The sequence below is a fragment of the Sycon ciliatum genome, chromosome 2 (assembly GCF_964019385.1).
Source record: "Sycon ciliatum chromosome 2, ocSycCili1.1, whole genome shotgun sequence".
In the NCBI taxonomy this organism is placed as follows: domain Eukaryota; kingdom Metazoa; phylum Porifera; class Calcarea; order Leucosolenida; family Sycettidae; genus Sycon; species Sycon ciliatum.
Window position 1 is genome coordinate 28994128 of NC_088644.1, and position 71680 is coordinate 29065807.

Below are 71680 nucleotides of genomic sequence, written 5' to 3' on the forward strand. Positions count from 1 at the left end.
CACAAACAAACAAAAACCAGGTATAGAAATTACACAATACGCAACAACTCTAAGTATGCCACAGGCACCAAACAGAGTATGTACATGTGCGTGTACATGCGTGTATAATTATAGGTAATTGCAGGCGCTAGCAAGTAGCAGTGCATAATCAGTAACAGTCAAGTATTTTTTTTCTCAAGTGTAGTGCGCTCCATGTTTGGGTTAGGAAACGCACCTCCAATTTTTTAACAGAGAAGTTTTGCCCTTCTCGGAGTGTGCAGTGACAATTCTTGATCAGCGACCCAAGTGCACGAGACGCTTGGGAAATCCTCAAAGCACATATCAGTGTTAGATGGTCCAAGTACATATGTACCTACACACGATCACTATTTCGTTAATTAATACCGGTATCAGTGTTAGATGATCCGAGTAGATCTACCTGCACCCGAGCACTATATCTCTTCATTAATACCGGTATCTAAACGGACGTGAAAGACTTTTTTTCGACGCTCTAGCAGTCCGCCACTAATGTGTGTGCACGTTGTTGCTCTATGTTGTTTTATTTATTATTATACTAGGGCAATCCCCACAGACTACATGACTTGTATAAGTAACAAAAAGAAGGTTTGAGCAAAGAGTTAATTTGAAACTATACGTTTTAGTCTATCGCTGCTTGTCGTCAATTGCTAGCCCCCTCCTTCAATCACTGTTTATCCTGCGTTCAGCTGGCCCGCACACAAATGCTCGTACTCGTGGCCAGGATACAGCTGCCTTAGTATTACCTACTGCACATATTGGGTATGGACTCGGTCTTTTTACAGTCTGCTCTAGGTAAGTGCGTGAATAAAAAGAAGTTAGTTGAATGAAGAAAGCAGGGGCTGCATACTATGCCACTATGTGCTGCAAAGAGGTTGCGTATCAGCTGACAGGTTACCATGGTTACTGGTACCGGTAGGGCAAAGAGTAGAAACCGCACGGTTACCATTTGACCTGAGAACGAAAATCTCTGCATGTAGGGCCGGTCTGCGGCAGCCGTGCACACATTTGGTATAAACAAGGTAAAAAGCTTATAACGGATGGCGATAGGAACTATTTCATGGCGATGACCAATAGTGACTGTTGGCCCGTAGGCATTGGCGGATAATGCTCGAAAAGGTGGCAGATTCTGCTCGAAAAGCAGTGAAATTGACAGAACCATACAAACCTTATGGCGGGCAATTCCTCGAATTCTGCTCCATTTCTTTATCCACATACCAAACTTGCATGAAACTTACCAGAAAAAGTTCCGAATTCTGCCAATTTTTCTGCCGGCATTATCCGCAAAGGCCTACAGTGTTGGGTGGCATAGTGAGTGTACTTCGAAGTAGCCAAACAGCCACCATTTTTCGACGCCACAAAATCATTAACGTCGGTGAACGCCTGCTGCGAACCGAAGTACCGCACTAGTGTCCACTATTCTATTTGTGGAGCGGAAAAGAAACATAGCCAAAACCAACAAGACCTGATCTTCTTTTATCTTAAAATAGAAATAGATAGTAATCTTTTACGCCACACAGGTTTGTTCAGCAGCGACAACGCTACTGATAAGTGCTTTCCAACAGACCTACAAATATCTATAAAAATTATACCAATTTCTTACAATCTTATGCAGAGCTCCACACGAGTGATGGAGGCCACTCTCCCTCGATATTTGGCTAGCTTATCATTCACTTGGGAGCCTCGGCGGACACTGCAAGCAACACAAATTCAGCTGCGGCTCGTGAGATGTTACGACCCGTATGCGTGAGTCTGTGAGACCTGACTGGCAACCAGCCTCCAGGTCACTACTGGGTAGTCCGTAAAACTACAATAATTTGTAGTAACTCTGTCCAGTGTCCACGAATGTAGCGCAGCCAAGCACCCTAACAGGACTCCTCGCCACGTGCGTTAACGTTGCTTGCAATAGGAGTAGTGCACGATTGATCGCCGTAGTGGGCCCTAGTGGTCTCCTCTTGAGTATTGAGTCGCATATCAAGTGATGTATGAAATGCACACCGGAAAAAGGTGATGAAGGAATGACCGTATCGATGCATCGCTCTTCCGTTGAAACATTACTTGCCATGACGCTGTTCGGGTTTCTGCTGTAGACGGTAGAAGCGGACATGATCAAACAATAAGACGATAGATTAATGCACGTTCAGAGATGACCACGCAACACTCCCTATCCTATTTCCCACCGTTCACGAAGTGCTGATACGACGCTGTCTGACTGTAGTACTAGCAGACCTATAACGGGTCGTCTCCCCTGATGCTGGAGACGGTTGCCCCAAGTCCGGAGACTCAATTGAGACAAGCCTCACCACCACTATGCTCCTATCATGCTTTTCCTGTGAGATATAATCATGGTAGAAAGAAAAAGGGAGGTGAGGAGGTGAGGAGATCAGACCCACCAAAGTGGTCAAAGACCGAAAGTCCCGTTCACTGCATCCATGCTTCCCCCTAGCAGAAGAAAAAGGATATTCTTAAAAAAAACCGTCTCCTATTTCTCTCGGTCTCGGTGTACTGTCCTTTGAACTTGGCAGTGTCACAGTGACACAATGATTATGTACACGGTCGGCATAATTAGCCACCGGGAAAAGCCAGCAGAAAGCGATAACATTGACAAAGATGTGACACATAAGTTATGACTCGGTGCACGCGTGATGAAATCGCAACAAAAAGATACCAAGCAACAGATGGAAGTTCCAATGAGCGCTTGCTGCGTGAAGGATAGGAATCGCGATGTTGTGCGTTTAGTTCAGTCCTTCCGAATTCCTTAGATGATAGATCACCACTTGTATACTACCCTTGTCTCGTGGTTGCAGGAACGTCCAGCCCACGGAAGTCCATGCAGCTAGCCAGCTAAGAACGCCCATTGGAAATCTACCTGGGACAGTAAACGGGAAATGGGAATACAGCCTGGAGTACCATAACCCAAGAAGAAGAACCCTGCTGAAAGTTTCGCTGTGACCTGCCTCTTTCTACTAGTATGTCTTTGAATACTCCTGATTGATTCCACTGTATGGATGCTAGTGTAGAGGGACAACACAAGGGGAACTCGGTAGCCTGTTGTCACTGAATTCTGTCCTGTGCGAAATCACGTTCCTAGAAAGCCGAGGCTGGTGTTGCACTGCATTCCGCTATCATATTACTATAATACTTCGAAGACATTTATCAATACATGCTTCACCTGTATCGGATAATACACCAGCAAGAGCTCTTTCATCTTTGAGCCTTGGTCAGGACCGTTCACTCTTGGTGACGGATTTCGCCACTCCGTAGTTTATTGGTCTCCGAACGCTCAACCCTCGATCTCACCATTGATATCGCGACCGCCGGCCAGACGTGCACGGCGATTCGCCGGCAAGATGCCGGCAAACTCCGGAAGCGGCGGCCGCTGCAAACGTTGGCCTTGGGGAGCTGATGGCGGCAGGCTGCTCGGTGAATTCAATGCGTACCGGCGTCACTGCCAACACAAGTGTGAACCTCCAGAGTATCGTATTATACTGCGGTAGTAGCAGTCACTACTTTTAAACGTATTCAATATCAATACTGTCGCACACAATTAGCAGTCCATGAAGGCAACCTTTGTCATCGAATGTACCAAATAACGTTAGCAATGCAGGCTGTGTGGAGGTGTGGTCTTAAACTCTGGAGAGTGGCCCATCAATGATTGAATGCACCTCACAGCTCTCCAAATTGGTATAATGAGCCACAATGCGTGCATGTGTGTGTGTGTGTGTGTGTGTGTGTGTGTGTGCCTTCCAAGCTGTTGAATGGTGTAATACCAGCACAAGTTGCAATCTGTTCGCTATCATTGCTTCCGCGATTGGCATGTCTGAGGTCTGAGGTGTGTGTGTGTGTGTGTGTGTGTGTGTGTGTGTTTGTGTGTGCGTCTGTGGATCATGAATGCCCTGAGCTGATTTGAAGTAGACACGACTCTCAAGTTGCAGCAGATGTTTGCGCCGCAGCCAGAGACAGATACCGATACAGCCGCTAAGCGGCAAACTCTCCCCAAAATATACTGTTCGCTATCACTCCCCATAAACCAAACCAGCATGAAAAAACTAATAACAAAAGCAACCTACACAAGAACACGCACTTTCCGAGGAAAAGATTGCTCCTGCCTTATCATCAACTGTCCCATTACTTTGTCCTTCCCTGGGACAAGCGATTGCATGCGATGACCGCTGCAACTTGTGTTGTGACTAATCATCGCATTTGTAACTTATTAGTACCTTTCTGCGAGAAGAATGATAAGGAAAGTGGCTACGGAGCCACTGTCAGCGGTTGAGGCATCGTCCAGGCATCCCTGGGGTAAGTAAAACACGATTACACTAGGTCATTAAGCATGATGTTACACATGCATTACTGTCTTCTTGAGAAGCTTTTAGCTGTAAGCTGATTTGCGACTGTCCCTGTGTTACATGTACAGGGTACGTACACAGTATAACATCCTACATGCATGTGTTTGTACATTGCGTACTCGTGGCCGTACACCAGGGTAACATTGATGCGGGGTATGGGTTTGTTTAAAGTCTTGACAAACTGGTGAGGCGGGTCTGATCTACTCACTCCCACCACGTATGACCTGTATCTTACGCAATAAGCCTTGAAGGTGGCGGCGTTCCCAGTGACACTAACTGTGAAGTCAGGTTGACTGAGACCCACGTGAGCCGTCAATTGTACTCATTTTAATATGTTCCCTTGCTAAGCCATTGTTTACGTGGCCACTTGAATTCAACGTATGCAGAGGATAGGCGAGCAGATGTAAGCACATATCTTCCAGCTCTTTTCTCGATGGCTTGCTAGGACAGTGCTGTCTCCGAGATTCGGAGACCTCTTGTCGGATGAGGGACTCCAGACACATCGCCCCACTTCCCCAGTTTGTCTGACCACTAATACATGTACATATTACACTTGTATGTTCACCGTTCAGTCTCCTTTCGTAGCTTTTCCCTATCAAGTACATATACATGTACATGCAGAAGTTGATGATTCTGTGGTTAGGGTTCCAAGTTTAACCATGGGCTTGGCGGGTGCGTGATGCGTGGTCTGGGATTAGTGTGATAGACCTGCACTGCAATGGAGCGTATATCTCCAAGGGCAGTAAAAATTGTACTTTTTGCCGGGGTAATGTCTACGCAAGGCTAACCCATAGTATAATATATACACAAAAGAACCGTGACTACTGGTCACAGTGTTCAATACACAGCGTGCAGAGCCTGGTAACGTCTTTTGCGTAGCTACGGGAATTAGCCCCATCCCTCACACAAACAAGTCAACAGGGAGGCATCTTTGGATTGAGGACTGAGGAGTGCTGGTTTCGAAACGACTGCTTTGAAGCTCAAAGTAGAGCTGCTGTTAGCTCAGAGCAGAGCTACTGTTAGCTCATACTAGCTGCTGTTAGCTCAGAGCAGAGCTGGTGTTAGCTCAAAGTACATCTGCGGTTAGCTCAAAGTAGAGCTACTGCTAGCTCAAAGTAGAGCTGCGATTAGCTCAAAGTAGAGCTGCTGTTAGCTCAACGTAGAGCTGCAATGCTAAATGGATGTAATATAGCGCAAGGAAGAGTCGCAGCAAATAGCTAGATAACACCAGTTGTGAGAGTGGACCCGTGGGTACGCTAATTATAATGCATGGTGTGAATAAGTTGGATATTAGGGATGGTAGGAAAAGAAACACGTCTGAAGCACGATCCGTTGTCTGGAAGAGCACAATAGGGCAAGCAAGATTTGTTTTTCTTTTCAGCAAAACGAGCTGGTGCCATTTTGTGATTACGCAGCAAAACAAAGCGAGTGACGTCGGTCTTGAATGCAGTACAAAGCAATGCAGTGCAGCGTGTGCGCTAGTTCGGGTTGTTGCTAACAAGTACTAGCCTGTGCTAGTACCCCATTAAATAATTAATTTCTCTACGCACGAGTTTCATGCTGAACGGCAATCATCAGGAGATTCCCCCCTCCCCTCTCCTCCCCCCTCTCCTCCCCCCTCCCTTCCCTCTCCTCCCCCTCCCTTCCCTCTCCTCCCCCTCCCCTCCCCTCTCCCTTCTCCTCTCTTACTTACTTATGTTGAAGAAAGTAAGACATAAGTTAGTACAGTATTGTTATATCCAGGGTACTTTCAAGTTTGTACTGAAGTTCCCCGTGACGTGTCGGTGACCAACGTCACGTACGTGTCAACAGGTGCTAGTGAGACTGAATGCTAGCAGCCAGAAAATCCCAAGGCTAAGAACAAAATGGCTGGCATGGGCATTGCTCATTGACTAGATTCTTGCTTGGAGGGAAGCAAATCAGCACACGAAGCACAGAAGCCAAAACAGTTTCGTTGCGCATTCCCACCACATAATCTTACATGACGGATGTTTAGCTTCAGCGTATAATATTATAGTAATGGATATCAAAGAGCAAAGTCCTCCGGATCGATAGAGTGCTCAAAGCGGAAGCAGAGCAGTAACACACGAGTCACAGAAAAACCACGCGTCTTGATTGTCGTAACTTAAAGTTTCATGCCATATAGCAATCTTCAGACAACTGATTACAGTGATGCACAGCTAGTATGGTATTTATACAGCAGCATAGGAAGGAATGTGTGAAGGTTTGAGGTCTGGTGGGTGCAAAAGTCCTGGATGGAAAATGTGCCAAACTCACATGGTCCGTGAGTGAGAAAAGAAATATGATATGGCAGGAAGGCAAGCAAGGCTGTGTGAAAGGATGATAATGATAATGTGGCTTGCCTGCAATCACAATCATGCAGGTGCAAGATGCCACACACTTTGGTAAGCGCTTAAAATAAGTTGGAGGAGGGGAGATACTTGCTCTTCAATGCACCAACAAAACAAGTGCAAGATGGAAATTTCCACGCGCTGTGATGGCTATAGGTGCTTAGAATAGGCGAGGAACATGAAAAGAAATGACCACGATGACGTGACGTCAAGCGAGGTTATAATGCAAGATACTACACCCATAATTAGAAGGGCTGCAGACGGGTGCAAATTGCTGTCGCGCGTCGTGTGGCTGCAAGACACGTGACTCCGTACCCACCAGGCAGGAACTTGGCAGAGTGCCTGTACTTTGATACGAGCTCCGTTCGCTTGTTGAGGGAGGTGCTGCGATCGGATATGCTGGTGTGATATTTCTCTGTGATACATAGGTTGCAACGCTTGGTGACATGGCCTCCAAACCTTTAAGGTCAACGTATGTATTAGGATCTAATCCGAAAGAGATGGCTGTGGTCCACACAGTACCTGTGACGATGATATTGAGACCCATTTAGTATTTACCTCTCTACTAGTACTTGCTTGTTATGATTATTGTTCTCTTTCTTCTTTTTCCCTTCTGGTTTAGTCATTACACGTATTAATATTATTTGGTGCAATACTAGCGCCCCTTTCTCGCACCAAATTATTATTTTTGCTACCTGACCATGCAACCCCCCCCCCCCTTTTCGATGCCAGGTTGCAACGCTAACGCCCAGACCCCTGGTCGGTCGAGTTGCTCCCTGTACATCGGCACGTCGTCCCTACATCCCCTGTGTCTTGTCTTGTGTTTGTCTCCACATGTCTCTTTGTAGGGCTGTGTTCCCAATAAATAAAAAAATAAAAAATAAATAAATTATGTGTAAGCCCGTGCACGTTCCTTGATGGACCACCCAATCTCATAGGCCTTGTTCTGGCGTTTTAGGCTCCAGACATACTTTGCCAGCTCCGTACTTGCTTCATGCCGCTCGTGGCGCAGCGACGTCATATGATTTCCATACCTGGACTTGAAATCCGGTGCCGACATTCCGGTGTATGTCTTCAGGGCACTGTTCGACGTTACTTCGGCCTCATACACCACATTGGTCGACTTGCATTCACCTTTCAGCGGACAAGATGCGGCGACTCGGCAGTTGCAGGGGACTCTCTCGTGCTTTGGTTGCATCATTTTCTTGTTGTGGCCTTTGATCCGCGTTTCCATATTAGGCATGCAGCTATAGCCGACTCTCAAGGTGTTTCTGTTGAAGAGCTTTCGCAGTTTGGCGTTCTTGGGGAAATGCTTGCTTACTAGTGCGAGAAACTGGCCTCCGATGTTTGTCCTGACATTGGCGCTATACGGAGGATTGAACCAGATGATGTCTCACCCGCGTTTCCTCTTGCGACTTGACTGGGTGTTCACATCGTCGTACACAAGCACTCTGGGGTGGCCACTGGCAGCTAGCGCGTCGGCGTACTCAGGCACGGCTTCCTCAAAGACTTCTTTTGAGCTGGAAATCATCGCCAGACGCTTGTTGTAATGGATATCATTCGCCAATACTAAAATAGGTATCACCTTGATTCGCTTCTCTTACTAATAAAACCGCAGCACATGCTTACCCTGTCATCATTTTTATCTCTGATTTTGCTGTTCGCTGTGCTAAAGGGTTAGTTACTTTCTAACATCAGAGAGGCGTGATACAGAGTCCATTTCCCTGACCATGGAAAAGTACCATAACCACTAGATGATCACACGGAAATGCAATACTGCGGAAGGGACTACCGTCGCAGCATCGTGCACAACCCAATACTGGGGGAAAGGACATGTAGCACTGAAGACCGGCCGGGCGGCTTTCCGTAATACGTGCCCAAGGATTTTTTTTTAATTTCAAGGAGTTTCGTGTTTGTGTCAGCAATAACCATTAGGTTAGATACGATAGTGAACAGCGCTGAGTGGGTTGAAGACTACAACGCACTACTATTTCCAGTGTGTTACCGTACGAGACTGGAAGGGCACTAAGGCAAACACGATGCACATATCGGATACCACTGTTTCTCGGAAGGGAACACTTGCCAGTTATGAGAGGCACCAGATGTGCGACTAATACCTCCCAGGCAGCGAGGAACACAAGGTTCCATATCACATTCAGGCACCGCTCCAATGCCGCATGGGACGGGTTACCCATAGCAGACTACCATCTTTCCGTTAACTTTTTTTTATATATTTGTTAGTGTTTATTTGAATTCGGATAGCTCAACAGCACAGAAGTACAACTGCAAAGAGTACCGAATACAGTAGAAGGCCCCGAGAACGGGAAACCAAAAAGAAAAGAAAAAAACAAAAACAAAAACAAAAAACAGCAACATCAATTAAATTTATTTACTGATTATGCACGTTAACTGTAATACTAGATTATTATTATTATTATTATTATTATTATTATTATTATTATTAAGCTTCCGTGGAGATAAAAATGTAATCAACGCAATAAATAGAGTAAGCTGCGCACTCAGTACAAACACCATAAGCAAAACTTGTTTTCATGTATATAAAGAAGCTTGTTCCTAAACGTTTTCGTCGCCATCTCATCAGAGGATTACTGGCAAATCAACAAAAGCTCTTAACTCAAGTTTAGGAACAAGCTTCTTTATATACATGAAAACAAGTTTTGCTTATGGTGTTTGTACTGAGTGCGCAGCTTACTCTATTTATTGCGTTGATTATTATTATTATTATTAATTCAACATCTCCTGGCTCGTCAGAAGACTGCCAATATATATGAGAAGTCGGGTGGTAGCCAACCACGGCGAACTGAATAATAAGGAGAGAAACAAAGAGAGTACTGCAAGGGGAGGAATGACGAAAATGGTGAGATTATTTAGGACGAAGAAGCTGAAGCTTGAACTCCTTAATGTCTGTGCATGCTTTAAGGCTAGTTGGCAGGGAAGACCAGAGAGTGTACGCAGAGAAGATAGGAGATTTCAGAAACAGGGAGGTATTGGCACGGGGTAATGAGAAGGAATGACGTGTTGATCTGGTGGACACAAACCAGTTATACTTAGCAAAGTGTTTTGGAGCCAGGTCTAATAAGATCATGTGTACAAGGATGCAAAGATGTTGCTGGTGTCGCTCTAAGAGGGGAGATACTGAAGCTAAACTGTAGAGACGTTGGGAGGAGAATGTTTGATTTTTGCGAAAACAGGATTTTTAGAAGCAGACGCTGGTGTATTTCCAGAGTTTGAACAAGGGCCTGAGACAGACCGCACCACGCTGTGTCACAGTAATCAAATATAGGTAGAATATACGACGTAAAGAACAATTTTCGGCAATGGTCATATAAATGGTGGCAGTGAGGTTGCAACATGCCAAGGGAGGAGCTAGCTCGCTTGCATACTGACTGGACCTGTGGGGACCAGGACATATGGCTGTCGAATATAACACCAAGGTGTTTGTGTTCATGAACAATTTTAACGTTAGCATTGGCTCCTGGAAAGTGCAACGGCTGAGTAGGCGGCGATGGGCTGATGAACATTGCTTCGGTCTTCGCATGTTGGGCCTCAGCTTCCAAGCCTCAATCCAGATGTACATCATGTAAGTGTCCATCCGCCTGGATCGGTTAGAAAATCAGTGTCGACTCTCAGGGTAGCAAGAAGTGGTCGCCCCCGGCTAGGCTCTTGGGATTTTGTCAGGCAAAGAATGTATGCAGGGACTAAGCTGCACCTCCTAGGCGCACCTCGTGATCATGGTGATCGAGCTGGTACGGTCTACCTGCAACATCTGCATGACTGTGACTGTCTGCAAGAGCTATACTACTATACTGGACACTACTAGTAGGTCTACTACTAATATTCCTATTTAATAGTATTACTTATTAGACGAGGCACCCAGTAGTGCTGTACTGTACTGTAGCAATGATCTGATGATGCATGTACTACACCTTGTGCATGCCTCCTTTGCTTCTCTCCTCCCATCTCCGCTACATTATTCTCTTTGAACCCACTATTTTGGTGCGCCCTCCCCACAGTAACGCCGACACCGTCATGGTCAGTTGAGAGCCCTGCACTCCACCCCCACCTTTACTCCTGGCCCCACAGGAGTAGATGCCATAAGTAACGGCATAAGTGTAAAGGCATAGACTTAGAAAAGAACACAAAAACACGCAAAAAATGCACAGACTGCATGCATATCCTCCACACCTTTGCGAAATTTGTCCGGTTTTAGCATCGATTAATGAACGTACCTGGAAGGAAAGCAATTTGCGGACCACAAAATAATAGGGTTTGAGCCGAATTCAGCGAAGATCGAGTTTGATTGTTTGTGAATGGATGATGATTACAATCGCTGTACTACCTGCAGTCTAGTCTGGAGTTCAAAGTACAGTACAATCATCGGTCTACCGGTACGTAGATCTACATTATTGTAATGTAGATCTACATGATTGTAGATCTCCCGTTGATCAATGCGAAGGTCCTTGGCTTTACATACACATGCGTCATTATCATGATTATTGTCGAGGATAAGCCTCTAGTTGCCAAAATGTTCTTCTCCACGCTAGATGGACGAGAACATCCTTTTTGTGTAACGGCTCGTAGTCAGCAAGTAGTGAGCAAGCTAGCTGACTGCTAGGGATAATAAAAAGGCACATGGCTGGGCCATAGAGAGTCGAGCTAGTGAGTCCCCAATGCTACTATCTCTATCGGCAAGGTAACCTTACTTGGCGCTGTTCGACACTAACTTACTTCTTGAGGTGTCGGCAAGCCGTGTACGTGCGGACAGGGATTCGGACGACTTGAATTCTTCGAAACGCACCCTAGTAAAGTGCAGAAGACCTGAGAAGCCGGCCGTGCCCATAAACGCTCCACAACTCCACATGCAAGCGGAACGAAGGCACGAATGCTACTTGGTGTGCTGGTGCAAGCCTGTGATTTCTGCATCTTCCAATAAGGCAAGGTATGGGCCGATACTCCCAGCCAGGAAAATGGCAACAAAAGTTTGATTTTCTCTGTGTGTACTAGAGTTGAAAAAGTATAACAGAAATAATACAAGAGAAAAAGTGATGAACAGGTATAAGGTATTATGATAGACATGATAGTAATACAGGAGAACAAAGTGCCCCCCCCTAGCCAGTGCACTCGGCTTTGAAATAGACTGCAGTTCAAAAGTATAATTGGTAAGCTTGTGCAAGAACATGACCTAGGCGTGTAAGATAATCGCAAGGACAGACATGATGTCATTGTACTGAAACTACATGATGAATGCATCCGGTGGCTAGTCAAACCTGGGAGTATTGAGAGTTCAACCGTGACAGGGCCAGGAAGCCCACTGTCCGTAACAGTGTTGCACGGTGCTCCTATTTATACCACTGTGTGTACGATTCCCATTTCTCCCAGGGCCTCAACCGAAGATTTACATACCGGCATCCTTGGTAGCAGTGGTGTTGCTGGTTTCAAGTGCAGCAATCACAACGGCCACTGCTCTCGGTCGCAGTGACATAAAACAAGTCACAATACCCGAGCGGCAAGGCAAAGAGCTGAGGTGTAAGAAATGGGATGATGTGTACCGCGGAGACTTCCACGATGCCTATCGCTGGGTCCATATACCCACTGCTTCTGCTGCTGCTGCTGCTGCTGCTGCTGCTGCTGCAACTAACATTGGTTCAGGAAATGGATTGTTGGAGAATTCTACACAATCTTCAGCTTCGTCGTGTGATACCAGCAGTGTTGCGATGTTTGGTTCAACGCAGGCAGAAGTACGGCATGACCTGCCAGCTCCTGGTGTGGACACAAGTTCTCATCGAGTACTGGTTGCGGGCAAGATTCTGTGGGTGTCGCAAGAACAGGGACAGACAGAGTACACGACCATTGGCCATACACGCTACCTGAGCATCTCTGCGGCTCTACCTCAGGATTCTGGACTATGGGTATGCTGCACTACAGCAGACGCGCAGCCGTTGAGTGTATTCAACGTGACCGTGAAGGGCAGTTGGAACAAAAGACCAATCAGCGATGATGAGGGTAAGTGTCTGTGCGCACTTACGATGACCCGCGTTTACTTACATGTACATTCTGGCGGCTGCCTTTAGAACAGCGCTATTACAAATGAGTGTCGTTTCTCTGCCTTTAGAACAGCGCTATTGCAAATGAGTGTCGTTTCTCGCTAGCTCCGTCGCTACATTGATCATATTAGCTGCAGAGTTCCTTCAGTTAAAAAAAAAAGATAGCAGAGACCTTGCTAGTACGACCGGATATGTACATGTACATATCACATGTGTTCCTTTTTTTCACTTTCTTATGAGTACATCACCAGCAAGAGTCAAATGGTTGCTTGTTATCTGGGTTCGAGGATCCGTGGTAACGTTTTCTAAAGCGTGAGTGGATGCATCTTGATTTTTTGGCTGTGCCGAGTAGGAGTAGTAATTCGATGATATGGCTCTAAATCTTGAAATTTTCAGAGGAGAGCTCCCAAACTGATGCTTAGAATGGCCGACCGTAGCATTCTACAACACATGCGGACGCCTCTGAGGCATCCCAAATTTTGTTTTTCAGGTGTGCATGATGTCGTCATTTTGTTTCGGGTTTACTTTCTATCTCTGGGTGTTGCTCCACTCGTAAAAATTATACTTATAGCGCATTGAACCTGGCTAATGAATTCACTGGCTTGCTGCGCTGCCGGTCTGCCGTTGTTCTGCCTGTGACAGATATGCTACAGGGATCCAGTGGGATGGGCACTACTGCAAACCGTGCTGTGCTTTCTAGCAAGAAATGTCCGCAGATGGACGCCGTGAAGCGGCACACCAACTGCGAGTTGCAGAACTGGGATTGTAACTGCGCCGTTGAATGCTCACTGTCGTGTGAACACAGCGCTGACGACTATTTCTTCACATGGACATTCAGTGATACGGTACTCAATGTGACCAATCGAGTAGACCTTGTTGGTCACGGGTATTTCGCAAACAGAAATTATCTCTGGCCCACATTGAAGGTAGTTAATAAATCTGTGTACACAATCCATGCAGTCGAGTAGTGTTTGCTTGCAACTACAGTGCAACATCTCTAGTACACACTCTGATAAGACTTACTCTTGCTTCATGCGGACATTGTCCAGGCTGAGCACGGGTGTAGTGATCCACACTAAAATACTTAAAGGGGAAGTTAAGGCAAAAATTAAAATTTCACCAGTTGTAGTCTTCGGGGTGCTGAGTCGAATGGTCTTGGTCCGAGAAAGCTGAGGCGCTCCCTTCCAACTTGAATCCCAATCGAACTCGCGCACTTCCACCGAAACTGGGTGACTGCGCCCTACTAGATGGGGATTTGTATGCAAAATGTCACTAAAAGCGCCATTTCGTTCTTATAAAAGCACGGATGACCGCGATTGGCCCATATGTTGTAGTCTTTTGGACGCTGAGTCGACTTGTTTTGGTCCGAAAAGGCTGCGATGCAGCGTTCCTCCTTTATTCCCAATCGAACATGGTTGAACAAGCGGTCACGTGCTCCTGGGTGCCCAAATCACCTGGTCACCACGCCAGCAGGCGACAACTTTCACACCAAGGTTCAACTCGAGTTCAACTCGAGTGACAGGACTGCACCCAAAAAAGGTCAAACAGGCTAGTAAGTTGTACCCAGCAGGCACGGTGACCAGGTGACTGGCGTACGCAGGAGCACGTGACCGCTTGTTCAACCATGTTCGATTTGGAATAAAGGAGGAACGCTGCATCGCAGCCTTTTCGGACCAAAACCAATCGACTCAGCGTCCAAAAAACTACAACATATGGGCCAATCGCGGTCATCCATGCTTTTATAAGAACGAAATGGCGCTTTTAGTGACATTTTGCATACAAATCCCCATCTAGTAGGGCGCAGTCACCCAGTTTCGGTGGAAGTGCGCGAGTTCGATTGGGATTCAAGTAGGAAGGGAGCGTCTCAGCTTCCTCGGACCACGACCATTCGACTCAGCACCCCAAAGACTACAACTGGTGAAATTTTAATTTTTGCCTTAACTTCCCCTTTAAGGATAAGAAGTAACTCGGATACTGAGTACACAGCTTCCTGTTCCCCATGCGGGTACGTCTTATCAGAGTTCCCCTCTGCGTGATTGCACAACGGTGTGTGTGTGTGTGTTCGTATTTGTGTATGTGTGTGTGTGTGTGTGTGTGTGTGTGTGTGTGTGTGTGTGTGTGTGTGTGTGTGTGTGTGCGTGCGTGTATGTGTCTGCATGTGTGTGTGTGTGTGTGTGTGTGTGTGTGTGTGCGTGCATGTGTGTGCGTGCATGTGTGTGTGTGTGTGTGTGTGCATGTGTATGTGTGTGTGTGCATGTGTGTGTGTGTATGTGTGTGCACGTGTATGTGTGTGTGTGTGTGTGTGCATGTGTGTGTGTGTGTATGCATGTGTGTGTGTGTGTGTGCACGCTCGCGTGCATGCATGCGTGTGTGCGTGTACAGGTAGATGGACCAACCCTTACAATCCATGCATATTACTTGTACAGTTTCTTTAATGGCAAGTACGCTGGCGTGGAAGACAACAAGCCTCCTGGACTCTTTGATACGTGGAGGAAATTTGTGGAGAACAAAATGTGGCTGACATGTACTGCCGTGCGCATCTCTGATTCATGGACATCAACTGTGAACCTGACCATTGAGAAGTTGAAGGTACTAAAACCGGAGACTGAGAAAATCAGTGCTGAGAACTGTTCACTAGTAGGGAACGTTACGAACGCCAACCCGCTGTCCCCACTGTCACCAGATCAACGTGTTCCAGAAATTAGTACCTCTTCTTCAGTAGAATTAATTTCTACTGAGATGTCCCTGACATCGGCCACTCCTAGTTTAGATGCAGCACTCGGCACAATGTCTGTTGGTACAACACCGAGCAAGCCGGTCCCTGAAGTTGAGAACATACTGGGCACCGTGATCACTGCACATAGCGATGGACAGCAAACGGCTCGGCCCAGAAATGTGACTTCATCACTTCCCTTTGCAACGACAACAACAACATCACTCAAGGGGGTCACGGGGAGAAATGGTCTGATAGGTGACGCGGGCAATAACGAAGCTGGCGTGGCACTTGCAGCCTCCGTGGCTGGTCCAATTGCAGCCCTGCTGCTTCTTGTCATGGTGGTGATGTACGTACGATGGAAACGTAATACAAAGCTAAGACACAGTCTGGCAAAAAACAACAACGGCAATGTGGTGAGTAGAACGACTACTATTCACAGGATTTGTTAGACGTTGGTACAATCAACCTTGTGAATAACCACCTCATAGATCCTGCATGAGGACGGTATCGCTAATTTTTTTCGAGTTGTCGTTATTCGTGAGGTTGAAAGTGTGCAGTCAAATTGTCTCTTGGTCTCACGAAGATTGTGTCGTTATTCACAAGTTGCCGTTATACCCGAGGGCGTTGTTCATGCCGACGTTGCTCTATGAAAGCTAGGATTCTCCTATCATGTCGTGGATGCACCCCGACCAACAGCCTTTAATTTGGAAGGTTCTTGGAAAGTGAATAAGCATGATATAATTGATATTACTGAGAGAAAGACCGACACAGCACTATCTCTCTCGAATATTTCTTGACTGGCAGTTATAATGGACCAAAAAGCGTTGGACACAACCTTCTAAGTTCTTGGTCAGCCGCGCGTCCTAGAGGTGACAGTCACAGAACTAACATCAAATGCATGTACCATCCGTTCGCATTTATGCCAAGTGTTCCATGAGCAAACAACTGATCAGAATCTTGGTATTGTATAGGTGGACAACTATGCACAAAGTCAAGCTGCCTGGCTCTGTTATGCATAACGCGAATTCTGTCATACTGCACTCACAGCATAAAACATCCAAACTAACTAACAAAGGAATATAGTGAGCAAAGGCCAAAGGGTGTTCTAATATAAACATCAGCTTCAACTTTGGAATCGGTGTGAGTCTTGTCTTGTGACATGGCGTGAATTTGTGTTCAGAAACACTCCAGAGGAAGAATGGACAGTTTTACTCGGCGATTGTCACTGGCGATCTTCTCGTCATCCTCCTTGTCCTCACCATCAGGCCAATCAGCTTCAGAAAATGATAAACGCATCCCTCCCAAGATTATATCTCCCAGTTCAATGAACTCTGTAAGCCTGCCCAAGCCATGGCCACTCAACACTTTGAGTATGCATAGTTCTGTGACGTGTGACTGAACAGGGCCACCGAAACCGGTTTGGTTAGTCAGGTTATAAGTCTAGTGACGTAACGAACCATGAATTTGACGAACGAATAATCTAGCGAATACCACTCAACGAGCGAACGAACCACTATTCTACTATTCCTCATAAAGTGTACGTGTAGCAAACACACAACACAAGCGCTCAGACTCGAGTCAGAGTAGAGTCTGCCATGGTCTACCCCGCGTAGTCTAGTCGTTGTCTGCAACACAGTACATGTACAAAGACTATGCATTTAAGTCGAGAGATCTAGAGTCGCGCACGGCATGCAGCGCACGGACTTCGCCTGCTCGCGAATATTCAAATTTTCGAACCGTCGACCTAGATTTTATCCGATCGATTATTTGTTGAGGCCCAAGGGATTGAGGAAATTCGAATAATCGATTATTCGTTACATCACTAGTTATAACCGGACCAACTCTTTTGGCCACCAACAAGTGTTTCCTACTGTGGAGTGTATGTGTATCCACCATCAAACTGTATGAAAGGCCACAATGCTACCGGACCAATTGAAAACTGCTTCCGACGGTCCTGCTGAAATATACAAAAGGGTGGGGATTGGTGGAAGACTGAGGGGTGGGGGCTCATTATTAACTATGGTTTAATTATTTATATTGGGGATAGCTATGTATTGGCTATACACAGCAATCTACATTACTCGGAGAGAACTTCTCACCCATAGTCACTTCCTTGTTTGGCCGATATGCAGTGGAAATCAAAACAGGGTCTTTCGACGCTGATCTAAGCTGCAGTTAGGTGTAACGTTAGCCTGAGGTCAATAGATATTTGGCGCAGGTAATTTTCGGGATTTTTGGCCGAAATTTGTTGCGACCGAAATTTTGCTTTGCAAGATTCAGTGCGACAGTGTATACAGCCAGCAGTAGTACAGGCCAAAACATTAATGCTGCCGAAATGTGCTTCAGCTCTGGGAGGCCAAAATTTTGAACGCACCGAACGTTTATAGACTTACAGTACTTAGTTGATGGTCTAAGGCAACCTCACAATGGGTATTATGATTACCGCCATTACGTGACGTTTCTGATGTGCATGCGGTGTGTTGTATACAGGACTCGAATCTCATCTCACCTTCAACGCCCATGGGATGGTCGGCGGGCAGCCGGCAGTCTCTCCGATATTCGCATGCTCCCACGCATTCCGGCAGTCATGGTCATGTTGGTGGCATGCTTCCGCCGCCAGCCTGCTACGCACACACCTATTCCAGTGCCGAAGCCCAGGCCACGCTGCAGTCGTGGAACGCCAACAGGACCCACCTGACGCCGTTCCGATTCCTGTCACCAGCTGACCTGGAACACTGGTCCATACCTCGCTGTGATGTGACTTTTGGTTCCAGAATTGGTAAGCACTGAGCTCCCCACTTTTGGCTACGTTTTGGAGACTGAACGGTGTAGACATTTAGAAAGGTTTCAAAATATTATGTCATAATATTATGACCGCAATCAGTAATACAAACTGGATCGACATTTGTGTACACTATATTCATGTATTGTAAAACTGTGGAGACAATGTGCAATAAAACGATGAAAATGTTAAGAAATTGTGTAGAGAAAAAAAGGGATTCAAACAAGTTTTCGTACAACACTCATCAGGAATCTTCGTTGTACTAAAGGACACTGAAAACAAAATTGAACTATTACAGTTTCTTAACTTTTTCATCGTTTTTTTGCACATTGTCTCCACAGTTTTACAATACATGAATATAGTGTACACAAATGTCGATCCAGCTTGTATTACTGATTGCAGTTATCAAATTGTTGTCTCCTCGCCGTTTGTTCATAATATTATGTTTTTAATATTATGTTTTCTTCAAGGCAAAAATACGATCACACTTCAAAAAAGACCAACCTTCAGCGGGTCCTCACAAGAACCATTTTCAAAATGGCCTGTAGAAGTATACTTTCATACCCTCTCATGAGGCGGAATGTAGCCAAAAAAAAGGAAAAAAGAGAGCAACAAATTATTACACCAGAGAGGTGATAGAACAGCACAAACAAGATATGCCAGAAACAACACAGGAAATCAGTGAACTCGTCCTCACAGCAGGAATGGCAAAAGAGGTGTGAGTGGGAAGATACCTAGCAAGCGTGCAAGCAGTGTGACAACAATGGACGAACACTGGATACATGTTGACAAGTCATTGATGACCTACCTAGCAGTCTCAGTGTGACAACATTGCACGTTTGTTACAGTTAGGTTTCTTCACTCTTGCACCTATTTGTCGATCCTTTTATGTGCATCAGATCACGGCCCTGATGATTTTAACATTGCTGTTTCTGGCTACTCTTCTTTGCACACTGTTTTGTCACGTCCCTGCTGTACTAAATTCAATGTTCTGGTTCATTTTCTTCTTGGTTTTATTACCACGTGATGAGAAAGCATGAAAGAATACTTTTGGCATTTTTCATAATGCTGCTTGTGAGTGCGGAGCCTGAAGTTTGTTGCAACGCTTTATTTTTGAAAGTACTCAATGCCGCGTACAGGCAACTGCTTCAACCAGCAAGGTCTCATTGGTGCAACTATAGAGAAGTAGGACTGACCCGTGCCAGCCATGGCAACAAGAGCGGCCAAAGACATCTTGACACTCAACTCAAAGTACTAGTGCTGAGACAGTGCTGAAACAAGGAGAAGTGGGCAATACCTGATTCTAAGCAGCGCAAAGCAGCCTGCGGCGAAACCCGTTATCAAGAGTCCCTTACAAAATCAGAATCAAGGAGCAGGACGCTCAATGCTAAAGTCAACTTACTGTAACTCAGGACCGCCGGAAGCAGTTTTTGATTGGTCCGGTTGTATCATGGCCGTTCATACAGTTTGTGTATGACATGGCGGGTACAGTCATGACCTCTACAGGAGGAAACATGTGTTGGTGGCCAAAAGGTTGGTCCGGTGATAACCTGACCAACCGGACCGGTTCCGGCAGGCCTGCTGTTTAGGCCAATATGGGGAGTCATTAGTTCAATTACTATTTGAACATGGACAAGCAGTGCCCAGCAAACATTGCAAGGTACACTTAACTAATCCTAACATGAACGCATGTGTTTATGTGCATATGCTCTTTACTGTACGGTGCAGGCAAAGGTGCATTTGGTCAGGTGTATGCAGGACATTACCATGCCACATCAACTGGCAGCCAGCGTGTTGCACTGAAGATGCCCAAAGGTATATTGAAATATTCAGCAGGCTGTGTCAAGTTTACATTATGGCCATGGTAAAACAAAGTCATATCGACCATCCGTAGGCTGTGAATTGTGGAGCTTCGACTGCACCTGTAATTTACAATACCTCATTAGAGCATCGAAACATTCTCTCCCTTCTGTGACTTTTACTGTTCAAGTATATAACACAAGTATAGAAGGAGGTTGTATGTAACCTACTCAGTCGAAGCACTCGCATCATGTCCTGTACTTCCTAGTGTCGAAACACTCGCATCATATCCTGTACTTCCTAGTGTCGAAACACTCGCATCATGTCCTGTACTTCCTAGTGTCGAAGCACTCGCATCATGTCCTGTACTTCCTAGTGTCGAAACACTCGCATCATATCCTGTACTTCCTAGTGTCGAAACACTCGCATCATATCCTGTACTTCCTAGTCTCTCCTGTCCCATTAAACTCATACTAAGTAGTCTTGTTGTTAGGAGAATGAAAATGTTTGCAGTTGTGTGCCTTTCCTGGTTATTGGTTAGCCAATTACACTCACAATACATACAACTTTACATACAACTTTACATATAAGCATGATATATGCCAAATGGTAAAGGTAAAAGTAGCCCATGGTCAATTCTGCCTGAAGGGGCTAGAGGCTGGCTTGGAGAACTCCTGTTTCGATGAGCTTGACATAATGCCCATCTCCTCTCCCACATTGCCTTTCCCTCCCCAACCGAAGTCACTCGGGTACGCAGTCTCAGATAGGTCTCCTGGGCCTTGAAATACATGTAGTCTTCAAGAAAACTGGGAATCAAGCCCGCATAACCTCCTGTTTGGAAGGCCCATGCTCAAACCACTTTGCCAACCATGCACCACGTACCTGTACATGTACAAAATGAAGTGTGTGTGTATGATATGCATGTATACTTAGTCTCCGGACAGCTAGCTGCTTCGACCCTGCGCGTATGCATGTGTGTGTAGATGGGGATGTGTGTGTGTGTGTGTGTGTGTGTGTGTGTGTGTGTACGTGCATGTCTGCGTGTTTGGCTATGTATGCGTATGTATCTGAGCACATGTGTGTGTGTGTGTGTGTGTGTGTGTGTGTGTGTGTGTGTGTGTGTGTGTGTGTGTGTGTGTGTGTGTGTGTGTGTGTGTGTGTGCGTGTGCGTGTGTGTGTGTACATGTGTGTACATGTCCGTGCATGTGTACGAAGATGGCATGTTTGACAGCTCCGAGTGCCTCCAGGATATGATAAGTGAAGCAAGGATCATGTTCCAGGTCTGCCAAGGCCGCTCACCATACCTTGTGAACTTGATCGGTGTTTGTGTCGACAACGAAGGTCAGTTTGATAGGGACAACATGCACTGGCGTTCACTCAGTCTGCTTCTGATATTATTTATAGCGTTGTAGCATATGCACGGCTTGGAGAGCTGGTCACACATGTAATTCTGGTAAGACATGCACCAATCCTATGAGCTGACATGTCAGGGAAAGTTAGATTAGTAAACGAAGTGAATTTCTTAGGCAGGTTCAGAAACAGAGAGATGGAGAGACGAGTTAAGTGAGAGAGAACGTGAGAGAGAAATGGGATATCTGGAGAGATTGGACTTTTAGAGTCGGGTTTTTTAATCTAGATATTATGTCGGAATGGGCATTAGTACTGGTTTCGTTCAATTCTTATCCGGTTTGTGTTACTACATAGAGAATGGCCAGTCTATTGCACACTCAGCAAGCTGTCCTTGTGGTGGGTAACTCGGGCTCATTATAATCATATGATAGAAAGTTCATATGTGTTCATGTGTGTGTGCCACAGGCCCTCCAATAATCTTGCTAGAGCACTGCGTGAAGGGAAGTTTGATCGACTGGCTTCGTGCATATAGCTCGGCATACGGCTCTCCAGGGAATCTCCTCCTGACTCAGCTCAAGACTCAACCCAGTACTATCCAGGCTGAAGAATGTGCCTATTTCAACCATAAGATGCAACCGAGCCCAACGAAGGTCACAACAGGGAATAATCTAACAAACGTACCAGGTGCTAAACATGATCCTCTTGGTGTTGATGTCCAGCAGAGCAGTTTCAACCGTACAAAAGTCAAGGATATGAGCATCAACAGTGAAGTCGAGGCTGACTACGCCAATTTGCAGCAAGACAGTCGAGTACAATCACTTGTCACACTCTTTATCTCCTTTTCACATCAGATCGCCGCCGGCATGGAGTACCTTAGCCGCTACAGTGTAAGTTTGACTTCAATACCCAGCTGTAGTGTGAGGGTGGACAAAGCGATGGTGTTCAGATGAAGAACAATAGCCGTGAGTTCAAGCTGGGTACAAGGTGTCCACAACCAAGTGGCAGTCGGCTCCCAAGGACTTTTTAAATGTCTAGATCTTAGCCCTCTATCTGCAGATCACACACGTACTCATTCATGGGAGTGTCACTGCTTGAAGTGACATGAAAGGGTACTTGTAACTTAAGCTAGTGCCATGATCAGCACAACTGGTACCAAGCAGGATGCTCTGATCTCTAGCTTGAACAATTCTACAGATATGTTAATAATTGATCTTGTGCTTGAAGTGGCCTCGAGATTCAGCCCCTTTGAATTTGTTTGGCGTTTTGTTTTGATCTTTCTGCTGCCTGTGTTGGCTGATGTGTGTGATATTCAGGTGGTTCATCGAGACCTGGCAGCACGTAACATCCTGCTGACGGAGTCAAACACACTGAAGATAGCTGATTTCGGTCTTGCACGTGAATTGACAACCTTTCAGGGCTACTACCGCCATCAGAACCATGTAAGTGGTGTCGGCTGGGGAGACGTCATGAAACTTGCATGCTAGGACTCATCATGTTTGTTTGTTTGTTTGTTTGAAGGTCTATTTTACATCGCAAACCAAACGGGCATTGATGCCCAATATTATGATGGCGATAGAAAAAAAATGAAATGTGGCTCGATAAAGCACGAGCTGTACTCGAGAAAACGAGACAGTAGTCAATAGGAAATATATTATGTGCCGGCAATTCACAAGCCAAGTTCTAACAGAATTTGCAATCAGAGAGAAATGGGAAAATGAGGACCTATGCCAGAGGGAGGTAATGATCAGGTAGATCAGCCATAGAAGAACCGCGACTTTCAGTAATCTTTAAAAAAAAGAATTTGGGCGACGAGTGGACGTAAGCTCCGGTGGCAGAGTGTTCCGCGGGCCAAAGCTTCGCGGCGGAAACCAATGGGCGGCTGTCGCCAGTTGTCCGCCAAGTTAGCGGCACAATGTATTTGAAATTGTCATTGCCACGGGTGTTGTCACTTTACAATCTTCATTGTCCTATGAAAAGGCTCTGTTTTCATAAGATCCTAAGGCATGGGACGCATGTCACATGCTTGTAATCTGTGTCACATGACCTGAGTCACAAGGTCTTTCTCATAGTTACATGCACGCGCCACAGGATCTCTGTCACCTGACCTGGGTCACATGATTATGTCACCATGTGCTGAGTCACATGATCTCTGCCACATGGGCTGAGCTACACGATGTCTGTCGCATGTGTCACAAAAGCATCCCTCATTTGGCATTTGCCACGTAAACTGTGTGCTATGTCCCAATAGGGTTTGAGAGTGATGCCGTCAGAAGTTAATAAATATCGACTTCTGGGCCGAATTGGATGCACTCTGTTCAAAGTGAAGTAGTGCATCCGGTGGACAGACCCCTCAGGTTACATGCTGGTGTGACTATTTTCAGTTCCAGAACCAGGTCCCTGGCCAGGAGCTAGCTTAATTGGGCCGGGTCCAGTCATTACCGGTGGATGTATCTCAAGGAAATCACCCAACCCCATACATGTATGAATCCCGGTACCAGAATTGTATCCGATTGGATGCAAAAGTCTGCGATGTCATGACTCTGACCTGCCTGCTGTGAGGCACTGTGTGGACATTGGAATCCGTTGAGAAGTGAAGCGGCCATGCAGCCGTGAGCACTGCTGGTCCATTTTGTTTACAGTGTGTACGTGAACTACAGTGCACTGATGTACCCTGTACATGCTAAAAGCAGTAAGGGCAACGGCCCCGGTCATCCCATCGGATTTCAATGTCCACGGCAGTAGCACGTGCAAGCCCTATGGCCTATGACCCGCATCACATGACAATACTCACGTGTACACCATGCTGCCCCTAATCTCAATGTGCTCTTTGTTCCAGAACGCACTGCCATACATGTGGATGGCACCGGAAACCTTACCAGTAGCTGAGAACCATGGCAGCATGATCTTCAATGAACTCACAGACGTGTAAGTATAGCTACAGCGAAACTTCCATATGAAGTACCCTTGATAGAACATACTATGGGACACAAAGTACAGTCAGACCTCGCTTATTCGGTCCTCTTTAATCCGGATCCCTTGCCATCCGGACGAAAATAGCTGGTTACAGATGTACAGCATACGTGATGCATCAAACATAACCGGTGTTTGATTATCCGGTTCCCTCGCCTATCCGGATATTTTAGTGGGAAACGGATGTGTGTGTGGTTAAGCGAGGCATGACTGTATTGGCCTTAAGGACCCTGCACTATGCTCAACATGTCACAGTACCAGTCACTCTTGTCATCAGATATTTCAATATCTTCCTGATCAGTTACAGTGAACGTATCAGGAGGTGGTGTGTTATACATTGCCCTGATCATGTCTCACTCTACATTAAAAACAATACTGTTGAGTTGCCTGAGTGTACCAGAGAACAGTTTAAGTATGAGCATTTAAATCTCCTAACTCCGGTCATTATCCTGCGTTGTCCGGAAGTGACTCACTTGCCATTGTCTTGGGTATTCCAGGTTCTTAGTTCTCTCTCTCTCACTCACTCACTCACTCACTCTCACTCTCTCTCTCTCTCTCTCTCTCTCTCTCTCTCTCTCTCTCTCACTCACTCTCTCTCTCACGCGCGCGCGCGCGCTCTCGCTCCGAGGCTCTCTCTCTCTCTCTCTCTCTCTCTCTCTCTCTCTCACTCACTCACTCACTCACTCACGCTTCTACTTGCCTATTCAGGTAGGCCGTTTGCCTGCTGTGTATTGGTGTGATGTTCTTCCATTTCATGCAGTTGGTCATATGGTGTTGTTCTGTGGGAGATTGCCACCTTGGGTAAGTCAACATGCTCTAGAGTCTATCCTGATGCAAGCAGAAGTTCCCTACATTTCGAATGTGGCACAATGCAGCTATACCGCGTAAATAAGTCACTTCAAGCCAAATTTGAATGTGGAATTTGAAGTGCAAAAAGTAATTCGAACTCTGTCATCATACAGAACAGCAGTTTAGAGTACAGTGAATATGCTCTTCGGACATTTATTTCGAAGTGCGAGGGAGTTGTTCTACCTGCTGCAAGTGCATCCGTTTCCCCTTCCGTCCAGTGGGGAGCATGTCTAAAAGCATTACCTTTCGTTGCTCAAGAATGGTCCTAGACCGGCTAACTGTGCCTGCCGGGTCCACGAGTGTACGGTGGAATATCGCCGCGAGATACCCCAGGAACCACCTATCATGGTTCTGTACTGGGATGTTCCTGATAACAGAATGCATTCCAATGTGTTTCTGGCGCTGAACAAGTATCACGATTCTGGGCTTGGAGATGTTCTTTGTTGGGAGTTTTTTTTCACTGCACAAACCATGCCGTTGTGTACTGGTATTGTTTTTCAAAAGCAATCCTGCTTGTTGGTCACAGGGAGTGCTTATAAGTTGCAGTTGACTTCAGTCTAACTCCAGCTGCAGTGCAGCTGGTGAAATGCGCTCTCCATCACGCTAGTGGTGGCTCACGTAACTACACTCAAACAGTACGCTGTCTTCTCATCCTGCTGCAATGTTATAGGTGAAGTACCGTACGGCCGCAACACACCTCTCCACACGCTGTACATGAGCCTTAAGGCCGGACACCGCTTGAAGGACCCCGGCACGTGCAAGGAAATGTAAGAAACGGATAGCATCGAGACTGGTATTCGTGTGTTGTGTGACAAAGTAACGTATAGACACTGTTCTGTGTGTGATTCCCTGTGGTGAAAGGCACTATTAAAATGTTCAACTCCTGCCAGATATCCAAATCACACCATCAGCAGATGTAACATGACGTCATTGATTTTACTATCTTATCCGTAGTCTTTGCAAATCTGGATCAAAGAGATTGTTATGAATTTGGAAATGAAATGTTCTGTTTCTGCCGAGGCTGCACAGGCGTAAGATGATGGTGAATTGCTGGCATGATGATCCGTCGGAACGACCAACATTCACCAGACTACGCCAGTACTTTGCTTCAAAGCTGGAGAAAAGAGAGGTATGCAGTCCTAGGCTTACCATGCAGTATAATTATGGCTTGAGATCAGAGTTACAGGCCGCATGTGATTGTTCTCTTGGTGGGTAACATTCACAAATTATTGATTTCCCGGTTGACTTTGTCCCTTTGTGATTTTTCTCTGGTGTGCTGCGCAATGCTATGATTTCCATTGTGACGGAAAGGACTGGGAATACATGAGACTGCTGGATGACTCATCCTTCGGCACGGTTGATGTCGTACCTGAGGGTACAGGCGAAGAGGAAAGCAAGCTGTCCTACCATGAGAAAGAGGGCTGAGAAGGCGATGAGGGACTGCTTATGCCGACTGCCAATAGAGAACTGCCCGTCCTGACAAGGCAATCTGCCGTCGCTTTGCTTTGCTTGGTGACTACGAGTCGTCACGTGTACACATCATCAGCCCTTGCTAAAGTGTGTATGACAATAACTATGGACTATCTTTTGCTGACTGAGTTCAGAATCAGAACTGAATGATGCATTTTGTTTCTAGGTCGGACACAAGCACATTATCGAATCTGTGTGTACATTTGGCTGTGGCCTATCTCAGCACCAGTCTGCCTTTCACTAAGTTTCATGCCAGCATAAAATGACCATTGAATTTGCAGCGAACACTCTTCCCTGCAATACTTCCCTCACATAAAACACATAATCATTCGAAATTATTACATTTTCTGCTGTACTATTTTGACCACACCCGAGCTCATGACTTCTTCTTCGTTGTGTTTTCGTTTTCTTGATTTTCACATGATCATATTCATCCACCGTAGGAACTGCAAGTAGCCTCAGCTATCCCGGAGAGAAGGCAGAAATGCCTGTACCCTAGCTGTTCATTTCCACCGCAGCACACAGCGGGTTTTGCCGAGAAACGCGATGAAACGATTTCAATTGCAGAGCTGTGAGTTCTCAATGCACTTCTTCTGTCCAAGTCAATGTTTCTTCATCAGTTAGTTAGTCATATCAGTGTTACACATTCATATGTTACATTACTAGTACTTGCGTGCATAACAGCACGGCAAACCCAATAAATTGAAGATGAATACTTCATATTTATGTTGGCGGTCACATTCTCTCTTTTTTGCTTCTTCCAACGCCACGTCATAATCAGCTTTGCCGCATCGTGCTGTTTCCATTTTAGTAATTGCATGTTATCCAATCATGCATTGTGTTGATCAATACTCTTACGTATCCCACTGCTCCGCTGTGCACTGCTACGATGTGTACAAGAGTCATCTAAGCGCGTGTCCATCAAGCCAGGCGTGTACACAGTTATAGCGCCGAGTGCGGGCACATGTGATGCCAATCTCATCTGCCTCATGTGCTGACACGTTGGTGGCACTAGGAATACTCAGATGTGGTTCTCAGTTGGAACTGGACTTGATGGCTATAAGTGCCTGCTTGAAGGCCGGGTGACACTTAGGGTTGTGACAAGTTTCCCTATGCATCCTTGACATGCATGCGGATCTACAATACGTACGAACCTCCCTCTGTTTTCACTGCTGAAATACAAGTTGGAACAGCTAAGGACTCCCTGGCATTGACTACAAGGCCAAGGCACATGCCATACATTTCATACCTGGATCCGAGTACACCGCATGCTCAGTGGGAGTTTGAACTGCATCCATAGTACACTACGCTATCATGCAGGACTCAAGTAACATCATGCACGTCTACAGGTCTACAGGTAGAGCGCTGAGCAAGAGCGAGGGCCAGAGAAATTGGTTGCCATGAACAAAATTACGGTACCGCATGTACTTAAAAATAGCACCGACCAATGCAGAGCCTTTCCATTCGACACTCGGCTACCCACTTGATTGCGACACTGCTGCGTGGGGCAAAATACACCTTCAACTTGTCCAGCACATTCTCCGATAGCAACGGTTACCTTGGCCGCATGCAGGCATTGCCAGATACAGGCCCCAGACCGTCTGTCACTGCACTGAGCATTGGTGCAGGGTGCTAACGCATTCATGAGAACGGTTTCATTGAGTCCTTGCTATAGATGGTATTCTCTGGAGGACGGGACGTGTTTTTTTTGATTATTCAAGTACCTTTCCACCATTCAGACAATGACAGCCAAGCCAAACTGACGTCAACATCCCATCTGGCAAAAACTACACACACACACACACCATTGCCTCATCCGTATGGGCATTACACACGCACGCACACGCACACACACACACACACACACACACACACACACACAAACACACACACACACATAACGGATATGTTTACACAACTGTTCTACCAGAGACAGCACAACCTCCACTTCGCTCTAGTTCCGAGGCCAACAAACAACTAAGGGATGTGATTCCAATTACCGGAAACATCTACATTATCCGGCTCACCAAGAGAACTGCATTTCAGCCAGAACACCAGCTTCCACTGATAGTCACACTCTACAGACTGAGCAGCTGTGCAACTCCTTCTGGCATAGATGATCTGTAGAATAAACTCGGCACCCACAAACAGTACAGTCATGTACATCATTAATTTAGACATTGGTACGGAAGGTACAGCCATGGCCGCCGTAACAGTTTTTTTTACCAGTTCTAGTTCTTTTTTTTCGTGGAATGTCCAGTGTGTTGTTGAAGTACTAAGAGTGCGTTCTTAAATCCTCTCGGAAAAGTTGGACACTCTCTGAAACGTTCGAGAGCTGTTCTTATATCCTCTCCGAATTTCAGAAGGCTCTCCAAAGCTCTCCAAACTTCAGAGGTGGTTGAAACTTGGAGATTCCCGTGGTTTGGGATCAGCACATGCGAACTACAGCTAAAAGCCACGTGTTGATCATGAGTGTACACATTTCCCCTTTCGCATACGCACAATGCATACTACATTTGTGGCACTCAAGATTGCGGCCCCTTTGGCGCTTCATATTGCATCACATGTGCAAAATATCTCCGAATTCTTCGAGAACCGTTCTTAAATTATACCAGATACTTCGACTTCTCTTTTATTCTTCTTCGAGAAGCTAGAGAATATAAGAATGCACCTTAACAATAGTACATAACCAAGAGTGTGCAACTTAAAGATCCCCCAGACCACGGCGAAACTTTTTTGTGACAGTCTTTCGCGGCAATTAATCACTGATGCCATGATGCGTAGCCAGAGAGCAATGTACAAAGTACATGGTAGCTACAGTAGTCGAAGCAGAACAACGGGCGGTAGATCGATGTGTCCTGAACCTGATGAATTCTCACCGTATTTACAAAACAGGCGCGGAAAGCATACGCGCTTGATCATGCTTCTGCCAAAGAACGACGCAATAAAACATTCCGCCGTGGGTGAACCCATCACAGCTCGAGATAGGAGTTTCACACTCTTGGTTGTGTACTCTTGGTACCAGTAATAAGCTATCCGCGCACGACAAAGTACACTAGAGCCTCACCCTCCAACACTGTTCTTCTTGTCCAGTGGGCACTTCTGCGCTAGCTATATCTGTAGCTAGCGCAATGCGTAGCGGAAGCAACCAGATCATGCATGGAGTTAGAGGTGCATTCTTCCATGACACACGTACTGAAACTGGACATGGGTATGTGATCGGCCAGGGGCCAACCCACCCAGGAGCCAGCTCAGGGCCTGCTCCCAATCCTTCATCAGCACAGACAGTTAGACTGCACAGTACGCCTGAATTGCAAAACAACGCAGAGTCGCGATTCGAGGAAACTTCGCTCTACAAACCCCGAGCTCTTTGCACAGTTTACAAGCGGTCATAAATTACAGGCAAAAATGAGCCCTGAATATCCGCTACAATGCCAGAAACACCAGAGGCCAGACCTCAAACGTTCCTGTACATGCACATGCGCTACAATTTACTTTAAAAAGTTGTTCGTATTTTTGCAATGAAGGCATTATCGGCACTTCTCTCAAAAAACTTACGTAGCATACAAAGAGGGACAGCTGATGTGAAACTGGCTAAACTAGCAAGACATGGGTAGCAGCAAGATGAGTTTAGATATGTACAGAAGTTAGGACTTGCGTGGGGGAAAAAAGCATACAAACCCATGCCTTGAGATGGTGGTTTATACAGGTGTGAATACATACAGTACTTGTAACTTAGATGTTCGCTCGCCTATCCACAAAGAAGCTCCTCAGGATGTAGACTTCCAGGATGCTGATGACGACCAAGATGATGGCTTCTGCCAGGGATAGGTAAGCTACGATTTCGTTAATGGTTTCGGCATGGTCGCGGCCCTGAGACTCTCTCAGGCGAAAGTGAGTTTGGTAGTCCACTGCAACCTTGAGTCTGTCGTGGATGTACATGGTCGATGACTCCAGGGCAGTGAGTGCCTGGTGATGGCTGACTGGTAGGTGGTCTTCAGCATCTCCCAGCACCCAGTCAAAATACACTGTTTTACTGCTCAGGCTGGTGTGAGAGAAGCAGGCAGCATACACACCACCTACGGCAGCAGTATGGTGGATCGAGTCGTACTGCTGCTTCTGCTGGTTGTAGATTTCCTTGTTGTCCGGTCCATGCAGCGACAGATCAATGTGGTAGTCACTTCCTTCTATTACTTGATACTCAAATGTGAATTTTGTGTCAGTTTTGATGTCCTCATGAAAGCACATCTTATTCGGAATCTTTACTGTCAACTCCACAGTCCATGCTGCTGGGAATAATGCCGCTAAGACGAGACAGATCGTCACAAAACTAAGTCGGGCTTGAAGCTCCATAGCTTCAGCGACGAGGCTCCAATCGGCTACAAAGGAAAATCTTCCAGGAAAATTAGTCCAACATACCTCACAACATCAAAATCTCTGTACAAATGAACGTACTTTTTTTGTTCTCAACGACGTTATCGTAAAATTACGTGTCGTTCACAAAGCGAACGCAAAGCATGCACACATCAGCTCAGCTTTTTCATGGGTGACGTCATCAAGAACACAGCCATTTTCAATTATTTTTGTAGCTCTGCTTTCTGCCATTCTGGTTTTTGGTGTTTTTTTCACCGTACCTCTTGTACGGGCAAAATAACACATTAATTTTGTGAAGAATCAACACAACTACATAAAAAGAATCATCAGATACAGTAATGATTATAGAGTCACTGCACTTTCTGGTTTTTGGTAGACCTACGATCGTAGATTCTACGAAGGGGCCGGGGGTCGTGTACGAGTCTACAGATGGAGTTGCTTACCTCTCTTTCTTTCTTATCTTTTCTTTTCCTTCTTCTCTCTCTTTGTTTGCCACGCGGCAACCCCGTGTGCTGTCTGTGACTTTGAGCCTCATTTCACTGTCACGGCTACTTTTTCTCTTTTACGTTTATTTATACCCGGCGTGGGCCATCCCCTCTACCTATGCTATAGTAATTATGTAGGTGCCACCATTAAAAAAGTCACTGATTGATTGATTGATTTTTATTTAAGGATTGTCCAAAGGCCGCAGACCGGGCCTATCGAGGGGCTCTCCTGTGTACTGATGACCAGGGAGTCGTAAAATACCGGTATTTACGACTCCTTGCTGATGACCGTCTGTATAAAAGTAACTCTCCCCCCCCCGACCCAATGACCATGATGACGGTCTTGAACTACATGTAGTAACGTAACCGCTGTTACTGTGACTTCATCCTTGCGACCAGCCTGGGGAGTCTTGGTATTCAACTCCCTGCTCAGTGACAAGCTGGCACAAAATTAACTTACATACCGCCGACCCGGGTCACAGTACTGGTATGCACCTACTAATAATGATAGCAAATGAATACGGTGAAATGAAGGGTGATAGTCAACTCTGACCACGGCAAGCACTTGGCGGAAAATGCTCGAAAAATTTGCAGATTCTCCTCGAAAAGCAGTGAAATTCAAGTGGCGGCACCATACAAACCTTTAACCTTATGGCAGGCAACTCCTCGAATTTTGCTACGCATTTCTTTATCCTGGTACATACAGGCTGGACTTGCACGAAACACACCGTGCGCACCCGGAAAAGCATCAAATTCTGCCGGCTTTATCAGCCAAGGCCGGTTCAAGTGGAGTTGTGCACCCAAGAACGTTGTTGTAACTTTAGCCGGGAAGTTGCTCGGGACGGTTCTTACTGTAAAAGCCATATATATAACGAAGTGCTAACTCTAACGAGTTAACGAGGAGAAATCTGTCGTTAAAATAGAAATCGTTATACAGAAATCGATACATATAGTCCTGATGAGCGTTGAAAATATGTAAGAATCGTTACCTTTGGTACGCGTAAACCAGTCAATTTTGGGAAATCGTTATATATGCGCCTCGTTAGAATAATGGTTTTTACAGTACCTTCGGCAATCTGGCTGCGTTCTATACGATATAGGCAGTGGTGCTTATAAATAGTTCGAACAGGATGATAGGATGATCTATCGCAAATTCCGCCAGAAAACTAGCACCGCTGTTCTTAACTTCTTAACTTAAAAAAAGCTCTGACGTTCTTAGCATTTGAGGCTGGGCGCCGGTTCTTTGGCGCGTGACTCTATTATAGCCGGCTTTGATTTGACATACCGTAAAGTCTTGGATAAAAGCCGCACTTGAATAGAAGCCGCCCTCGAATAGAAGCCGCAATTTTGGGCCTATCAAATCACACATAAGCCTGGTTTTAGTGTTGACACACATAGAAATACCTGTCTTGTATGGAAGCCTGTCTCATATAGAAGCCTGCAAAATTTCACCAAGAAAGTCATAGAAGCCGCGGCTTTTATACAAGACTTTACGGTATTGCTACAAGTAGTCACATGTCTTCACCGTCCCCCAAGACTGCAGTGGAAAGAATGCTAGTATCATTCTTCTATTGTTCCGTTTTATTGGCCAGAACTTCAGCCCTTGACTGCAAAAGCAAATCTGGACTGGCAAAACCTAAAAGCCGATTCATTATAAAGGGTGTCGCAAGTCGCATGTAGTCGCAAAAAATTGTGTCGTGAATCGGCCTTTAGGAAGCCCAAACTCATCACATCGGATACACGCTACTGTATCAGGGCCTGTCCATAACTATAGTTACTATAGATTGTGTTTGAATAGGGCTTTACGTAATTACGTATTAAAATCCGTATGTCGTACGCGCCAGGGAGCGAGGGCAACTTTCATACATAAATCTCCCTACGGATTTCCGTAGGAAAGCTCTTTCCTATACGTTGGGTCCTCCGTAGGACTTTTTGAAATATTTTTCGCATCTGTCCATGGCAACATTCAAGCCGCGCAAAACACAAGGTGCACACACCGTACACCACGTGCAAAATATAATGGAAAACGCGGTTTCGGTTCATGGTGCATGCTGTGGGCCGGCGCATGCAGCCAACGTGTCTCCATGTTTAGTCGTGGAGAAATCACGTCACGTAGAGCGAAACCCAACAGCCCTGATTTCTACGTATGAAAATTCCGTGCAGTTCATACGTAATTCCGTAGAGCGAAACCTCCCTAATATCCCGGAAGATTTTCTTCAGGTGTCAAAACTCACTGTACCCGCAGAAACCAGTACGCAGGGATAATTATAGATATCTCCGCATGGCCCCAAGCATGCGAGGGTGTGAAAGGTCAAGAATGTCTCGTTCAGCACTATTGCTAGTAGCAAGAGTACATAACCCCCAGAGTGTGCAACTCCAACATACCCTGCTGTCCCGACAGAATTTCAAGTTGACATCATTATTTATGACGCAAAGTCCCTTGCACCAGTAATTTACATGTGTACGCACGTGTCAACGCATCACACGTTTTTCTTTGCAATAATTTGTACAGGATCGATCGGCTTCGGTCAACCACAGGTTCCGGATTCGTCTGATGATACGTGTACAGTACGCATTGCATCATCAAAATTAAGTCAACTTGAAATTCTGTCGAGACGGCACCCATAGTGGAGTTGCACACTCCAGGGGGCTACATGTATGTACTCTTGCTAGTAGAGGAGGACAGCAAGGACCACATTCACATTCAGTCCCTACCAATATGCAACTCACTACATACAGTACGGCTAAGCCAAGACCAGAGAGAGTTCCACAACATGCATGTCGAGTCATTGCAATGTGCCAGATGCGTCAAGCCCATGGATCCTTCCAGGAGTAACATGCGAACTGTAACTATTTTTATTATGTGACAGACAACCCATGGCACACGGACCGCTATAATGTGATATGGAAGGTGCCCATGATCGGAAACAAGCTAGAAGCGAATCAGCAGACCATACTAGCACACATACCCGAGACCACAGTGCAACCATACAGTTCCATTTAAAAGATCTTCCAATCAGATTCGACAGAGCACAGTTTACTTAAGAGGAATGAATCGAGAAGAGTGGGTGGCACCAATACCGGGACGGCCGTGCTTGACAGGCTTGTAGGTTATGGAGAATTCACCAAGGTAGTGGCCAACCATCTCAGGCTGTATTAACAACAGAACACAAGGCAAATATATAATTAGTAGAGAACTCAACATACATGTTCAGGAAGTAGCAAACTGCCTGGATTTTGAAAAAAATGCCAATCCCATTAGGACTCATTGCATATCACGAGCAATGCTCAACAATCTGAGTGATGGGATTAGGCAAAATCTAGAAAGCAGTGGCAAGTTTTTCACTCCAAACGCAGGTCACAGCACAATAAGAACAGTGCAATTAATATCACAAAAATATAATGCCAAATACAACATGAAATCAGTGCCATGAAACACAAACAGAAGTAACCTACAGTCCATTTCAAAACTATAGACGCGTGGGTTTTTTGAAATATTTCAAATTTGGCTGGAGCCTTTTGAGAATATTGCTCAGGTCCGCTCCACAATTACTCCCATATAGTTTCTAAACGATTGGATAACAGACGCCCAATTTGGAAAAAAATTATGCACAAAGTGATCACAGATTTTATGTGATATAGATGCTGGCATAACGGTTTTTGCCTAGGTACACGTCTATAGTTTTGAAATGGACTGTAAGCTACTTCAGAACTCAGTCTAATTAACGGCGGGCTTGTTGGGACACACGCACAGGCGAGCCAAGGACTATAGTAAACTGATCCGCAGAGGACCATTGAGAAGTCTCATCCAGGTCAACGGCAGCACACCGCTATATCAACTACAATCAGCACTGCACCAAGTTGTGCACTATAGCCACATCAGGTGCGCCGTCTCTTCAATCAACTGCTATTTGAGGGAGCGGGCAGCTGCAATACGAACAGGCCCCCAAGGCTTAGGTCCCCATACAGTCAGCGATATCCAAACGATGTGTAACACCATAAAGGTGCAAACTCTGCTCACTCCACTGCAAGACCGGCTAGCTGTATCCCAATGTAGCTGCAAAGGCTGGTCAGCCCAAACAAGACTACACGGTACTCCAGGACAGGACACATTCCATTCCATGCTGCGCGACTAGTCCAGGAACGTTACGTAGCGTAATACTGACTGCTGCCTCGATATGCTGTGCACAGTCATTATTCATTATTTTTCAAATGAACAATTACTGAATACAATTTTTTTGCAAAAAAGCGAAGTAAAAATTTGTAGATAGAATGAAACAATAACCATTACTACCATACTAGCTCGTACTAGAATACAATCAGCTAAAGAGACCTCACCTTGACTTCGACCTGGTTGAAAACCTTGCCGTTGTACACACCAACAACGCTGCCGATCATTTCTGGGACAATGATCATGTTACGAAGGTGGGTCTTGACGACCTCTGGCTTCTCCATGGGAGCAGCTTCCTTCTTTGCCTTACGGAGGCGCTTCATGAGCTGAAGGGGCTTTCTCTTCAGACCACGGTTGAAGCGTCTGCGAGCACGGCAGTGAAGCAATCCAGTCAGCTGGTCGCTGGATAGATCCAAAAGTTGGTCAAGATCAACCCCCCGGTAGGTGTACTTCCGGAAGGTCCTCTTCTTCTTGAGAGCAGCCTGCTCCTCCTATAGCACAAAAACACACACAGGCGCCGTCCATTACTGCTAGATTGTCCAGAATGGCTAAAAAAACTCAAATTTTCCTTCACACTCACTGGGGTCGACATCTTGGAAGTCCTTCTTGTCGGGAAAGGAAGGATTGCGAGTTGCGCGCATGCTCATAATCGAATATTCGTTTCCAAGGATAAAATGGCGGCGAAATTGGGCGAGTTCGCTGCGTAAAAAATATTTCACGGAGATGACGTCATTATCTTCTTTATTTCACAGGAATGTTTTTTTGTAGTACGTGTCGTATGCAAGCGCAAGCACATGCAGCATGGGTGCAGCATGCAGTAGCTATCTGTCGATATTTTTTGGTTTGAAAACAATGGTTTGAACAATATTGTTCCTTCTCCATCTATCTCGAGACCGTGTGGATGCTTTCTTTAGGATTCAGTGAACAGTAAAATGATCAGGATGACTAGACTTTGAGATGGACTTCCTCAATCCACTCAGTGATACATTCGCCAGATCCAGGGCTGACCAATCATCTTCAGCTGTTGGTGGCTTCATTTCTTCACTCCTAGTTGACGATTACGACGATGAGGCAGTATGGCAGCAAGTTGAGATAACCTACAAAAAGTTATGCAACAGAATCAGCAGGCGGGATAGTGGCCATGAGTTTTCTCTTGCTGAAGTGAAAGGAGCGTTGCAGCAGAAAAATAATGCGGCTGAAAAGTTTGTGTTGAAAGGCAGACAACAAAATGGCCTCGCTGACAATGCAGATGATGATGATGATGATGATGATGATGATGACGACGACGATGTGGAGCCATCATCTGAAGAGGACGAGACTTCAGACAAGAAGGTGGAGAAATTCATTCCCCGGGGCGAGGAGGGTGTGAAAAAGGGAGTCAATGACGGCTTCTTTAATTTGGATGAAATGAATGCTTACCTCAACCGACAGGACGGCCTGGAAGAGAAGCGTGGTCTCCAGAATAATGCTGATGAGGATGATGATGAGGAGGATGAGGATGAGGATGATGATGAGGAAGATGATGAGGAAGATGATGAGGAAGATGATGAGGAAGAAGAGGGAGTAGAAGAGGACAGTGGAGAAGATGAAGATGGCGATGAGAGCGAGAATGAGATGGAGGATGGCATGGAAGGCATGGAGGAAAGTTCAGAAGACATGAGTGACGCCCAGGGTAGTGATATGGACAGTGGTGTGGAAGATCAGGATATTGCGGAGGATGATGAGAACATGGAGAGCATGTCTGCTCATGAGAGACGTCAGTACAAGGTATGTGTAACAGTAGAATTGGTTTGGTCTGCCTTCTGTACAGCAGCATGCCTAAGTGCCACACAATGAGAGCATTTGATTACTGTAAAACCGGAAAGTTTAAAGGGGAAGTTAAGGCAAAAATTAAAATTTCACCAATTGTAGTCTTCGGGGTGCTGAGTCGAATGGTCTTGGTCCGAGAAAGCTGAGACGCTCCCTTCCTACTTGAATCCCAATCAAACTCGCGCACTTCCACCGAAACTGGGTGACTGCGCCCTACTAGATGGGGATTTGTATGCAAAATGTCACTAAAAGCGCCATTTCGTTCTTATAAAAGCACGGATGACCGCGATTGGCCCATATGTTGTAGTCTTTTGGACGCTGAGTCGACTGGTTTTGGTCCGAAAAGGCTTCGATGCAGCGTTCCTCCTTTATTCCCAATCGAACATGGTTGAACAAGCGGTCACGTGCTCCTGGGTGCCCAAATCACCTGGTCACCGCGCCAGCAGGCGACAACTTTCACACCAAGGTTCAACTCGAGTTCAACTCGAGTGACAGGACTGCACCCAAAAAAGGTCAAACAGGCTAGTAAGTTGTACCCTGCAGGCACGGTGACCAGGTGACTGGTGTACGCAGGAGCACGTGACCGCTTGTTCAACCATGTTCGATTGGGAATAAAGGAGGAACGCTGCATCGCAGCCTTTTCGGACCAAAACCAGTCGACTCAGCGTCCAAAAAACTACAACATATGGGCCAATCACGGTCATCCGTGCTTTTATAAGAACGAAATGGCGCTTTTAGTGACATTTTGCATACAAATCCCCATCTAGTAGGGCGCAGTCACCCAGTTTCGGTGGAAGTGCGCGAGTTCGATTGGGATTCAAGTAGGAAGGGAGCGTCTCAGCTTCCTCGGACCACGACCATTCGACTCAGCACCCCGAAGACTACAACTGGTGAAATTTTGATTTTTGCCATAACTTCCCCTTTAACCCTTTGGCTCCCCCATAACTCCACTATTTAGCAATAGCCATAATTTTCGCTCAAATTGTGTGGACTTTTGGTCATAACTTACGTTCTAGTAGCCTGATTTCCACATTCTTGGGCTCTCCGGAAAGCTCTTCTCAGCGCGAACACAATGAGCCATCACCGAGTGAAATCAGAGAAGCAGGCCCAGCTCTACAGCCCAGCGAAGGTACCACATCGCTGGGAATGCCCTCAATCCCTTTCTTCTTCAGCCATTTCAATTTCCTTGCTCGCCCAGCTCTGATTTTTTTTGTACTGCCGTAGCAGGTAGCCTGCACCATGATTTACGCAAAAAAATTCATCACAGGTACTTGAGAACAAGGGGAATTCCCCGGTTCATGCTCGAAAATGTGCTCGGAACGAGAAAAATGCCGTCCTCCAACTTTCGACCGCGATATCTCAACAACCGTTGGAGCTATCGTGAAAACGATTGCACCAACGGAAAGCTGAGGACTTCAGCTACACCCTACATACTTCAATTTTCACGACAGTGCACTATTTGAATGAGTTATGGCTGTTTGAAGTCATCGACGGAATACCGTCGAAATTTGTATAGTGGGGAGCCAAAGGGTTAACGACCAAAAGTTTAACGTTTTTGTAATTTTGGCATGATAACGAGCAGGAAGTTAAACGATGGCTACCTGGCCACCCATCTGTATGCGCATCTTTACACAGACACCTCAAACCGGGTTCGCGATAACGTTTCTTCAAATAACGAAAAAAGATTGGTCGTTCAAATGTTAGACTTTCCGGTTTTACAGTACACACAGTTCTACCCACATCCATTCTAGAATCTGTTACCATATATGTACCATTCGACTACACAGAATTTGTCAGCGGAGTCCACGGAACCCAATACCGCCCATACTGAAGTGAAGGTGGAGTTTCCGATTCTACCGCCAGAATTTACGCATGTGGTGTACGCTTTCTTGACGCCACGCTTGTCTAGTGTACGTACACATGTACAGTAAAAAAACAGCCCTAACTGGATGCCCTTGGTGCAGTGGAAACTGTCCTGATATGACAGGATTCCGCTTGATCCAGGCATGCACGTTCCATCCACAGCACTGTGCATGAAAATTTGTCTGGTCAATGGCAATGCAGGATTCCGCTTGGTACAGGGTCTGGCAAACACAGGTCTTACTGTACAGTACATGTGGTACAAATTTGTACAAATAATTGTATACGTGAACCCTTTCCACCTTTTGGTCGAGTGGATCATGAGTATAGAATTCACGGCAAATTCCTGTTTGTCACATGGTCGTAATCCTCTCGTTCTGGTCAATCGGGAATTTTAAAATCTGAGTCCAGAATGTGTAATCGAACACGTCCAATGGCTGTACATGTAGGGCTTGGAAGTGATGACGTCAGAAGTCAACAAATAATGACTTCTAGGTCAAATTGGATTCCCTCTGACCATAGCAAAGCGGTACTGGCAGTGGGTCCCCTGCCGGGAGGTCCCAGTCCAGTCAGTACCGACGGATGTGTTGCCTTGCTGTGAAGAGAAACCGCCCAAACGCATACGGACCCAGGTCCAAGTGGCTCCATAAGTCAATGTTGTCTATTCGTCATGACTCCGGCCTGGCGGTGACGAAGCACTTTCAAGCCCTGTTGTAGTACTGGTCGCGGCTGTCACTAGAAGCCAATGCGATGTGCTTGGAATAGGTACGATGTATACCGCTGTTCCCATTCGTGTCTGTGTGCAAAGTCATTGCTGTGAGAAAGCGCCCCAGTCCTTTCCTGTGTTATTGTGATGTTTGGTGGCGGGCTAGCGTTATGTGTATTCTATTGACATCCTATTTCACGAGCCACGTATTGATCTTGGGCGCTTGTGTACTGCAGCTTCGCAGGGAGATGTCCGAACTGGAGCAGCAAAACTTGGCGCCCAAGTCATGGGAAATGTCTGGAGAGACAACTGGCCTAGCACGGCCCGCCAACTGTATGCTTGAAAAATTTATGGAAGTGGATAACATCGCAATCACTGGTAAGTGATGTGGGGCATGTACTCTTGTACGTTACTGTAAAAGCAGGAATTTTCAGTGGTGTAAGATTTTCGGTGTTTCCCAAAATAAACGGTTCAGTAGCGCGAAAATTTCCGTAAACCAGTTGTCCGTACTGCAGTCGGCCTGTATGTATTATAGCCTGTATGTATATTTTCGGTGTGTTTTATTTTCTGTAAAAATTACCTGTACCGAAGTTACCGAAAATAAAAACACCACCGAAAATTTCTGCTTTTACAGTAACTGTCTATGCCACTGCCTGAAATGCTGACACCTGATCGTTATTTAAACATATTAATCTCAGTCGATCTCAGTACAAGAGTACAGTGCCTTTAATTGTCTCGTACTTTGATCTGGTTACGTTGGTGGACAGTAAGGGGGCGTTCGTTTTTGATCTACAGGTTTGGGTAGAAACTACTTCTTTCGGTAGAGGTGTTCGTTTTTTCTACTCAAAAGGGTAGATTCTACTTTCCTCTACCGGCTCTACTAGGAAAAGTTGGTAGAAGCCGGTAGAAGTTGGTAGAGCTACGGGATTTCCGGCGAAATCAAGGATTTGTACACAACTCCATACAGTAGAGAAACATTTCACGTACATATAGTGTAAACTACTAAATCCGGTAGAATAGCGTTCGTGCACTTACCTCTACCATCTACCTATATCGGTAGAGTGACTCTACTCTACTCTACCATGTAGCTAAAAACGAACGCAGCCTTAGTCATAACTCTTAAGATTTTTGGCCTTCTCCTTTTTTACCATAATTGTCTAGGACTTTGTCCTCTCTACTTTCTTGAAACTATGGTAAACAATTAATTTTTCGTGATTGATTAAAATTCACTGATTTCGCCGCTTTGTACCAGCCAACCAAATTAAATCGCCGTCAGAAATATGTCACAGATGCGAGTGTTGCAATATTATTCCGGCATGTGACACCAAGCACCAAAATTGTTTCTTTCTGGAAAAACCCAGAGGGCCAAAGTTTGATGATGGCCAAAAGTTCTTTTTCAAGATTGGCCAAAGTTTCTCACCAGCGAAAGTTGTTGATTTACAGTATTTGATTTTTATACTATCCATTATGTTGTTGTGTTAGCCCCAGTACCCACGGACGAAACGACTAAAACACTGGAAGACAAAATCATCCAAAGAATTAAGGATCAGGTGAGGCATGAGCTCCCGTCTTGCGTTGCAATAAGGTGTTATAGTGGAATTCGGTTGAGGTTCTTATCATTCATCTGCTGTGCATACCACTTTGGAATCTGGAAGAGTGTTGCCTTTTTCGATTTTCGAACGTTGTTAACCCTTTACCATCCGACCAAAATTCACCAGCAGTCCCAAATGCAATAATTTTCACTTTATTCTGAGAATATCTCCAGTTCTAATCAACCAATTTTCACAAACTTGGGCATTCTGGAAAGCTCTCCACGAGCTGCGTCCATTGAGCTCAAACAGGACACTACCAAGATCATATATCCAGCGCCAGGGAGCTTCAAATACACCCCATCGCTTGATATACGAGGAAATCTCTCCTCGCCAGTCATTTCTCGCTCCTTCATCGTAAACAATCCAAATTTTTTGCTTGAGTTTCTTTTCATGCTGCCCACGCACTCAAAGCATGCCAAAGTGACTCAGCATGTCAGGAGAGGGGAAATTCCCCGCTCAAGATCAGTCACTCGGAAAGAAATTCAACTTTTGCCGTGGCCGAAATGTCGAGTGGAATATCTTTGGAATGCGACATCGCAGCTCTTCACCGAATGATGCAATGGAAAGCGGAGCTCTTCGGCTTCTTCCTAGATACTTAGTTATTTAAATTCCGCCAAGAATCGATCGAGTTACGAATGTTTTAGTGTATGCATGTCCATCGATCTCTAGAGATCGATTCAAGTACGCACGGATGGTAAAGGGTTAAGCCTGTAGCCGTCATTTGTAAGTTGAACCGAAAATTTGTTCTTGGTGTTTCTGGACTTCAAACTCTACTGTACCCCAATGAATGTTGAATTAACAGTGAACAGTCTGGTGCTGTACACGACATCGCCCAATAATTGTGAAATGCACATCTTGATATCACGATTCAGGAAAGGTGCTTTAGATCTCATTTTGGCGAACAAGAATTGTAATAAACTTAGGTGCTCCCGATGTTGGAGCTCGTGCTTTTCTTGCCGTCTGATCCGACTGCCTCAACAATCGCCATTCCGAGCACACGAGCCTTGGCAGCTGTGAGTCAGTCAAATCAGTTGACAAAAAAAGTGAAAGATTCAACATCAGGAGCCGCCAACTTTTACCGCCGAAGTCACCACCATCAATTCGTAAAGAGTCTTCAAACTTATAACAGGGTTGATTTGCTCCCCACACCTAAATTGTATTGTGCTGGAATGTGTTGAAGTACAATTTGCCCGCTTTTGGTTCATGGATATCGTTGAAGATCTCAATGATCACGTTGTTCACCATTGTCCTTGTTGCTGCTTCTATTGCAGGCATGGGATGATGTTGTCCGAAGAGAGAAGCCCACTGAAAAGCCGTACGAGTACCGCAAGTCGGCTCCACTTGACCAGGAGAAGAGCAAACTCAGTCTCGCTCAGGTGTATGAAAAGGAGTTTGTTGACAAAATGCAGGTAGTTTACTGTTGGCTATAGAGACATTGAAGCATTTGTAATGCTCAATGAATGTAGGCTACTTCTGCTGGTGATACTCGCCATAGAGATCAGCTGTAGAGTTGTTGTGCATAGTTGTCTTGTGATTGCATGGGCGGAGTAAGCAGTCCATGCGCCAGATTCGGAAAAAAAGTCGTCTAAAAGTTGGCTTTTCTTTTTCCGCACTGGGCAGTTTGCATGTACTTTTTGGGTCGCTTTCTCAATGGTGGGCAATTTTTGATTATTGGTTTCATGTCCCTTGCTTTTTGTTTTGGCATTTCGCTACCTGTGCGATAGGCCTAAAAATTGCGCTTAGTCGTGGCAGTCAGACGACTTGTTTCGCTGCGGTCCGGCATCTTCGTAGGTTCTCAGCAGTCGTCGAATTCGAGTATTTTTGAAACGTTTTTTAGGGTGCAGGCGCAGTGCAAGGCTTTCACTCGCAGCCAATGGCACCATTTTGGCATAACTCAGCCCTGTGAACACGTCACCAGGCCCTCGTTAGTGTCCAGCCCATATTTCCCAAAAGACGGACTGGACTAGAAACTTGAGTGTACAGTACTGTGCAGTATGCACGTAATGACTGTATGCAATGACTGCCAGTGGCGGGTTTGGGGGGGGGGGGGGGGGGGGGCGCCTCCCCCCTCAAAAGTTTCGACCTAGGTTTCGAAAAATAAAAGGCAGGGTGCCGGGCTAGCTAGGCCCGGGGCGCGCGCGGCCTGAAACGATCGTCCAAAACCGGTTTCACGGCACGGTGCTCGAGCTGGTGTTGATTGTACACACTACAGACAAGTACAGTCTACAGAGTACAGTGAGCATTTACGGCTACAGAAACACGCTGACCTGACTGTGTACACTGTGCTGTTAATTGTACAGTGTGATCCCTGCTGGGACGCGCTTGACACGTCTTCAACGTACAAACATCGAAGAAAAGTCTTCGAGTCAACCAAACCACGATTCGAATGCCGAGGGCCCAGGCGATCATCCTCGTTCGAATCGTGTTTTGGTTGACTCGAAGACCTTTCTTCGATGTCTCAGCGACATCACAAAAGGCCAAGCTCTAGCCAGCAGAGCCTGGATGGATTTTTGCAAAGCGTTCCTGTGACAGCGCAACACCTGCTGCCGCTCCAACAGGAAACAGTGGCAGTGATGAAGTCGCTATTATTCCAGTTGAACTTTCGGAGCGGACTGACAGTCACACTCCGCCAGACGTGGAAGCACCTGTTGTCAGCGAGCAGCCAGAGCATGACAAACTGCGTACAGTGACAAGTGGACATAGTACCGCTGCCTATGTAAAGGATGCTTTGAGCGGTGAGAAATTGTTGGACTCGCATAAATTGCAGTTGATTCGCTCACATAACGGCAAATTTGAAGTTTACAATGTACAATGTTGCTGCGTGTACAGAAATACTGCTCGTGGTGTGTGAGATTTACGGCTCCTTGACATCGGTTTCAAAATGGCTGACCTGGGACAGTAGCATGATGGCATCTACCCCCACCCCATCCCGGCCGCAACCCCCCCCCCCCCCCCCCCCTCCCTCAGCCAAATCCTGGACACGCCACTGACTCCCACGAGCTACACGACAAGTATTCAGTATTCACTGCAGAATAACATTATAATGATATTCACACTATATGCCATTGTGGTGCACCGCGATACCAATGGCTGCATATTTATCGGTGATCAGTTGCCTACCGGGTCGCTGTGTTGTCGAGAACGTCACCTTTGCGGCCTGTGGAACGACACCCGACAACGGCAACCACCCCTGGCACTACGCCGAAAACTGAAGGAGCTGACTGATACGGTACATATAAAGTTAACTGGATAATGCTCATCTTCAACAAAACAAAAACAAGACATAAAACAGAGCTATGATAAACTGCCTCCAGTCACCAAAAACAAATACAATGCATTCATATGGATAGAGATTAGCACTAGTACATGGCTGGTGGTTGTACAGTAAAACCTGTAATGGCAACTACTCGGATATGGCGACCACTCGACCATGGTGACCCCTTTTCCTTGTCACGGAGCAGCTCGGATAAGGCGACCACTCGCTCAACGCGACCGACGACCACCCACCCTCGACCGCGTTGCACACTGCTACATGTACATGTACGCATTGCACTGTCTGTGCACCATGCATGGTAGATCTAGGCGTCAGCGCAGGATGAACAATGACGTACATGTACATGTTGCATGCACGACACTTGACAGGTCCGAGGCCCCCAGGCACATGAGTCGTGCATGCTATAGTAGCACAGGTGTGTGCAGTGTGATACACTGATCAAAATGACAATATCACATGTATATTTAAAAGTAAATGTGGTCACGTGACCCACTGAGCCTGGATAAGAAGACCACCTGGCCGAAGCGACCACTTTTTCTCGTCCCTTGAGTGGTTGCCCTTGAGTGGTTGCCATCTCTCCAGTGTAGGAAAGGTCTCCTGACGAGACAGGAAGGGCTCTAAGCAGCAAATTTCATTGAAATATTCGCCATTCGGAGATAGGCGAAATCAACAGAGAACAAGCCTGCAGGTGCGGCACCTTGGAGGCTACGATTCCCGGGAGAAAATAAAATCGGTCTCTCAAGGGCCTTGGCACACGTACTGTAAGTGTTCATGGTGTGTGGACAGTGCAAGTAAAAATGGGCAACGTCACATGATTCATTGGTGCAGGGATTGACTGGAGTTGTAACTAACGTGGCTTCCCCACCTGTACGGTTCAAAGTAATTTCCAGTGTGTGCTTGCTTTAAGGGGGTTCGGGACAGTTAGGCCCAAAAATTTAATTTCAACATCAGCCCAATCTGACATCAGGTTTGAATAGGTACAGCCTTATATTTTCGCTTAGTAACATCAGTTTTTCAATTGCCCGAATAGGTCTTGCCAAAAACACAATTTTCCTTGATGACACAAAATAACACAAAATCCCAAAATTGATGAGAAATCGTCCATAACATCAGTTAGGACAGAAAATATGACCTAAAATTTTACAGACTGTTCGAGGTATTGACTAAGATGATATCAACACCGAAAAATGTACACTTTGGTTGACGATGGGATCCAGGTCGTCATTTCCTGGAGAAGAACAAAAAGACGCAAAAAATGAAACTTCGAATATTTTTTGCAGCTTATTTTTGAGTTTGCCCCATATGTGGATACTTCAAATACGTTCTATAAGTGGGTTGGAACAGGTTTACCGCGGCGAAAATAGGGGTCACCGTGCATATTCTGGAGAAAAATCCGAAAAACTGTCAAAATTTGCCTAAAATTGGTAAATTCACGTATCTATATTGCTTGTACTTCTCTGCTGCTGCTTTGGTCATAACTTATTGGATTTTTGGCTGTTAGGTGTTGCATAAACTCTCTAGAGCCCTCGGCGTTCAGAACAATACAAGGATGGAATAGCTGAACTAGTAAATTTGCCGGAAAACCCTGGGTGCACGCATTTTCGATAGGTACTTTTCTCCATGATTACTCTCCTGTTGGTACTTGGTTGTGATACATGTACATGTAGCTGTGATAGCGCTTAGCACAGCCCCATATCAAACTACAATGAAAGCTGACATGTTGGAACGAATCAGACATCATTGAGTCCTCTTGTTCTTCAACTATGCGAGCTAGAACGTGTCCCAACACTGGCAAAAATGATGGTATTTTACGGTGCGCACAAACAAGTGAAGCACTGTGCCACAGGGCGTTCCTTACAGTTGGGTTGCTGCTGGTTCTTCGCTAGGTGTTCAGCCACCGCTAATATAATCTTCCTTGAGACTGTCACCCGCTTCTTACCTCCGACTTGCTCCTTCATCAGTCTGGAAATGGCTGGCTCACCACTTCGTTTGTAGGACAAGACAAAGTGCTTCATCACCAACCCACTGGCAGCTGCCCGCACTGCAACTGATTTAGAGAAGCACGTTGCTTGGACCAACGGTTGAAGGGTGGCCAGCCGCTTTTGCTGATGTTCTGCAAACTCCATCGCCGAACATGCTGATGCAAAAGTGACAGAGTTCTACAGGATACTGGCATCAGGGCGAGCTTCGACAATTTGAGCTAGGGCCGCAACATCCGCAACAGCATCATGAGCAGCGAATTCATTCCCAACGATGAACTATAAATCAATCTGAGGCTGTAGCTTGGGAGCTCCGGTATCGCGGTTTAGGGATCAGAGTGTTCACCCAGCACAAAAATGCACACCATCGACACACACACATCCGTGCACACATACACACACACACACACACACACACACACACACACACGCACACACACACACACGCACACATGCATGCTCTCACACGCAATAGAACACACGCGCGCGTACACACACATACATTCACGCACGTGTGCGTACCCACCCACATGCATGTGCACACTCATGTGCATGAGTGGAGATGCCCGCATACACATGTCACACCAGCATGCCCTGGGAGCGGTCATGCACGCGTGTATAGTATGTGTGCGAGGGCACGTCCACATGAGCGCATATGCATGTGCATGCTCATACATGCGTATGGTGTGCACACATGCACAAACATGCAGGTCTATGCAAACACACACACACTCGCGGCCGCCGCGCATACAGTGTGCTCATACATTTCCATAGCCATAGGGTGGCAATGACTCGCAAATATCATGAATAAATCTTATGAGATTGAAAAACGCACTTACCCAAAGCAGCTTTGGTGTTGCTTGTGGAAGCACGGGGGCCAGGGTGTTGAGCAGCTACAGGGCTATCTGTAATGTATCTATAAAATTCTCCATCCCACACTGCTGACACGGAATGACAAGTACGCTGCCCAGGTCGTACCTCTTCTCTTCAACGCAATCAATGAGCGCCAGAGGTTTGCCACATCCAGGATTCTGGCACGCAGACAATCACACAGCCAGATACCTGAGATGAACGATTCGTCGACCGTGAAGAGGGGCACTGAACGACCTCTTCGCGGGAGTCGAATCCAGTGGCGTTAGTGGTGGAGATCGCCCTTTCCGTTTTTCAGGAACTCGATCGATCGTTTGAGTTTGCGAAGCGTCCCCGTCCTCGGCTTCTTGCATCGTCCAGTACGCAGAATGAGAGGCCGCGTCGTGGGTGACGGATTACTCTCCCGCGTCTTCATCTCCACGACACGTCGGCAGGAGAACCGATCTATCCAAAAACCGCCAATGTCAAAACAAACCCGCAAGTCCACTAGTGGCTGAGCTTCTTCCTCAAATCTTGTCTCGACTCGAGCACGCGCTGCGAAGTCATGGTCAAACTGCTTATTTTTTTACTCGATTGTGCATGATCGCGTCCCATTTTTCCACTCCGAAAGGCATTATTTTTCAGAAAAAAATTCGGAAATCCAACATGGCGCTAACCGTCGCGAACCTCCTTAAATCATCACTACATGGATGCAGGCCAGGCCTCACTATACTGACCCTCACTGTAACGTAAATCTCACTGTAACATACGGAATGTAAATCTCCCTCCTGAAACTACATCATCTGATTCATCTCCATCGAAATTAATTCCCTTCCTGTAACACAACCTGGTATAGCGTAATTTTCGCTATAACACACTGTCCGCTTGGTTGACCAGTCTCGCGTGCAAAGAGATCTCAGCATAGAGTAAGAGGTGCAGTTGAGGGTCTTTTCCTGTCCACACCACTTTCTTCTCTTGTAATTTCTGCTCACGGCTGCATGCACTTGCTTGCATTCCTGGCATTGTCGCTGACGAAATGGCTGTATCTTGGTGTTCGTATGTTGCAGAAGGATGCACCGAAGGAAGAATCGCCGGAGATCAAGGATATTCGCCGAAGAGCCAAGCTGCTTTTTGCCAACCTTGATTCTCTCTGCAATTTCCATTATACACCGAAAACAGTAAGTTACTTGACTACTTTACATAGTATATTTACTAAGATCCTAATGTGGGAAAGGTGCTCCCCGCATAGGAGCTCGCGCTTTTCCGCCGACTGGCTTGACACTCGACTGACTCACGACTAGCATCCAGAGCACACGAGTCCATTGAACCCTCGACTCGGCCAACCTGCAAGAAAGCACCTCTCCCTGCTCAATACACAGTGTCTCGGGGAATTCTCGCCTCATCAGTTGAGCTTGAGTAGGCTGAGGAAGATTGTGTCTGAAGAGCACCACTTATAATTATAGTGCTCTCCAGCAACTTTCCTCCAGCAACTTTCTTACAGTAGAGTGGCGGCCTGAAGAACGTTGAGCCCAAGAACGTCCAGCCTGAAATGCTACGAACGCCACAGCCTAAAGTTAAGAATGGCGGTGTTAGTTTTCCGGCAGCTTTTGGGATAGATATGATTCATATGATCCGGTACGAAATGTTTCTAAGAACGTGCTATAAGAACGCAGCCAGATTGCCCAAGAAAATAAGAACGCCCCAGGCTAACCCCTTGGAAACAACGTTCTTGGGCGCTACTCTACTGTATGAAATCATCACCGAAGTCGCTACCACTATCCCGTAAGATCCTATTGTTATGATCTTTTTAAGGAGGCTCCAACCTTCTGCGCTGCGCAGCCGGTCTGGCGCTCTGTTTTTTGCAGGCAAAAGTCTTGTTTTTGCCGATAAGTGCGAAAAGTTGGGAAATTCCCATCTCAACTTACTAAAATTTGAACTTCGCGATCGACAGTCATATCAGAGAATATTGTTTCATTCTTCACCTGAGTCTTCCCTGGGCCCCATCGAGGTTCCTGTTGTTCTCTCTTCCGTTGTGTCAGTGGGTAGAGCAGGGCATGTTTTCGAAAGCATCGCTGGTGTGAGCAAGAAGTTGACTTCACAGCTCGATTTCTCGAGATCCTGAATATTTTTGCTTGACGAAAAAATGACCAAGGAGAACGGAGCCAAGCGTCTCGATGGCTGTGTAACCAGGTAACACCAGGGACCAAAACCTACTGTAAGCGCGTTTTGGAGAGAGAGACTGAAGTGGGTGCACAGACTCTGGTAAGTGGATCCACTTCTAATTCTCAAGTGGCGAAATATATTGCTACGCTGAAAACATTGCAGTATTGAGTGAGTGGTAAATCGTTGGTGAGCTACTGCTCAGTGACTTGGGCTATTTACGAAAGCTGTGACCTGTCAGCTGTCAACGTCACCAGCAGTAAGTCATCACCTGGGTCCACTTGAATAATGTAATGTGCATAAAATGCAGCACTAGTATATTGTTTTGCAGTACTATTCTCTATTGTCAGAGTGTGAAGTATTTTGTAAATGTTGTGTTGTACAGCACCAGTGATTTGAAAATATTCCTACACCACTCGCACCAGTTCTATTATGATGAATGTATGCACCTGTACCCATACGCACCATGTGCATGCACATACGCAGGCACGCGTGTGAGCCTACATGTTGTGTGTGTGCGCGCGCGCGCGCGCAGTGCATGTTGTGTGTGTGCGCGCGCGCACACGTGCACAAGTGCATGGACAGCAGAATATGGTAACTAAGCTCAAGAGCATGCATTTTACATGTGGGTGTATGCTATTGCGGGTGCGCGTATATGACGTACATGTATTTGTGTGTGCAAGGGGTACTTGCTTGTGAGTGTGAGTATGTGCATGTAAGCGTACATGTATGTATCAATATGGGCAATGCGCATGCACCCACATAGACTTGTGGTTGTTCCATGTTATTGGGAATAGTGTTATGGTTACACCTAATGGGTGCTACAATTACTAGCAGTCGTTCATTGCCAATATTGAGTTGAACCTGCATCTACATTGTACATGTACTACAAACATGAAACTGTAGCGTTATTGACCCAGAATATAATAATTGTTATCCTCCTCAAGCTCTTTGCCTGTTGCTTTATGAGAAATACTAGGAGTGAACTATTGCAAGAGTTGTGATGCAAAGCTGGTCTGAACTGCGTTCACGGTCAGTAGGCCTCGGCCTGGATCATGAATAACGTTGTGCATGGATCATGCCGATATCCAGATCAAGGGCTAAAAAGCCGAGGAACCATGGCCTCATCTAGTCTCCATGTGTACTATAACAATCTGGGGGACCATTCAATGCTTTTGACACAAAAAATTGGAGTAATACCACATGGAATGCATAGAATGATCACCTTACCTGAAAAATAGCAATTCCAAGAATGGTGGAAAATCGGCCAATTTTCTGTCCTATTTTTATTTTTGGATGTCTAAAATGCACGGTAACCCCCTTGAAATTATATATTTCTAGTTTCTATGAAGTATGAGGATCCCAAAAATAAAATAAAAAGGGCATGTCCATGAAGAAATTATGAAGCTGTGCACCCAATTGTACTTTGCGGACGGGCATTTCTGCGAAGTTCATTTTTGTACCAAAATTACTATTTTTCTGAGTAGTCAATGCTGATTGCCAGATTTTCTTGCTCAAATGCTTCACTGTGATGTGTGAAAGGACTTGCAATCACAAAGAGAAGCCAGGCAACTGGTAAATCTGAAATATGACCCCAAAACAAGCAAATTTAGGCCGAAATCGATAAATACACCCACCCCTAGAAATACACCTCAAACAGCCTTATCTCCGCGGAAACACCCCCTGAATTTTTTTGTGGAGTAACATGGGATGATATAGAGCACACTCATCCACAAAAAGGAGAGGGTTTATGAAGAAAAAAAATCACCCCCAAAGGGTTGGAGCCTCCTTAATGACCTTGAACGCACATTGCTGAAGGTGCACAAACTGTCTCTTGCTGCACACGCAGATATGCATTGAAACGAGAATGCATGCCGTACAACAAAATCACAGGCACTTGTAATTTTTCTGTTACCCTGGCCCTTACGTGGAAGCAGTTTGAATCTCAGTCGTAAAAGAGAAAAATTTTCTTGCGGTAGAGCACAGCCAGATGCACACACGTGAGACAATACGCGGGCTTTTGGCACCAACCCTTGCTGGTGAAGCTATTGTTTGATCTCATTGCTTACTGTATGCTGTTTCTCTCTCTCTCTTTCTCTCTTTCTCTCTCTCTCTCTCTCTCTCTCTCTCTCTCTCTCTCTCTTTCTCTCTCTCTTTCTCTCTCTTTCTCCCTCTCTATCTCTCTCTATCTCTATCTCTTTCTCTCTCTCTATCTCTCTCTCTCTCTCTCTCTCTCTCTCTCTCTCTCTCTCTCTCTCTCTCTCTCTCTCTCTCTCTCTCTCTCTTTCCTTGTCCTCACGTAGACGTCTGAGGACGTGAAGATCGTCACAAACCGACCGGCAATAGAAGTTGAAGAAGTCATCCCGGCAGCTACATCGGGTGCAACTCTACTGGCCCCAGGTGAAGTGATGGCGTCCAAGAAGGGGGAGACAAAGGGCGCTGCTGAAGAAACCAGCACCGACAAAAAGCGACAGCGCCGTGCAAAGAAGACAGCACAGCGCTTGCGGGCCGCCAAGGACAAGAAGAAGATCAAGACGGGTGGAAAGACAGCTGCTGCTGTTGACCATGTCAATAAACAGGCCAAGATCGGCAAGGTAGGAGCGCTGCCATTCTTTATACTTGTGTTGCTTTTCATTTCTTGTGCTCAGATGTTCTCAGCATGACCGTGATATCATCGACACTTCGAATGTTGTCAACATTGTTGCATGACTGGGGGGGGGGGGGGCTCTTTTGATTGGTCAAGCTGAATTCGGATCAGATTCACTGTTTCAATCGGAGCAGCAGTTCCCATTGAAACAGTAGAACGAATAGTACTGCTAGACACAGTGCACTGATCTCCGCGCCAATAACGTTTTTCGTAGGGTTTTGCCAGTTGCTCTGGCTGCTCCAGCCTTGAAGCTTTTGTTCTAAACAACCCTGTTCCGGGTCCGACCGAACAACACCCAGAGAAAGCATGCATGTGGTCAGTGGAGTTCGAAGCACGGTGGAACCTTGGGTTACCACCCCCACTTGCTGCACAAAATACTCTTTTTATAGGCAGGTGGGCTTGTAGCTCAAGTTCATATGTACACTAGTATGTAGCAACATTGTCTGGATCCTGTGTGTGCGTGGATGTGTGTGGATGTGTGTACTTGCACTGTCAGGTCAAGATTGTTGGCAAGGATCAGCCAGCAGACAAGGCCATCAAGTCCAGTACCGCTTTCTTTGCGAAACTCCAGGACCAAGCAACAGCTGCTGTTGCCAAGGCCAAGTCATCTGCTTGAGAACACTTCTTTTTTTTAACCTGTACATATGTTTCGCATGTTTGAGATTAATATTTTCATGGATGAATTTTAATGCTATAGTCATCCTACAAGGCTGTCTTGATCTCACTTTTGCTGGGCAAAGTTGATCTCCCTGTGCTTTCCGAACGCTGGTATCCTTTGTGCATTGTCTGATCCCCAAGGGCTGCTCTTCTGTCGGCCGCTTGTAACAGGGCACTGTCCCGCCACTACTGCCTGGCACTTGGCAAACATGAAACACAGGCTGTGTACCCGATGGCGGCATTTATTGAGGCCCACCTGTGGTCCAAGAAAACAATGCACCCATACAAACATGTGGAAATGGTTGCCCTATTTCTGGCTTTACTTGCATAATTCATGTATGCTCATTAGTTTGCATAGCTGATTGAGCCAGATTAAAAAACCTTATGTAGATACACAGCCATAGCCAGATGTTACTGCCACTTCAATAGTAGCAGTGGGGGCGGGGGCTGAAGAGTTTACTCTTGATAACAGCATGCATAATGATACTAATAATAACAACAATGATATTGCGTAGCTGCTGTTCGCATTGTGTTGAGATTCAAGCAGCAACGGTAGGAGTTCACTGAATCCTGTAGTGAGCACTGCTGCTTGGTCAACTAACTTTCTACTCCTGGCATGCAGTATTGTCAGTGGTTTTCCCTGGCATCTGACACTGTGTCATATCAGTGGTTTTCTCAAATATCTGTCAGGCTTCCTGTAGATACTGAATACGGGTATGCCTATCATTTGCCCCCACACCAGCGTGCTATCATGTTGTTGTTTTTTCGTGTGTGCAGTAAACGCACAGTAGTAGATCATGCTGCCTTGCTGGAATACTGTTTGCTCCTAGAATAGTATACCGGTAGTACCTGACTGTGCACAGGTACATGTACAATCATGTAGTAACACTATCCGCGTAGATCTATCACGGTTTAGGACATCTGGGATACTACTACTAGTACTAGTAGTAGGCTTTTTCTTTCTTCTTTCCTTTTTTTATATTTTTACATTGTATGTTTGTGCATACGGCGATGATACGCTTTAAAATGATAAGTAGCAGCAAGAGTTCTCTTGGTAGCAGCTTTTCAAGTACAGAAAAACATACGAGTCAATGAATAAAACGATGTGCGCACTCATATCACAATCATAGTTCCAGACCGTTTTCTCGTCAATAGAATCTCGTGACTGAAGGAAAGTGTCATGATAAAACTACATGGATGGATACTTTGGAGTGAAAAAAAACCGAGATTAAGATCTAGTACAGTAGCCGGAAAATAGCACATACCGGCACGGTGCTCTGAAAAGTGAAAACCTATAATTACAGTTCTTTTTCAATAATAATCTTTATTTCAGGAATACCCAAAGGCCAAAGCGGCAAAGGCTGACGCCTATCGGGGGGGGGATCTCCTATTTTGTGTACCGGTATGTACAATGAACATAGTCATTGGAGTCAGTGGGAAAAGAGAAAGTGTGCTCTGCTTGCAAGGCCTAGGATTGTTTGGGAAGTGCTCCATGGTTCCGGACCAGGGAGAATACTAGACCCACACAGTACATTGTAAGCTTACTAAGTGACATTGTGACAACTCGCTGGTCATGCTGGACTTACGCTAGTATTAATATTATGAGATCTTTCACGCATTGTCATCACATCATGATACCAATGCCACCTTGGCCAGTGCAATAGCAGTCCTACAGTGCAGGGCCGTGATGCCAGGTGGAACAACATGATAGGATCAATCCCCCGGGCCCGCGCCTTTGCCATCATGGTAGTGGTGATGATAACAATACGATATTATTAGGGTACAGTAGCAAGCAGCAAACAGTTGTTGAGACTCGATTGCGAACATATGTTCTGACGTGTTTTATCAACTAAACTACGAAGTCTTTTATGTTTGTAGTGGTACTGCGCATAGGCATTACTACTACTAGCAGTCTAGCAGGTACATCATAAACCGGTATGTGTTGTAAACATAGCAAGTCCTAGTACATTGCACAATGATTACCGGTATGTATTTTGTTGAAGTATGATTTCTCTGTACCTAGCAGAGAAGCCGCAAAGCGCACCAATAGCGGGTCTATAACCAACGCCTGAGCTGCCGTGCTGATCATATTCGTGTCCTTCCTGTTCTGTGTTCACTCGCTGCCATTTCCTGCATGACATACACAGGCTGAGTGATCGCATGCGCCTTGCGTAAGGCCGTGCGATGTTGTGCGTATCCGCTTTCTGTCGCTTGTTCATGTCGTCGTTCCGTTCGTCAGCCTGGTTGAATGGCCGCATACAAAGCAAACATACATTTTACATGTACCTGACCATGGCATGGGCCCGTGGATCATGGGCAGAGTCAAAGTAATCAGCCGATGGTAGTGATTTGATTACTCGTTATGTGGAAGCCAGAGATGGCAGGGTGGTGGTTACTACATAATCATTGTACATGGAGTACTGGTATCCCGAGCAAAGGAACGAAGCCAGGGGAAGGAACAAGCAAGCAGGACGGCGAGTAACAATTCCCGTTTTACCAATGTCGTCAGAATGATGCGAAATCGATCCCGTTTACAATGGTTTACGTCGAGTGAAAAGCACGCAGGGAGTCAAACCGGGTTCAACGGTAGATCTACACTACAGCACAGTATAGAGTGCGTGCGTGCATGGTCGGGTCACGAGGTCACGGTATCAAAAACGTACATTTATGAGAATGTTGCGTGGGTGCGGTTTGAATGAGCTTGCACAAGGTGACAAACACCAACGAAACGATGAAGGCGGCCGTCTATGAAGTGATGAACCCTTATGAACCATCCGCATTCCGTACTCGCATCGCATTCGCGGGCTAAAGTTATTCCTTTTGACGTCCACAACTCGGCACAAGTGTCGCAAGGATACGCACAGCGATTTGTGATGTGCCGGTCGTCTCCTTCGAGTGCTTAGCCCTAGCCCTGTGCCTGTGGCCTAGCGCCTATCAGTATCAGTATCATGCATGACGACTCGGGAGAACAAGAATGAATTAATTTTGTCGACTTCCTGTGCATGCGAAATGCTCTTCATGACACTTGACAGCGCATAGCATGCAGTGATCTACACCACATTAAAGTCGTGCTGTTTAGTCCTTTGCTCGCGCACGTTCGTTGGCTATGGCAAACTCAACCGGCGTAAGGGCTTGCGTGCGTGCTGCAGGGACAATGCAACTGGCTTTTGCATAGACATCTGAGCTGCGGCTATTCGTAGCTAGTAAGTAGTTATGGAAGACTGCATGGTGTCTGTGCTCTGCCGCCCAAGTCAACAGACGGTGCAAGACCCCTGGCAATAAATCAACTGCCAAGAACTGAGCTGGGCAGCAGCTGACATGTTCGCTTGCCTCGCGATGTCGGTCAGACCAACGACTTGTTGCTGACTATGCCTATGGAGCTTCGCCGGCCGAAGACAGGCCCATCACTCTGAGTCTCATACTCATAGTACTCATAGTGAGCGCAAGTCTGCCTACAACCTTTTTATTTCTCTGTCAGTTTTCTGTCTCTTGTACTAGAAGTCGGGGCACATGCACCATCCCTACCTATCCAGCCTTTCCAGGGCCAAGGCAAGGGACTACAAATCCGCGCTGGCAGTGTTCTCGGCCATAATTATCGCTTTCGTATGATTGTGTCCTGCATCCTGCATGCATGCGTGGGCAAACACGACAGCATGCAGGTAGATCTATCAAGTATCATGATGGTGTCACTCAGAGAAACGAGGGTAGACCTACCCGGGGCGCGGCATAATCCTTGACGGCTGAGCTGTGACTCATGAGTACAGTCCGTTGATGAAGAGATAAGCACGCGATTGCCGGTGATGGGTTTCACTCTCCCCAGTGTAAGATAACAAGCTAGCTTGCGGACCACATCTCCACTGTGAGATAGTGCCGCCCAACGACTGTTACAGGAAGATCTTACACTTACTAGTAGCAGGTCTGTGGCTTAGGCAGTGCCACAATGTTTCAGCGTTAGCAATGGTGTCTTTGAGTTTTTTCTGCTGCTTGGCCATCATTGTCTGCACAACTCAGGTGGTTTCTTTGAAGAAAGAAAACCCAGTAGCAGGAACATCCGCACAGCATCTCAGAGAGGAAGATTTTTGCTGGGGTACGTCTACAGTTGATAGTCAAGATGCACTTGAGCCAGCCACTAGCCCCCCAGTGGAACACAAGCGGCTGTGGTTTGACTGCACTGCTGTTGCAGGTAACAGTAATGTTGGCTGCTCATTGAAGAGCCACGCGCCCAAACGGCACGGTGCGGTTGGTAGTAGTGGAGGCGCAGTGGTCATCGGTGCACTCCTGCCTTTAAGCAGTGTTCGTGTCGACCCGAGCAAGACGACGCCGCGTGCTGCAGATTACGGTGCCGTGCTTTACGTCGAGAGCCTGCTGTTGGCAGCCAGGAGCGAGATGACACGGCTGGTGCGCGATAATCCGGAATTCAAGAACGCTGCCATCGGCCTGGACATACGGGACACGCACGAGCGGGCAGAGTTCAGCATTGAGCAAACACTGCGAATGCTGAACCATCACGCAGATGACCAGCAGAGTGGGAGCAGCGAAAGCAACGCCTGCGTCCAGAACATCCCGGTTGTGATAGGACCAGACAATAGTGCCGATGTCACTGTTACCAGTAATATCCTGGCGGCCAGGGGAATTCCCCACGTGGCTTACCAGTCATCGTCGATGCTCTTTGGAGATCGCAATCATTACCCGTTCCTCTTCCGAACAGTTCCATCGGCATTTCACGAGGCTGTAGCCATCGTTGATCTGATGTTTGCCTTTGGATGGCATTTCATGCATCTCGTCGTGAGCGATGAACAGGAGGCCGGATTGCCAGGAAGAGCAGCAATCATGGAGTTCATCAATTCAATACCTGACATGTGTACGGCCACCTCAGAAATCTTCAGTTTGGAAGACGAGAGCAGAATGGAGCGCACCATTCGGCGAATTGTTCTCAACGAGCTGCCTTATGATGCTAGTGGCACGCAGTACCTTGCACCGAATGTGGTGACAATGATATCAACGGCGGAATACGCTCGGGCTTTCTTCAACAAAATGGAACGCATGGCAGAGGGAGGTGATGATGCGTTTCGCAGTGCTCTACATCGCCGAAATCTCGTATGGATAGCTAGTGATGGCTGGGCGGAAGAGATAGAGAACATCAAGATCTTCTCCGGCCTGTATCCGCACCTCGGCCGACACACGGTATTCTCCTTCCGCTATCGACCACCACGGCACATGTTCCAGGAACTACAACAGTTGAACCGTCAGCTTATCCAGCGTTTGAACACAATGACGGCCAGCAAGGCAAACTTGCAGTCCAACCCATGGTTGAAGGTGGCGATAGAAAATTCACAGGGCTGTACTTTCGATGAAACGTGCAACGTTTCTACAGATCCAACATGTCGGTCAAAATGCAATGATTCTTCCCTGTATTTTGAGATGTTGAAGAACAAATCGAGGAACTTACCTACCCCGATCGCATCGGGTTCATTAGCATTGGCTGTCCAAAGTGCTATTCGAAGTGTATCCCACGTGTTTCAGAAGTTCAAGGGCACAACGGAACGACCATCAGGAATGGACTATAGACTTGCTCTGCTGAACAATGCCGGAGACTGTGGTGTGCCCAGCAAAGGACACATCTTTACGTGTGGCCAGGAAGTTCATCCCTCATATACATTGCTCCAGCTACAGAATGATAGTGGCCGGCTACTGATGAAGGAGGTAGCTGAGTGGAAAGGGTGCGAGTTGGATGCCAAGAGCTGTACTCCATTCCAATGCCTAAATAGTTCGGCAGTGAATGACACCAATCTTGCCGGCTGTGTTTCATGGCACTCTCTAGAGGTGACTGAGAAAGCTCCAGTTTCCGTGTGTTCGTTGCCATGCCGACCGGGACAGTACAGAACAGCTGACCAATCAACATTTGCGGCCGCCCGTCGTCCATCTTGTTGCTTCAGCTGTTCTAACTGCACGGGAAATACTCACAGCAATGCTTCCTCTGAAGTTTGCCACTCGTGTGGCAAGTATGAAATGCCGACAGAGGACCATTCGGGATGCGTGCTGAAAGAGCCAGTGTTTATTTCACTGCAGGACCCTGTCGGATTTGGCATTAGCCTCGCTTCAGGTGTATGCTTCGTAGTAGTCCTAGTGACCATGTGTGTCTACATTGATAAGCGCTGGACAGTTGTGATCGCAAGGACATTCCCGGAGGAGAGTTGGCTGCTTCTGTTCTCGCTGTGCCTGTCTTCTGGACTGGTCGTTGTTCTGTTCTTCCGGCCCACGCAGCTGTACTGCAGTGGCAGGGCCATTGCTAATCCCACAATCACCACCCTAATGATGTGCATTCTGCTTGCGCGCAGTCTGAGGTGTGTTCATTTGGCACCGGACAAGGACAATCTGCCGGCTTTACTGGTAGCCGCAGCTCACAGGTTTGGCTCATCTTTCCTTGGGCAGATGGTCCTGATAGGTAGCACAGTAACAGTGTACTTCCTCCTGCATTTGGTGTGGGTGATTCTATCCCCACTCGAGCCAAGGCGAATGCCGGGCAATGATGCAGACACACTCTACGTATACTGTTCAAAGGACAATGTGTTCAACATGGTCTCGGCGATCGTTGGTCTGATTCTCTACGTCGTTACTCTGGTAGTTGCCATCGTCGCTCGTAAGGCGCTGCCATCGTACGTGGAGAAGATGATCAGCGAGTCGAAGCTGATCCTGTCTGCTGTTTGTTCCCAGGGCATTGTTTGGCTGGTGCTGATGGGTGTTATTCTCTTGAGCCACCCCTTGTTGTCTGCGTCTGTTCTTGCCCTGTCCTTGGTTGTGCAGAACAGTGTGATTTGGCTCTGCATCTTCTTGCCGCGGCTGTTCCTGTTCGCCTCAGTCAGACGACAGGCCAAGCGCAAGTCGAGCAGTATCATTGCCGCAAAGCGCCGTCGCCTTCGCATGTTCAGTCGAGACACAGGTTCCAGCACCAGCACTTTCAACTATCAGCCCAGTAATAGTAGTCTGGAATCCCGGCTCCACCGCCTTGGCACCCAAACCAGCATTCTCCTGAGATCACATACCAAATCCCAGATGAGTTCCATGGCCCGAGCAGACTCAAAGACCTCCGGTCCGAGCTATATCTCCCCAGGCCCTGTGCTGACTTGTGCCGAGCAGCGAAGGCAGGCTTTCCTCAGTTCTTCTACTAGTGGCCGGAGCTGCCCGAACGAATCCACAGCCTGCAATCCCACACCAGATGTTGCCGGTCTGGTGTTGAATGGCGAGGCGCGTGCCCAACGACAAACCATCCTGAGTATGTCAAGTGATGGAAGCGGTCCGTATGAATCCGTTATAGTCGTTGACGATGCAATCCTGTCAACTCAGACAACTCCATGGCCTGTTCTAGTCATAGAAACTAGTATATAAAAGGTGGACTTACTAGCTGAAGACATTCTGTGTTGAATGTTTGCAATTTTTAATGTTGAGTTGAACAGCTCTATGTACCCGATCAGACGTTGACACCTTGATTGAGATTTGACCAGGCTACTGAGAGTGATTCTTTGTTGATTGACGTGAATTTTCTTTACCTTTATGGTGCCATTTTCAAATAATAACAATTTTGCTTGAGATTCACTGCTGAACCTATGCTATGCTCTATTTATATTTTTGTGATATTTGAAACTCGATTGGAAGTTATCTTCAATCATGCAAGAGAGATGATGATACAAGATGTCTCAGTTAAAGCCCTCTCTGTCTCTAGCAAAACCATTAGAGTTTTCCTTTTTAGCACCCTCGCGGCCTCGGTTGATGCATCGGGGCATTGGGGTAGTTGGCCAGGTGTATGGATATACATGTACATGTAGTGAGGGTTGCGTCCCACCACTGAGCTTGTGTAGTGTCACATGCAGGAAGTGTGAGTTTCGAAGTGTGAGGAAAAATAGCAATCTCTGCTGGGATGACAGCTACACCATAGTAGCACAGTGGAGCATCGCTCGCTCGACTGGTGCTCACGGATCACCAGACACCTAGTCGTGAATACTAGTAGTAATATTTCATTACTGGTCTACCGTCTTTCATGACTTCCGTCAAAGGAAAGACGTTTTCTAGGACCAAATGATGGTCCTGTGAAAGGAGATGGGCCATCAGACTTCAGTGGAAAACGCGAATGCAGATTACCGAACCGCCTTGCATCATAATTATGATATCCATCATGGCGGAGTGCGCATGCGAGTCGTAGACTACGAGTACAGTCAGTGTTTCCGTGCGACTTTTCGACCCCGCCGGAGGCTATTATTTCTGCGGCATCAGGTTTCACGCCCCAGGACTTTGCGCGCCTGGTTGCCCTAGGTCTAGGCTAGGATGGTCACACCTCACGTCTAGTCTGCAAGTGCAAGTAGCATTCACTGATTCGGTGTCACTGCAAGTGCAAGTAGCATTCACTGATTCGGTGTCAATCGGTTGGGGGAAGGCCTCTTTTACGGGCAAAGCAAAGCACAATCATCACCATGTATCAGTACAGTGAGTAAATCGGTGGTTTCTGGTGTCCCGACATATCACCGAACGACAATTCACCGAGCGACAGTTCACCGACTGACAGCTCACCGAACGACAGCTCACCGAATACCCAGTTCACAGAATGCCCATTTCATCGAATGCACAACTCACAGAATGACAGTTCACCGAGCGGCCAATTCGCCGAACAGACATTTCACCGAAAGAAAGAAAAAAAAAAGAAGGACGGAGAGAATTTTGAATTTTTAAATATAATTATTTCAAGGATTCCCCAGAGGCCATTTAAGACAATCGAGGCGGTCTCCATTTGTGTACAGAGGTGAGCAGATCAATGAAGAACAATAGACAAGCACCGAAAATGTTTCAATTCCAGCTAATCACTCCACAACGTTGAAGGTCAGGTTGTGTGTCCTCTGAGGAATTCCAGAGGTGGTCGTGCCTGGAATGAGTGAAGTAGGGTCATCAGCCTTCTGTCACTGTCTGCGTATTTCTTCTTTCTTTTCGCTGCACCGTGGCCAGCATCCAGCTAATCGTTACGGTTTTGATTGTCTGATATTTTACACCCAAGGTGTCCCGACATATCACCGAACGACAATTCACCGAGCGACAGTTCACCGACTGACAGCTCACCGAACGACAGCTCACCGAATACCCAGTTCACAGAATGCCCATTTCACCGAATCAGGGAGTCGTAAAATACCTCCCTGCACCGAATGCACAACTCACAGAATGACAGTTCACCGAGCGGCCAATTCACCGAACAGACATTTCACCGAAAGAAAGAAAAAATAAAGAAGGACGGAGAGAATTTTGAATTTTTAAATATAATTATTTCAAGGATTCCCCAGAGGCCATTAAGCCAATCGAGGCGGTCTCCATTTGTGTACAGAGGTGAGCAGATCAATGAGGAACAATAGACAAGCAGCGAAAATGTTTCAATTCCAGCTAATCACTCCACAACGTTGAAAGTCAGGTTGTGTGTCCTCTGAGGAATTCCAGAGGTGGTCGTGCCTGGAATGAGTGAAGTAGGGTCATCAGCCTTCTGTCACGGTCTGCGTATTTCTTCTTTCTTTTCGCTGCACCGTGGCCAGCATCCAGCTAATCGTTACGGTTTTGATTGTCTGATATTTTACACCCAAAACGTACTAAATTGAACCCCTACTGTTGATGTTTCAACCAGCTAACACAGTGTTTTACTCTTACCAGTGGTGATGATTGGAATAAGGGATTAATTCAGTAAAAACTCGCTGCTTTTCAGAGCTATTCTTCCATCTTTGTAATTTTTGTGCTTACCATTTTGGTCATTTTGGTCACAACTTAACCGTGGAAATGTAGTAATTTTTACACGCAAACCCGACACATGCACTCAGTGGTTATGCGACGTCTGACTGTACATGTACTACATTTGCCACATAACGTGCAACCAGCGCCAGTACGTCAGTGCCAGCATTATTTTCAGCCCTGCGAAACTGAGCGCCAGTGAAGTAGCCTGACTACGAACCAGTCATTACAATTTTACAGTAGAATTTCGGTGAGCTGTCTTGTCGGTGATATAGCCATTCGGTGAAATGTCTTTCTGTGAAGTGTCTTTCGGTGAATTGTCCAGTCGGTGGATTGTCCATTCGATGATTTGTCTTTCGGTGAAGTGTCTTTCGGTGAAGTGTCTTTCGGTGAATTGTCATTCGGTGAATGGTCGGTAAACCCAAAACGTACTAAATTGAACCCCTACTGTTGATGTTTCAACCAGCTAACACAGTGTTTTACTCTTACCAGTGGTGATGATTGGAATAAGGGATTAATTCAGTAAAAACTCGCTGCTTTTCAGAGCTATTCTTCCATCTTTGTAATTTTTGTGCTTACCATTTTGGTCATTTTGGTCACTGTGGAAATGTAGTAATTTTTACACGCAAACCCGACACATGCACTCAGTGGTTATGCGACGTCTGACTGTACATGTACATGTACATGTACTACATTTGCCACATAACGTGCAACCAGCGCCAGTACGTCAGTGCCAGCATTTCAGCCCTGCGAAACTGATCGCCAGTGAAGTAGCCTGACTACGAACCAGTCGTTACAATTAGTAGAATTTCGGTGAGCTGTCTTGTCGGTGATATAGCCATTCGGTGAAATGTCGTTCTGTGAAGTGTCTTTCGGTGAATTGTCCAGTCGGTGGATTGTCCATTCGATGATTTGTCTTTCGGTGAAGTGTCTTTCGGTGAAGTGTCTTTCGGTGAATTGTCATTCGGTGAATGGTCGGTAAACCGTGGTTTCTTCACAACGTCGTATGACATAATTATCCAAATCAGTTTTCGTCAGCGAAGCAAGTGTTTTCTGTGGACAGACTCAATGCTCAGTAGCGCTGCTATCATAGAATCAGGCTTTGTCTTTTTGGAGAAGACCAAAAGTGCCATGAAATATTGACCGCTAGCTGTTGCCCATGCCCACGGCTGGCCACGGTGTCCGTATGTTCTGAGCAAGTCCATGACACTGGAAGGTAAGCGCGGATACTGATATCATGATGTTCTTGGGCTCAGAATAAACAAGCATACTGGTCGGGCGAATTATTGGGTTTCGGTAGCTTAGAGTTCGTGTTTTAGCGTGAGAAACACACCTGCTAGGTGCTTGGTTTGAAGAAGGTGAATGTCGGTCACATGACTCAGAAGCACGTACACACTGGCTGCCTTGTGCTACCAAGAGTTCATAACTCTTTATGAACTCTAGTCTTGGTGCTACGGATGACAAGACCGCCGTTTCAAGTAGGGCTCAAACGGTCACGGTTTTACCCCTAACGGTTAACTGCTAAGCTAACGGTCGGTTTAACGGTTATAACCTATAAGCCACGGCAATCCTGCGGACTCTTTTTTTACCGTATATTTGACTATACTCATTCAAAAAATGTACCCTATTCAGTACAATGCACACATGTACATTCTCTTGCATGCTCATTCATACATACTCTCACACCGAGAGACCAGATATGACTGAGTTGACAGCCTAGAAATTGCGTACGCGTGCGACAGCCTGCGAAAGTGCATACTTTGCAACGACCTGATACTTGGAAAAAATTGACTGAAAAGTTACTGCGCAACGGTTATCTTTATCGGTTAACCGTTAATCCTTCGTAACCGGTCTGCAACCGGTTAATCGGACAAACCGTTTGAGCCCTAGTTTCAAGAACACGTAGCTAATGTTAGTTCGGGGTCTCCATACCTGCCAGCCTTAGTAAACCTGAGATCGGGACAATGACATACCTAGGTACGAGAATACAAATGTAGCTATGAGGCATGAGACAAACGGCCAAATCGGGATGGTAGGCAGGTACGGGTCTTGCATTTAGGTACACCATGCCAGTTCTAGTAATAGTAGCGACTTCAGTCCAAAATTCTAAAATCGGAATTAGGGCCAACAAATTACACGGCTGGAAAGAGAAACCTCTGCAGAACACATACAGAACATTTCATGGGTTTATCTTGTCCCAAACCGGAGATATCAGGCCCCAAAGTTGGTATGCAATCGTCGGAAGCCATGTATGCAATTGTATGCAGAGCAATGGCACAAAAGTAGGTTTCCCGGACCTCATGAATATCATGCAACACAGTGAATGTATGCGCGATATGCGGGTTTCTGGTGTTCTTGGAGGGTGATGGAGAATCCGTCGTACATGTAGATGTTGGACGGGACGTGCTCTGCTTCGATGGATTGAAATAATCACCTCCTTACTGCTCAAGCACCTCCAGACTCTTGACGTGAAGAACATAATCATTACTAGCGGATTTACTAGCCAAAGGTCTGCTCGCTCCGTCACGCAGAGCCCGTCAAATAGTGCACTCCATAGCCGACTTCAGCCGCTGCGCACAAATTCTTCAAACTGCTAAAAACGGCTACGGAGGAGAACCTTACCATGAACCCATCTAAACTAATTCGAGGGCTCTGAACACGATGGTGACTCGGTCATTGACGGGCAAGGTAGCTGAGATGCCGAAAGTTTGCTTTGAAAAACAAAAATACGGAGCGATATATCCAAAAATCGAGGACTCGTGACATGCGACACACCGTTGGCAAGCTATTCATGTGTGCTTGCCCATCATGTAAAAATCGAAGGCACTGGGTACATGAATAACGCGTAGGCAGGCGTAGAACGTCGAGAGAAAAATTGTTCCGTGCACGCCATGCTTGCACCATACATTCGTGCGACGAAGGATTTCTGCCTTTTGGTCACGTGATTGAAGTCGCTAGTAATAGGAATTCATGCAGTCGACTCCCATTATAATGAACATCATTGTGCAGGATAATTATTCGTTCTTTATAGCCTTCGTTCTTTGTAACATTGGTACGTCGTCCCTACATGCTCCCTGTGTATTGTTTTGTGTTTTGTCTCGACATGTCCCACAGTAGAGCTGTGGTCTTAGTAAAAATTGTTTTTACTGTAAAAACAAAAAACAAAACAAAATACGCACTCACACAATTTCAAGCAGCAAGTCTTGACTGGCCATGATTGACTGCATGAGTGCACTTGGTTTGCATGCAGCCCTTACGGTCGGTATAAACGAAAATGGTTCGCTACACTGAGAGGGTCAATTTTGTATGTTTCAAACTTCAAAGTTCAAACAGGGACATGGCCAATGGTTCGCTATACTAGTACCACGAAATTCTCTATATGTATATGCGATTTCGTTATATGTGGAGTCGACTGTACTTTGCCCCTTGACGATGATTAGAAAAGAACAACCGGTGAGTCGTGCACGGGATTTACTACACGGTGCATTGGTTTCATTTCTATAACGCAGTAGCAGAAATAGTGATGTCATATGCCAGATCTTTGGCCGACTTCCCACCTGAAATGTATGTGATTTAGACAGTTACGGACATTTCTAAGTTATCGGCAGTGCCCGGGACCGGACTGGCCGGAAAAGAGAGATATGGGTGCACAAGTAAAGAAGATTGCTGAGAACACAGAAAAAACAAGTTAAAGTAGTGACGTGTCTGTTACTCCGAACATTGGAGTTTGTGTGCGTCATGCCGAGCAATTTGATATTTGGCTGATTCACGGCTGCTGCCTGGAAGACATGAGAAGCACAGCAAGCCTTCCACTTGGCAAGCCTGCAAGAAAGCACCACTTCCTGCTCAATACACATGTGCTTTATGGAATTCACCCCACATCAGTTGAGCTTGAGTAAGATAATGATTTTTTCAGTTGACAGGAAGCGCGAGCTCCAGCACGTGGGCCAGTCACCTTCTTCACGTATTACCACTGACATCACAGCATCGTACTTAGTCAGTTCGGGAAGTACAACTCGAGTACTGAACATGTGACTGCAATTTGCCCAGAGCAGGGCAATACAAATATTGCTGGAAATAGCGGAGCTGATACTCAGCGATACAGCAATCAGCAGTGGAAAAAGAAGAGAACGAAAGCCTCAGTCTGATCTCTAGATTGTCAGCTGTTCTATCTTGTGAGCTATCTATTGTGAATGAAACCATTGTGCCAGCCACACATAAATTAAGGCAAACTACATTTTGTGAGTAATCAAGTAACCCGTTTTCGTAGAGAATAACCAGTAGCCTGGATTGTGCATCCGAAGAGATCACAATCAGTTAACCGGTCCTATTATTGGGAGCTAACCTACGCCTACTACATGTTGACGCAACAGATATCTGTATGTGATTCTATTATTGGCACTGTTGGCTAACAGGTATAATTGGATAATTGCATGATCGTTTAGTAAAAGAGTAATTAGTGCGCACACACATACATACTCACACATGCAAACACACACACACACACACACATACACACATACACACACACACTCACACACACACACACACACACACACACACACACACACACACACACACACACACACACACACACTCACACACTTGTACTTGTACTTGTTGCGCACTGCCAAAACTGGTCACGTGAGTCCCCCCGGGAGAGGGGAGAGAGACTCAAAAGGAATCTTGGAAAGATGACTCAACTGGTTATTGAACCGCCCAACGGCCGACACCCCCTGAAATCCCCAAAACTCTGGGTGGACTTGAAAATGATCCCACTTATGGGCTCACCACACCTCAGTAAGTGGGTGAGGACAAGGTGCAGAAAAAGGATTGACGGCATCAGGGTATCCGTCCTGGGATCCAACTGCAGTTACCCCGGCCCCCAGTGAAGGTAATATTTGCTACTAGTGTGAGTGGCTAAATCAGAGTGGATCTGATAAAAGCTTCACTAGCACCATTGATTACACAAGAGTTAATCTAGCCAGAAGCAGTCCATGGTTAACAGGTATGTATACTTCAAATAGAAAGTATATGAACCCTGGAACCAACAAAGGTGGCAGGTACAACATTACACCTTCAAGCAGCCGAGCCTGTTGGCAACAGACCCAACACAATCAGGCATACGTGTACCTACCAACCGAACTAGCTGGCACTCACATACACACATACACACATACACACACACACACACATACACATACACACATTCACATACACACACGCGCGCGAGCGCGCACACACACACACACACACTGGCGCCCTCCCGGCACGTTCTAGACTTTCGTGTCGTGTTCAACGCCGTCTGCATGATACCTCCGGCTTCTTCTTGGCGATCGAGATGGAGCGTTGGCTGCCGCACCATCGTCAGGTCTGAGTGGCTCCAGTCTTCTTGCCGGTGCGGTGGCATCAGGCAAGTGGGTGATCAAATCTCTCCACGGGTCCGCGCCAGTACCAGCCATATAACTGTCGTAACTGGGAGGAGGTTGTGAAGCGGATACTTGCCCGGTTGGTGCTTGCCCAGTCGGTGCAGGAAGATGCGGATACATCAGCGCAGTTGGCGACGTGGGTGGAAGCCGCACGTGTGTTGGCATGTTTGGCATACCGCTGCCGTCCCTTCCTGTACCACCGCTAGCCGGCTCCAAAAAACTGTTACGGCGTGGAGTTATAGGTGGGGCAGTTGGAGAGTTGTCTTGACTGCTGTACAACGCCATATTGACGACACTGGGAGAGCGACTCGAGGGCTGACTTCCAGCCGGACTGTCATCGGGTGATTGCTTCGACATTCCCTCCGAAATCAGCCTGTCCTCATCCCCGGACTGTCCAATGGGTCGTCTTACATAATATTTCTTGTAAACTACAACAAGGCAGATTACTATCAGCACCACCAACACTATGGCAACAATTGGTGCAATTACTGTTTTGTGACTGGTTTGTGATTCAGGTGGTTGTGGGCTTCCCGCTACATCGGCTGCAAGGAGCAGAAAGTGGGCACAGAATACACGCCCTTAAGAATCAGATCCCAAATACTTTTGATGGCATCCAGACTTTGGATGTTCAACCGGTTTCAGTACCAGGTAACCAACCCTCCCGAAATGAGTTAGGGTGATGCCTCAGCAGAGAAATACAGTGCATCACACTCCCTCATATTACTGTGGAAGCAGCGTTTGCCATTCAGCCAAGCGCCGATCTCTTTTCACCTGATCTTTGCGTCCCGTGAGTTGGGAAGTAACTGTTATGGGGAAGAATATTAACATGGAGCTTTTAAATTCAATTTTACTCACTTGCTACTTCTACATGTACACAAGCACTTTCACACACGTACCAATATGTACATACACACATACATGTACATACATACACATGAATGTACACACACACACACACATACACATACACATACACACATACACACATACACACATACACACACACATACACACACATACACAGTGACTACACACACACACACACACACACACACACACACACATACACACACACACGCACACACACACACACACGCACACACACACACACACACGCACACACACACACACACACACACACATACACACACACACACACACACACATACACACACACACATACAAACACTGATGCACATACACACACACACACACACACACACACACACACACAGGGAAGTATAAACCCATCAGTGGGCAGGGGTGAGGGGGGGCTGAGCCGGACCAGGTTTGTCGGCCCAGCAAACTCGGAGTACGACATGGTCCACTTCACAAAAGGCCCCAGACCCGGAAATGTCTCATCCAACCACCTCTGTGCTTTGCCGTCTTTTTCTTGTTGCGGTCACAGCACGAAATCCCACAACACACAATCCCATTACTATGCATGCAAGGGAATATGCATTTCTACGTACACATACTTCCTTCACACCCAGAAGTGTTTGTCATATGATAGCCGTGATTGCAAATGTCACATTTCAGTCCAGTTGAGCGGCTATTGCACATGCACTGTCCATCTTCATTGCACAGTTCGAGTTTACCGATGTTATTCACGAATGTTGAATTGATTGCAAAGCAACCACAACCTGAGGTCATACAATAATTTCAAACATGGCCCGAGGCTCATCTGCCGGGGCTTCTTTACACACCAGGAACATCAAACCCTACAAATGTAGTTCTCCTTTCGAGGACAAGAGGGCAATATGTGATAAAGGGAAGTATGTGTCTGTATCGATATATGACCGGTGTGCATGTCTCTGCAGTTAAGGTGACTTGCAAGATGTATGTTCTTGCAGACCAATGAAATGTTTGGCGAAATGTATGGGTAGGCAGGTCGAAGACCATATTTTAAATCAAAGTGGTTTTTGACCTTTGAGCCCGAATCCAGACCAAATCGGGTTTTCAAAAGCCAGCGGGACTATTTTGGATGAATAAACTGTACGTAGGTCTTCAGGTTTGCCGGAAAAGTACCTATCCAACAGTGGAAGCAATGGGGGTGAAAGCAATGGCGGTCGATTCATAAAAGTACACAATCAGCCAGTAGTACTGAATTTTGACGTCCATCCATGTGTCCCCACTCATAAAGTCAATGATGGGCAGGATGAACTCTTCCAGTTGGTATCGAGAAATGGGGAAATCAAGAGGGCCGAGTTTTAAGACTTTTCTAACCTAACTTTAATAGCCGGATTTAGCTAAAGAACTTGGCTGGCTTGGCCAGGATTGGGTTTGAATACCGCAACACATCCAACCCATTGATCAGAGTTAAACCGAATACGCCAAAGTGACTCTCACAATACTGGCGCTGGTCGTCTAACAGGCTACCTGCACAGACCGCAAATTGTTTCAACTTGTTGCATGCGTGTACTTGGTGGAGTTTAGGGCCGAGCACGGGTAGTTGAGAGTGCCCACGTTGCCTGTGGATCACACTTCGTGATCGGGCAAGAAAAACTGGCTGAAACTGGCTTCTTATGAGCACATATGGGGTGGGGGGGGGGGGGGGTGAAGTGGACCGGAGATGCTGTTCACACACTTACCTTGGCAGACGAGGCGTGGTGAGCACGGTGGACTCTCACAGGACTCATCCAGCTGATAGTAGTCTGGCATGCACTCATCACACATTGCTCCCTTGTACCCCGCCTTGCACTGGCACTCAAAGTCTGGATAATTATCGTGGCACTGGCTGCTACTGGCAGCTAGGCACGGACACACCTCGCAGCCCTTGCCGCTCTGCAGGCCATAGTGAAATGCTGCACATTCGCCACACTGGCGGCCAGTAACGTTCGTCAAGCATTGGCACTGTCCGCTTTGTGTGCTGCATGTTGTGTTGGTCACCGTGCCGCTCGGATTACACGCACACTCGGCACAGGAAAGACTGCCTCCTTTCTCCTGATGGTAGAAACCAGGTGAACATTGGTCACATCTGACGCCAGTTGCAAATGGTTTGCAGGCGCACTTGCCATTCACCGTGTTGCACACACTGCCGGAAAGTGAACCAAGCGGATCGCAGTCGCACTGACCGCACAGGGGGTAGCCAAAGTGATTGTGTTCACACATGTCGCATGTTCTGCCAATGATACTTTCCAAGCATGTGCAATGCCCGCTTGTTTGATTGCACTCCAGGCTTGTAGATCCTTTTTCTGTGCACCCACATACAGTACAGC

General features: G+C 46.4%; 5 protein-coding genes across 8 annotated transcripts in view; 2 read left to right on the forward strand and 3 right to left on the reverse strand.

Annotated features, from left to right (window-relative positions):
* Positions 1-4092: 4092 nt before the first annotated feature.
* Positions 4093-27583, forward strand: LOC135809583 (uncharacterized). Of its 4 annotated transcripts, XM_065322961.1 has the most exons (15): positions 4093-4314; positions 12116-12739; positions 13423-13706; positions 15163-15909; positions 16677-16829; positions 17987-18275; positions 20007-20093; positions 21294-21419; positions 21894-22315; positions 22742-22867; positions 24265-24353; positions 25159-25199; positions 25918-26014; positions 26277-26376; positions 26559-27583. In XM_065322961.1, the coding sequence occupies exons 1-15, from the start codon at positions 4251-4253 to the stop codon at positions 26670-26672; spliced, it is 3363 nt and encodes a 1120-aa protein (XP_065179033.1). In that variant the 5' UTR covers positions 4093-4250; the 3' UTR covers positions 26673-27583. The 4 variants fall into 4 exon arrangements, with proteins under 4 accessions (XP_065179033.1, XP_065179034.1, XP_065179035.1 ...); XM_065322962.1 differs by lacking the exon at positions 16677-16829; XM_065322963.1 differs by lacking the exon at positions 15163-15909.
* A 2422-nt stretch (positions 27584-30005) lies between these two features.
* Positions 30006-31173, reverse strand: LOC135809585 (transmembrane emp24 domain-containing protein 7-like). The gene has a single exon (XM_065322965.1). The coding sequence runs from the start codon at positions 31068-31070 to the stop codon at positions 30453-30455; it is 618 nt and encodes a 205-aa protein (XP_065179037.1). The 5' UTR covers positions 31071-31173; the 3' UTR covers positions 30006-30452.
* A 3397-nt stretch (positions 31174-34570) lies between these two features.
* LOC135809591 (small ribosomal subunit protein uS19-like) lies at positions 34571-36429 on the reverse strand. Its single transcript, XM_065322974.1, has 3 exons — positions 36328-36429; positions 35915-36238; positions 34571-34727 (listed from the first exon to the last, which is right to left on the reverse strand). Exons 1-3 carry the CDS (start codon positions 36337-36339, stop codon positions 34614-34616), a joined length of 450 nt encoding a protein of 149 aa, XP_065179046.1. The 5' UTR covers positions 36340-36429; the 3' UTR covers positions 34571-34613.
* A 156-nt stretch (positions 36430-36585) lies between these two features.
* LOC135809588 (U3 small nucleolar ribonucleoprotein protein MPP10-like) lies at positions 36586-53794 on the forward strand. The gene is made up of 7 exons (XM_065322971.1): positions 36586-37514; positions 40359-40500; positions 41605-41672; positions 42986-43123; positions 48884-48994; positions 52280-52570; positions 53120-53794. The coding sequence occupies exons 1-7, from the start codon at positions 36705-36707 to the stop codon at positions 53237-53239; spliced, it is 1680 nt and encodes a 559-aa protein (XP_065179043.1). The 5' UTR covers positions 36586-36704; the 3' UTR covers positions 53240-53794.
* A 13236-nt stretch (positions 53795-67030) lies between these two features.
* The window catches only part of LOC135810975 (multiple epidermal growth factor-like domains protein 6), a 17217-nt gene continuing 12567 nt past the window's right edge, over positions 67031-71680 (reverse strand). The window contains exons 11-13 of the mRNA XM_065324343.1: positions 71054-71680; positions 69935-70105; positions 67031-69004 (exon numbers count right to left, since the gene is read on the reverse strand). The exon at positions 71054-71680 is cut by the window's right edge and continues 2052 nt beyond it. Coding sequence (XP_065180415.1) covers positions 68310-69004; positions 69935-70105; positions 71054-71680 — 1493 coding nt within the window. The 3' untranslated portion in view covers positions 67031-68309. The remainder of the gene's footprint in view (positions 69005-69934; positions 70106-71053) is intronic.

Bases quoted from the DNA above. Each gene is read 5' to 3' on its own strand.
- LOC135809583 (XM_065322961.1), top strand. From the start codon at position 4,251: ATGATAAGGAAAGTGGCTACGGAGCCACTGTCAGCGGTTGAGGCATCG. The intron at 13,707-15,162 runs GTAGTTAATAAA...GTGCGTGTACAG, and splicing joins ATCTCTGGCCCACATTGAAG to GTAGATGGACCAACCCTTAC. The intron at 26,377-26,558 runs GTATGCAGTCCT...TGTGACGGAAAG, and splicing joins CAAAGCTGGAGAAAAGAGAG to GACTGGGAATACATGAGACT.
- LOC135809585 (XM_065322965.1), bottom strand. From the start codon at position 31,070: ATGGAGCTTCAAGCCCGACTTAGTTTTGTGACGATCTGTCTCGTCTTA.
- LOC135809591 (XM_065322974.1), bottom strand. The intron at 34,728-35,914 runs GTGAGGTCTCTT...TTGTTAATACAG, and splicing joins TCAACCAGGTCGAAGTCAAG to CCTGAGATGGTTGGCCACTA.
- LOC135809588 (XM_065322971.1), top strand. From the start codon at position 36,705: ATGGACTTCCTCAATCCACTCAGTGATACATTCGCCAGATCCAGGGCT. The intron at 41,673-42,985 runs GTGAGGCATGAG...CTTCTATTGCAG, and splicing joins TCCAAAGAATTAAGGATCAG to GCATGGGATGATGTTGTCCG. The intron at 43,124-48,883 runs GTAGTTTACTGT...CGTATGTTGCAG, and splicing joins AGTTTGTTGACAAAATGCAG to AAGGATGCACCGAAGGAAGA.